We start from the raw sequence: 72,089 nt of genomic DNA on the forward strand, positions 1-72,089 counted from the left end.
AGGACCTTCGAAGCACTTTTTAAGTAATTCCAACAACATCCAAACACCTTCGGAGGACCTTCGAAGCACTTTTCAAGTAATTCCAACAACATCCAAACACCTTTGGAGGACCTTCGAAGCACTTTTTACGTAATTCCAACAACATCCAAACTCCTTTGGAGGACCTTCGAAGCACTTTTTACGTAATTCCAACAACATCCAAACACCTTTGGAGGGCCTTCGAAGCACTTTTAACGTAATTCCAACAACACCCAAACACCTTTGGAGGACCTTCGAAGCACTTTTTACGTAATTCTAACAACATCCAAACACCTTTGGAGGACCTTCGAAGCACTTTTCAAGTAATTCCAACAACATCCAAACACCTTTGGAGGACCTTCGACGCACTTTTTGAGTGATTCCAACAACATCCAAACACCTTTGGCGGACCTTCGAAGCACTTTTTACGTAATCCCTACAACATCCAAACACCTTTGGAGGACCTTCGAAGCACTTTTCACGTAATTCCAAAAACATCCAAACTCCTTTTGAGGACCTTCGAAGCACTTTTTACGTAATTCCAACAGCATCCAAACACCTTCGGAGGACCTTCAAAGCACTTTTTACGTAAATCCAACAGCATCCAAACACCTTCGGAGGACCTTCGAAGCACTTGTTACGTTTTTCCAACAACATCCAAACACCTTTGGAGGACCTTCGAAACACTTTTAACGAAATTTCAACAACATCCAAATACATTCGGAGGACCTTCAAAGTACTTTTTACGTAATTTCAAAATCATTAAAACTCCTTTGGAGGACCTTCGAAGCACTGCTTACGTACTTCCAACAACATCCAAACACCTTTGGAGGACCTTGGAAGCACTTTTTACGTAATTCCAACAAAATCCAAACTCCTTTGGAGGACCATCGAAGCACTTTAAACGTAATTCCAACAACATCCAAACACCTTTGGAGGACCTTCGAAGCACTTTTAACGTAATTCCAACAACATCCAAACACCTTTGGAGGACCTTCGAAGCACTTTTCACGTAATTCCAAAAACATCCAAACTCCTTTTGAGGACCTTCGAAGCACTTTTTACGTAATTCCAACAGCATCCAAACACCTTCGGAGGACCTTCAAAGCACTTTTTACGTAAATCCAACAGCATCCAAACACCTTCGGAGGACCTTCGAAGCACTTGTTACGTTTTTCCAACAACATCCAAACACCTTTGGAGGACCTTCGAAACACTTTTAACGAAATTTCAACAACATCCAAATACATTCGGAGGACCTTCGAAGTACTTTTTACGTAATTTCAAAATCATTAAAACTCCTTTGGAGGACCTTCGAAGCACTGCTTACGTACTTCCAACAACATCCAAACACCTTTGGAGGACCTTGGAAGCACTTTTTACGTAATTCCAACAAAATCCAAACTCCTTTGGAGGACCATCGAAGCACTTTAAACGTAATTCCAACAACATCCAAACACCTTTGGAGGACCTTCGAAGCACTTTTAACGTAATTCCAACAACATCCAAACACCTTTGGAGGACCTTCGAAGCACTTTTAACGTAATTCCAACAACATCCAAACACCTTTGGAGGACCTTCGAAGCACTTTTTACGTAATTCCAACATCATCCAAACTCCTTTGGACGACCTTCGAAGCACTTTAAACGTAATTCCAACAACATCCAAACACCTTTGGAGGACCTTCGAAGCACTTTTAACGTAATTCCAACAACATCCAAACACCTTTGGAGGACCTTCGAAGCACTTTTTTTGTAATTCCAACAGCATCCAAACACCTTTGGAGGACCTTCGAAGCACTTTTTACGTAATTCCAACAACATCCAAACACCTTTGGAGGACCTTCGAAGCACTTTTAACGTAATTCCAACAGCGTCCAAACACCTTTGGAGGACCTTCGAAGTACTTTTTACGTAATTTCAAAATCATTAAAACACCTTTGGAGGACCTTCGAAGCACTTTAAACGTAATTCCAACAACATCCAAACACCTTTGTAGGACCTTCGAAGCACTTTAAACGTAATTCCAACAACATCCAAACACCTTCGGAGGACCTTCGAAGCACTTTTTACGTAATTCCAACAGCGTCCAAACACCTTCGGAGGACCTTCGAAGCACTTTTAACGTAATTCCAACAACATCCAAACACCTTTGGAGGACCTTCGAAGCACTTGTTACGTAATTCCAACAACATCCAAACACCTTTGGAGGACCTTCGAAGCACTTTTAACGTAATTCCAACAACATCCAAACACCTTTGGAGGACCTTCGAAGCACTTTTAACGTAATTACAGCAGCATTAAAACACCTTCGGAGGACCTTCGAAGCACTTGTTACGTAATTCCAACAACATCCAAACACCTTTGGAGGACCTTCGAAGCACTTGTTACGTTATTCCAACAACATCCAAACACTTTGGAGGACCTTCGAAGCACTTGTTACGTAATTCCAACAACATCCAAACACTTTGGAGGACCTTCGAAGCACTTGTTACGTAATTCCAACAACATCCACACACCTTCGGAGGACCTTCGAAGCACTTTTTACGAAATTTCAGCAACATCCAAACACCTTTTTAGGACCTTCGAAGCACTTGTTACATAATTCCAACAACATCCAAACACCTTTGGAGGACCTTCGAAGCACTTGTTACGTAATTCCAACAACATCCACACGCCTTCGGAGGACCTTCGAAGCACTTTTTACGTAAATCCAACAGCATCCAAACACCTTCGGAGGACCTTCGAAGCACTTGTTACGTAATTCCAACAACATCCAAACACCTTTGGAGGACCTTCGAAGCACTTGTTACGTAATTCCAACAACATCCAAACACCTTTGGAGGACCTTCGAAGCACTTGTTACGTAATTCCAACAACATCCACACGCCTTCGGAGGACCTTCGAAGCACTTTTTACGTAATTCCAACAACATCCAAACACCTTCGGAGGACCTTCGAAGCACTTTTAACGTAATTCCAACAGCATCCAAACACCTTCGGAGGACCTTGGAAGCACTTGTTACGTAATTCCAACAACATCCAAACACCTTTGGAGGACCTTCGACGCACTTTTTACGTAATTCCTACAGCATCCACACACCTTCGGAGGACCTTCGAAGCACTTTTTACGTAATTTAAACAACATCCAAACACCTATTGAGGACCTTCGAATCACTTTTTACGTAATGCCAACAACATCCAAACACCTTTGGAGGACCTTCGACGCACTTTTTACGTAATTCCTACAGCATCCACACACCTTTGGAGGACTTTCGAAGCACTTGTTACGTAATTCCAACAACATCCAAACACCTTTGTAGGACCTTCGAAGCACTTTAAACGTAATTCCAACAACATCCAAACACCTTCGGAGGACCTTCAAAGCACTTTTTACGAAATTCCAGCAACATCCAAACACCTTTGGAGGACCTTCGAAGCACTTTTTACGTAATTCCAACAACATCCAAACACCTTTGGAGGACCTTCGAAGCATTTTTAACGTAATTCCAGCAGCATCCAAACACCTTCGGAGGACCTTCGAAGCACTTTTTACGTAATTCCAACAACATCCAAACACCTTTGGAGGACCTTCGAAGCACTTTTTACGTAATTACAGCAGCATTAAAACACCTTCGGAGGACCTTCGAAGCACTTGTTACGTAATTCCAACAACATCCAAACACCTTTGGAGGACCTTCGAAGCACTTGTTACGTTATTCCAACAACATCCAAACACTTTGGAGGACCTTCGAAGCACTTGTTACGTAATTCCAACAACATCCAAACACTTTGGAGGACCTTCGAAGCACTTGTTACGTAATTCCAACAACATCCACACACCTTCGGAGGACCTTCGAAGCACTTTTTACGAAATTTCAGCAACATCCAAACACCTTTTTAGGACCTTCGAAGCACTTGTTACATAATTCCAACAACATCCAAACACCTTTGGAGGACCTTCGAAGCACTTGTTACGTAATTCCAACAACATCCACACGCCTTCGGAGGACCTTCGAAGCACTTTTTACGTAAATCCAACAGCATCCAAACACCTTCGGAGGACCTTCGAAGCACTTGTTACGTAATTCCAACAACATCCAAACACCTTTGGAGGACCTTCGAAGCACTTGTTACGTAATTCCAACAACATCCAAACACCTTTGGAGGACCTTCGAAGCACTTGTTACGTAATTCCAACAACATCCACACGCCTTCGGAGGACCTTCGAAGCACTTTTTACGTAATTCCAACAACATCCAAACACCTTCGGAGGACCTTCGAAGCACTTTTAACGTAATTCCAACAGCATCCAAACACCTTCGGAGGACCTTGGAAGCACTTGTTACGTAATTCCAACAACATCCAAACACCTTTGGAGGACCTTCGACGCACTTTTTACGTAATTCCTACAGCATCCACACACCTTCGGAGGACCTTCGAAGCACTTTTTACGTAATTTAAACAACATCCAAACACCTATTGAGGACCTTCGAATCACTTTTTACGTAATGCCAACAACATCCAAACACCTTTGGAGGACCTTCGACGCACTTTTTACGTAATTCCTACAGCATCCACACACCTTTGGAGGACTTTCGAAGCACTTGTTACGTAATTCCAACAACATCCAAACACCTTCGGAGGACCTTCGAAGCACTTGTTACGTAATTCCAACAACATCCAAACACCTTCGTAGGATCTTCGAAGCACTTTTTACGTAATTCCAACAGCATCCAAACACCTTCGGAGGACCTTCAAAGCACTTTTTACGAAATTCCAGCAACATCCAAACACCTTTGGAGGACCTTCGAAGCACTTTTTACGTAATTCCAACAACATCCAAACACCTTTGGAGGACCTTCGAAGCATTTTTAACGTAATTCCAGCAGCATCCAAACACCTTCGGAGGACCTTCGAAGCACTTTTTACGTAATTCCAACAACATCCAAACAACTTCGGAGGACCTTCGAAGCACTTTTTACGTAATTCCAACAACATCCAAACACCTTCGGAGGACCTTCGAAGCACTTTTTGCGTGATTCCAAAAACATCCAAACACCTTTGGAGGACCTTCGAAGCACTTTTTACGTAATTCCAACAACATCGAAACACCTTCGGAGGACCTTCGAATCACTTTTCACGTAATTCCAAAAACATCCAAACACCTTTGGAGGACCTTCGAAGCACTTTTAAAGTAATTCCAACTACATCCAAACACCTTTGGAGGACCTTCGAAGCACTTTTTACGTAATTCCAACAACATCCAAACACCTTCGGAGGACCTTCGAAGCACTTTTTACGTAATTCCAACAACATCCAAACACCTTTGGAGGACCTTCGAAGCACTTTTTACGTAATTCCTACAACATCCAAACACTTTTGGAGGACCTTCGAAGCACTTCTTACGTAATTCCAACAACATCCAAACACCTTTGGAAAACCTTCGAAGCACTTTTTACGTAATTCCAACAACATCCAAACACCTTTGGAAGACCTTCGAAGCACTTTTTTAGTAATTCCAACAACATTTAAAAAAATTTGGAGGACCTTCGAAGAACTTTTTACGTAATTCCAACAACATCCAAACACCTTTGGAGGACCTTCGAAGTACTTTTTACGTAATTCCAACAACATCCAAACACCTTTGGAGAACCTTCGAAGCACTTTTTACGTAATTCCAACAACATCCAAACACCTTTGGAAGACCTTCGAAGCACTTTTTTAGTAATTCCAACAACATTTAAAAAAATTTGGAGGACCTTCGAAGAACTTTTTACGTAATTCCAACAACATCCAAACACCTTTGGAGGACCTTCGAAGTACTTTTTACGTAATTCCAACAACATCCAAACACCTTTGGAGGACCTTCGAAGCACTTTACGTAATTCCAACAACATCCAAACACATTTGGAGGACCTTCGAAGCACTTTTTACATAATTCCTACAACATTCAAACACCTTTGGAGTACCTTCGTAGCACTTTAAAGTACTTCCAACAACATCCAAACACCTTTGGAGGATCTTCGAAGCACTTTTTACGATATTCCAACAATATTCAAACACCTTTGGAGGACCTTCGAAGCACTTTTTACGTAATTCCTACAACATTCAAACACTTTTTGAGGACCTTCGAAGCACTTCTTACGTAATTCCAACAACATCCAAACACCTTTGGAGGACCTACGAAGCACTTTTTAAGTAACTCCAACAACATAAAAACACCTTTGAAGGACCTTCGAAGCACTTTTTACGTTATTCCTACAACTTCCAAACACCTTTGGAGGACCTTCGAAGCACTTTTTACGTAATTCAAACAACATCCAAACACCTTCGGAGGACCTTCGAAGCACTTTTCACGTATTTCCAAAAACATCCAAACACCTTTGGAGGACCTTCGAAGCACTTTTTACGTAATTCCAACAACATCCAAACACCTTTGGAGGACCTTCGAAGCACTTTTAACGTAATTCCAACAACATCCAACCAACTTCGGAGGACCTTCGAAGCACTTTTTACGTAATTTCAACAACATCCAAACACCTTCGGAGGACCTTCGAAGCACTTTTCACGTAATTCCAAAAACATCCAAACACCTTTGGAGGACCTTCGAAGCACATTTTACGTAATTCCAACAACATCCAAACACCTTTGGAGGACCTTCGAAGCACTTTTTACGTAATTCCAAAAACATCCAAACACCTTCGGAGGACCTTCAAAGCACTTTTCACGTAATTCCAAAAACATCCAAACACCTTTGGAGGACCTTCGATGCACTTTTTTAGTAATTCCAACAACATTTAAAAAAATTTGGAGGACCTTCGAAGAACTTTTTACGTAATTCCAACAACATCCAAACACCTTTGGAGGACCTTCGAAGTACTTTTTACGTAATTCCAACAACATCCAAACACCTTCGGAGGACCTTCGAAGTACTTTTTACGTAATTCCTACAACATTCAAACACCTTTGGAGTACCTTCGTAGCACTTTAAAGTACTTCCAACAACATCTAAACACCTTTGGAGGATCTTCGAAGCACTTTTTACGATATTCCAAATACATCCAAACACCTTTGGAAGACCTTCGAAGCACTTTTTACGTAATTCCAACAACATCCAAACACCTTTGGAGGACCTTCGAAGCACTTTTAACGTAATTCCATTAACATCCAAACACCTTTGGAGGACCTTCGAAGCACTTTTTTAGTAATTCCAACAACATTTAAAAAAATTTGGAGGACCTTCGAAGAACTTTTTACGTAATTCCAACAACATCCAAACACCTTTGGAGGACCTTCGAAGTACTTTTTACGTAATTCCAACAACATCCAAACACCTTTGGAGAACCTTCGAAGCACTTTTAACGTAATTCCATTAACATCCAAACACCTTTGGAGGACCTTCGAAGCACTTTACGTAATTCCAACAACATCCAAACACATTTGGAGGACCTTCGAAGCACTTTTTACGTAATTCCTACAACATTCAAACACCTTTGGAGTACCTTCGTAGCACTTTAAAGTACTTCCAACAACATCCAAACATTTTTGGAGGATCTTCGAAGCACTTTTTACGATATTCCAACAATATTCAAACACCTTTGGAGGACCTTCGAAGCACTTTTTACGTAATTCCTACAACATTCAAACACTTTTGGAGGACTTTCGAAGCACTTCTTACGTAATTCCAACAACATCCAAACACCTTTGGAGGACCTACGAAGCACTTTTTAAGTAACTCCAACAACATAAAAACACCTTTGGAGGACCTTCGAAGCACTTTTTACGTTATTCCTACAACTTCCAAACACCTTTGGAGGACCTTCGAAGCACTTTTTACGTAATTCAAACAACATCCAAACACCGTTGGAGGACCTTCGAAGCACTTTTTACGTAATTCCAACAACATCCAAACACCTTCGGAGGACCTTCGAAGCACTTTTTACGTAATTCCAACAACATCCAAACACCTTCGGAGGACCTTCGAAGCACTTTTTACGTAATTCCAACAACATCCAAACACCTTCGGAGGACCTTCGAAGCACTTTTTACGTAATTCCAACAACATCCAAACACCTTTGGAGGACCTTCGAAGCACTTTTTACGTAATTCCAACAACATCCAAACACCTTCGGAGGACCTTCGAAGCACTTTTCACGTAATTCCAAAAACATCCAAACAGCTTTGGAGGACCTTCGAAGCACTTTTTACGTAATTCCAACAACATCCAAACACCTTCGGAGGACCTTCGAAGCACTTTTAACGTAATTCCAACAACATCCAAACAACTTCGGAGGACCTTCGAAGTACTTTTTACGTAATTCCAACAACATCCAAACACCTTTGGAGGACCTTCGAAGCTCTTTTTACGTAATTCCAACAACATCCAAACACCTTCGGAGGACCTTCGAAGCACTTTTAACGTAATTCCAACAACATCCAAACAACTTCGGAGGACCTTCGAAGCACTTTTAACGTAATTCCAACAACATCCAAACACCTTCGGAGGACCTTCGAAGCACTTTTTACGTAATTCCAACAACATCCAAACACCTTCGGAGGACCTTCGAAGCACTTTTTACGTAATTCCAACAACATCCAAACACCTTCGGAGGACCTTCGAAGCACTTTTTACGTAATTCCAACAACATCCAAACACCTTCGGAGGACCTTCGAAGCACTTTTTACGTAATTCCAACAACATCCAAACACCTTTGGAGGACCTTCGAAGCACTTTTTACGTAATTCCAACAACATCCAAACACCTTCGGAGGAACTTCGAAGCACTTTTCACGTAATTCCAAAAACATCCAAACAGCTTTGGAGGACCTTCGAAGCACTTTTTACGTAATTCCAACAACATCCAAACACCTTCGGAGGACCTTCGAAGCACTTTTATCGTAATTCCAACAACATCCAAACAACTTCGGAGGACCTTCGAAGCACTTTTTACGTAATTCCAACAACATCCAAACTGCTTTGGAGGACCTTCGAAGCACTTTTTACGTAATTCCAACAACATCCAAACAACTTCGGAGGACCTTCGAAGCACTTTTTACGTAATTCCAACAACACCCACACACCTTTGGAGGACCTTCGAAGCACTTTTCACGTAATTCCAAAAACATCCAAACACCTTTGGAGGACCTTCGAAGCACTTTTTACGTAATTCCAACAACATCCAAACACCTTCGGAGGACCTTCGAAGCACTTTTTACGTAATTCCAACAACATCCAAACACCTTCGGAGGACCTTCGAAGCACTTTTTACGTAATTCCAACAACATCCAAACACCTTCGGAGGACCTTCGAAGCACTTTTTACGTAATTCCAACAACATCCAAACACCTTCGGAGGACCTTCGAAGCACTTTTTACGTAATTCCAACAACATCCAAACAACTTCGGAGGACCTTCGAAGTACTTTTTACGTAATTCCAACAACATCCAAACACCTTTGGAGGACCTTCGAAGCTCTTTTTACGTAATTCCAACAACATCCAAACACCTTCGGAGGACCTTCGAAGCACTTTTTACGTAATTCCAACAACATCCAAACACCTTCGGAGGACCTTCGATGCACTTTTTACGTAATTCCAACAACATCCAAACACCTTCGGAGGACCTTCGAAGCACTTTTAACGTAATTCCAACAACATCCAAACACCTTCGGAGGACCTTCGAAGCACTTTTTACGTAATTCCAACAACATCCAAACACCTTCGGAGGACCTTCGGAGCACTTTTCACGTAATTCCAAAAACATCCAAACACCTTTAGAGGACCTACGAAGCACTTTTTAAGTAATTCCAACAACATCCAAACACCTTCGGAGGACCTTCGAAGAACTTTTCACGTAATTCCAAAAACATCCAAACACCTTCGGAGGACCTTCGAAGCACTTTTTAGGTAATTCCAACAACATCCAAACACCTTCGGAGGACCTTCGAAGCACTTTTTACGTAATTCCAACAACATCCAAACACCTTCGGAGGACCTTCGAAGCACTTTTCACGTAATTCCAAAAACATCCAAACACCTTTGGAGGACCTTCGAAGCACTTTTTACGTAATTCCAACAACATCCAAACACCTTTGGAGGACCTTCGAAGCACTTTTTTCGTAATTCCAACAACATCCAAACAACTTCGGAGGACTTTCGAAGCACCTTTTACGTAATTCCAACAACATCCAAACACCTTTGGAGGACCTTCGAAGCACTTTTTGCGTAATTCCTAAAGCATCCAAACACCTTCGGAGGACCTTCGAAGCACTTTTTAGGTAATTCCAACAAAATCCAAACACCTTCGGAGGACCTTCGATGCACTTTTTACGTAATTCCAACAACATTCAAACACCTTCGGAGGACCTTCGAAGCACTTTTAACGTAATTCCAACAACATCCAAACACCTTCGGAGGACCTTCGAAGCACTTTTTACGTAATTCCAACAACATCCAAACACCTTCGGAGGACCTTCGGAGCACTTTTCACGTAATTCCAAAAACATCCAAACACCTTTGGAGGACCTTCGAAGCACTTTTTACGTAATTCCAACAACATCCAAACACCTTTGGAGGACCTTCGAAGCACTTTTTACGTAATTCCAACAACATCCAAACACCTTCGGAGGACCTTCGAAGCACTTTTTACGTAATTCCAACAACATCCAAACACCTTCGGAGGACCTTCGAAGCACTTTTTACGTAATTCCAACAACATCCAAACACCTTCGGAGGACCTTCGAAGCACTTTTCACGTAATTCCAAAAACATCCAAACACCTTTGGAGGACCTTCGAAGCACTTTTTACGTAATTCCAACAACATCCAAACACCTTTGGAGGACCTTCGAAGCACTTTTTTCGTAATTCCAACAACATCCAAACAACTTCGGAGGACTTTCGAAGCACCTTTTACGTAATTCCAACAACATCCAAACACCTTTGGAGGACCTTCGAAGCACTTTTTGCGTAATTCCTAAAGCATCCAAACACCTTCGGAGGACCTTCGAAGCACTTTTTAGGTAATTCCAACAAAATCCAAACACCTTCGGAGGACCTTCGATGCACTTTTTACGTAATTCCAACAACATTCAAACACCTTCGGAGGACCTTCGAAGCACTTTTTACGTAATTCCAACAACATCCAAACTGCTTTGGAGGACCTTCGAAGCACTTTTTACGTAATTCCATCAACATCCAAACACCTTCGGAGGACCTTCGATGCACTTTTCACGTAATTCCAAAAACATCCAAACACCTTTAGAGGACCTACGAAGCACTTTTTAAGTAATTCCAACAACATCCAAACACCTTCAGAGGACCTTCGAAGCACTTTTCACGTAATTCCAAAAACATCCAAACACCTTTGGAGGACCTTCGAAGCACTTTTTACGTAATTCCAACAACATCCAAACACCTTCGGAGGACCTTCGAAGCACTTTTTACGTAATTCCAACAACATCCAAACACCTTCGGAGGACCTTCGAAGCACTTTTTACGTAATTCCAACAACATCCAAACACCTTTGGAGGACCTTCGAAGCACTTTTTACGTAATTCCAACAACATCCAAACACCTTCGGAGGACCTTCGAAGCATTTTTTACGTAATTCCAACAACATCCAAACACCATCGGAGGACCTTCGAAGCACTTTTTACGTAATTCCAACAACATCCAAACACCTTCGGAGGACCTTCGAAGCACTTTTCTCTTAATTCCAAAAACATCCAAACACCTTTGGAGGACCTTCGAAGCACTTATTACTTAATTCCAAAAACATCCAAACACCTTCGGAGGACCTTCGAAGTACTTTTTACGTAATTCCAACAACATCCAAACACCTTCGGAGGATCTTCGAAGCACTTTTAACGTAATTCCAACAACATCCAAACAACTTCGGAGGACCTTCGAAGCACTTTTTACGTAATTCCAACAACATCCAAACACCTTTGGAGGACTTTCGAAGCACTTTTTACGTAATTCCAACAACATCCAAACAACTTCGGAGGAACTTCGAAGCACTTTTCACGTAATTCCAAAAACATCCAAACACCTTTGGAGGACCTTCGAAGCACTTTTCACGTAATTCCAACAACATCCAAACACCTTCGGAGGACCTTCGAAGCATTTTTTACGTAATTCCAACAACATCCAAACACCTTCGGAGGACCTTCGAAGCACTTTTCACGCAATTCCAAAAACATCCAAACACCTTTAGAGGACCTTCGAAGCACTTTTTACGTAATTCCAACAACATCCAAACACCCTCGGAGGACCTTCGAAGCTTTTTTAACGTAATTCCAACAACATCCAAACAACTTCGGAGGACCTTCGAAGCACTTTTTACGTAATTCCAACAACATCCAAACACCTTCGGAGGACCTTCGAAGCATTTTTTACGTAATTCCAACAACATCCAAACACCTTCGGAGGACCTTCGAAGCACTTTTTACGTAATTCCAACAACATCCAAACACCTTCGGAGGACCTTCGAAGCACTTTTTACGTAATTCCAACAACATCCAAACACCTTCGGAGGACCTTCGAAGCACTTTTTACGTAATTCCAACAACATCCAAACACCTTCGGAGGACCTTCGAAGCACTTTTTACGTAATTCCAACAACATCCAAACACCTTCGGAGGACCTTCGAAGCACTTTTTACGTAATTCCAACAACATCCAAACACCTTCGGAGGACCTTCGAAGCACTTTTTACGTAATTCCAACAACATCCAAACACCTTTGGAGGACCTTCGAAGCACTTTTTACGTAATTCCAACAACATCCAAACACCTTTGGAGGACCTTCGAAGCACTTTTTACGTAATTCCAACAACATCCAAACACCTTCGGAGGACCTTCGAAGCACTTTTCACGTAATTCCAACAACATCCAAACACCTTTGGAGGACCTTCGAAGCACTTTTTACGTAATTCCAACAACATCCAAACACCTTCGGAGGACCTTCGAAGCACTTTTTACGTAATTCCAACAACATCCAAACACCTTTGGAGGACCTTCGAAGCACTTTTTACGTAATTCCAACAACATCCAAACACCTTCGGAGGACCTTCGAAGCACTTTTTACGTAATTCCAACAACATCCAAACACCTTCGGAGGACCTTCGAAGCACTTTTTACGTAATTCCATCATCATCCAAACACCTTTGGAGGACCTTCGAAGCACTTTTTACGTAATTCCATCATCATCCAAACACCTTTGGAGGACCTTCGAAGCACTTTTTACGTAATTCCAACAACATCCAAACAGCTTTGGAGGACCTTCGTAGCACTTGTAACGTAATTCCAACAACATCCAAACACCTTTGGAGGACCTTCGAAGCACTTTTTACGTAATTCCAACAACATCCTAACACCTTCGGAGGACCTTCGAAGTACTTTTCTCTTAATTCCAAAAACATCCAAACACCTTTGGAGGACCTTCGAAGCACTTACTTCTTAATTCCAACAACATCCAAACAACTTCGGAGGACTTTCGAAGCACCTTTTACGTAATTCCAACAACATCCAAACACCTTTGGAGGACCTTCGAAGCACTTTTTGCGTAATTCCTAAAGCATCCAAACACCTTTGGAGGACCTTCGAAGCACTTTTTAGGTAATTCCAACAAAATCCAAACACCTTCGGAGGACCTTCGATGCACTTTTTACGTAATTCCAACAACATTCAAACACCTTCGGAGGACCTTCGAAGCACTTTTCTCGTATTTCCAACAACATTCAAACACCTTTGGAGGACCTTCGAAGCACTTTTTGCGTAATTCCAAAAACATCCAAACACCTTTGGAGGACCTTCGAAGCACTTTTTACGTAATTCCAACAACATCCAAACACCTTCGGAGGACCTTCGATGCACTTTTAACGTAATTCCAACAACATTCAAACACCTTCGGAGGACCTTCGATGCACTTTTTACGTAATTCCAACAACATTCAAACAACTTCGGAGGACCTTCGAAGCACTATTAACGTAATTCCAAAAACATCCAAACAACTTCGGAGGACCTTCGAAGCACTTTTTACGTAATTCCAACAACATCGAAACATCTTTGGAGGACCTTCGAAGCACTTTTTGCGTAATTCCAAAAACATCCGAACACCTTTGGAGGACCTTCGAAGCACTTTTTACGTAATTCCAGCAACATCCAAACACCTTCGGAGGACCTTCGAAGCACTTTTTACGTAATTCCAACAACATCCAAACACCTTCGGAGGACCTTCGAAGCACTTTTCTCGTAATTCCAACAACATCCAAACACCTTTGGAGGACCTTCGAAGCACTTTTAACGTAATTCCAACAACATCCAAACACCTTCGGAGGACCTTCGAAGCACTTTTAACGTAATTCCAAAAACATCCAAACAACTTCGGAGGACCTTCGAAGCACTTTTTACGTAATTCCAGCAACATCCAAACACCTTCGGAGGACCTTCGAAGCACTTTTTACGTAATTCCAAAAACATCCAAACACCTTTGGAGGACCTTCGAAGCACTTATTACTTAATTCCAGTAACATCCAAACACCTTCGGAGGACCTTCGATGCACTTTTTACGTAATTCCAACAACATTCATACACCTTCGGAGGACCTTCGAAGCACTTTTCTCGTAATTCCAACAACATTCATACACCTTCGGAGGACCTTCGAAGCACTTTTTGCGTAATTCCAAAAACATCCAAACACCTTTGGAGGACCTTCGAAGCACTTTTTACGTAATTCCAACAACATCCAAACACCTTCGGAGGACCTTCGAAGCACTTTTTACGTAATTCCAACAACATCCAAACACCTTCGGAGGACCTTCGAAGCACTTTTCACGTAATTCCAAAAACTTCCAAACACCTTTGGAGGACCTTCGAAGCTCTTATTACTTAATTCCAACAACATCCAAACACCTTCGGAGGACCTTCGAAGCACTTTTTACGTAATTCCAGTAACATCCAAACACCTTCGGAGGACCTTCGAAGCACTTTTCACGTAATTCCAAAAACATCCAAACACCTTTGGAGGACCTTCGAAGCTCTTATTACTTAATTCCAACAACATCCAAACACCTTTGGAGGACCTTCGAAGCACTTTTTACGTAATTCCAGTAACATCCAAACAGCTTCGGAGGACCTTCGATGCACTTTTTACGTAATTCCAACAACATTCAAACACCTTCGGAGGACCTTCGAAGCTCTTATTACTTAATTCCAATCACATCAAAACACTTTTGATGATGCTTCGAAGCTATGTCGACGTAATTCCAACCACATCCAAACACTTTTGATGATGCTTCGAAGCACTTTCTACGTAATTCCAACCACATCCAAACACTTTTGGTGATGCTTCGAAGCACTTTCAACGTAATTCCAACCTCATCCAAACACTTTTGATGATGCTTCGAAGCTATGTCGACGTAATTCCAACCACATCCAAACACTTTTGATGATGCTTCGAAGCTATGTCGACGTAATTCCAACCACATCCAAACACTTTTGATGATGCTTCGAAGCACTTTCTACGTAATTCCAACCACATCCAAACACTTTTGGTGATACTTCGAAGCACTTTCAACGTAATTCCAACCTCATCCAAACACTTTTGATGATGCTGCGAAGCTATGTCGACGTAATTCCAACCACATCCAAACACTTTTGATGATGCTTCGAAGCACTTTCTACGTAATTCCAATCACATCCAAACACTTTTGATGATGCTTCGAAGCTATGTCGACGTAATTCCAACCACATCCAAACACTTTTGATGATGCTTCGAAGCACTTTCTACGTAATTCCAATCACATCCAAACACTTTTGATGATGCTTCGAAGCACTTTCTACGTAATTCCAACCACATCCAAACACTTTTGGAGATGCTTCGAAGCACTTTCGACGTAATTCCAATCACATCCAAACACTTTTGATGATGCTTCGAAGCTATGTCGACGTAATTCCAGCCACATCCAAACACTTTTGATGATGCTTCGAAGCACTTTCTACGTAATTCCAACCACATCCAAAACCTTTTGATGATGCTTCGAAGCACTTTCTACGTAATTCCATACACATCCAAACACTTTTGATGATGCTTCGAAGCACTTTCTACGTAATTCCAACCACATCCCAACACTTTTGATGGTGCTTCGATGCTATGTCGACGTAATTCCAACCACATCCAAACACTTTTGATGATGCTTCGAAGCACTTTCTACGTAATTCCAATCACATCCAAACACTTTTGATGATGCTTCGAAGCACTTTCTACGTAATTCCAATCACATCCAAACACTTTTGATGATGCTTCGAAGCACTTTCTACGTAATTCCAACCACATCCAAACACTTTTGATGATGCTTCGAAGCACTTTCGACGTAATTCCAATCACATCCAAACACTTTTGATGATGCTTCGAAGCACTTTCTACGTAATTCCAATCACATCCAAACACTTTTGATGATGCTTCGAAGCACTTTCTACGTAATTCCAACCACATCCAAACACTTTTGATGATGCTTCGAAGCACTTTCTACGTAATTCCAATCACATCCAAACACTTTTGATGATGCTTCGAAGCTATGTCGACGTAATTCCAACCACATCCAAACACTTTTGATGATGCTTCGAAGCACTTTCTACGTAATTCCAACCACATCCAAACACTTTTAATGATGCTTCGAAGCACTTTCTACGTAATTCCAACCACATCCAAAACCTTTTGATGATGCTTCGAAGCACTTTCTACGTAATTCCAACCACATCCAAACACTTTTGATGATGCTTCGAAGCACTTTCTTCGTAATTCCAATCACATCCAAACACTTTTGATGATGCTTCGAAGCACTTTCTACGTAATTCCTATCACATCCAAACACTTTTGATGATGCTTCGAAGCACTTTCTACGTAATTCCAACCACATCCAAACACTTTTGATGATGCTTCGAAGCACTTTCTACGTAATTCCAATCACATCCAAACACTTTTGATGATGCTTCGAAGCTATGTCGACGTAATTCCAACCACATCCAAACACTTTTGATGATGCTTCGAAGCACTTTCTACGTAATTCCAACCACATCCAAAACCTTATGATGATGCTTCGAAGCACTTTCTACGTAATTCCAATCACATCCAAACACTTTTGATGATGCTTCGAAGCTATGTCGACGTAATTCCAACCACATCCAAACACTTTTGATGATGCTTCGAAGCACTTTCTACGTAATTCCAACCACATCCAAACACTTTTAATGATGCTTCGAAGCACTTTCTACGTAATTCCAACCACATCCAAAACCTTTTGATGATGCTTCGAAGCACTTTCTACGTAATTCCAACCACATCCAAACACTTTTGATGATGCTTCGAAGCACTTTCTTCGTAATTCCAATCACATTAAAACACTTTTGATGATGCTTCGAAGCACTTTCTACGTAATTCCTATCACATCCAAACACTTTTGATGATGCTTCGAAGCACTTTCTACGTAATTCCAACCACATCCAAACACTTTTGATGATGCTTCGAAGCACTTTCTACGTAATTCCAATCACATCCAAACACTTTTGATGATGCTTCGAAGCTATGTCGACGTAATTCCAACCACATCCAAACACTTTTGATGATGCTTCGAAGCACTTTCTACGTAATTCCAACCACATCCAAAACCTTTTGATGATGCTTCGAAGCACTTTCTACGTAATTCCAATCACATCCAAACACTTTTGATGATGCTTCGAAGCTATGTCGACGTAATTCCAACCACATCCAAACACTTTTGATGATGCTTCGAAGCACTTTCTACGTAATTCCAACCACATCCAAACACTTTTAATGATGCTTCGAAGCACTTTCTACGTAATTCCAACCACATCCAAACACTTTTAATAATGCTTCGAAGCACTTTCTACGTAATTCCAACCACATCCAAACACTTTTAATGATGCTTCGAAGCACTTTCTACGTAATTCGAACCACATCCAAACACTTTTGATGATGCTTCGAAGCACTTTCTTCGTAATTCCAATCACATCCAAACACTTTTGATGATGCTTCGAAGCACTTTCTACGTAATTCCTATCACATCCAAACACTTTTGATGATGCTTCGAAGCTATGTCGACGTAATTCCAACCACATCCGAACACTTTTGATGATGCTTCGAAGCACTTTCTACGTAATTCCAACCACATCCAAAACCTTTTGATGATGCTTCGAAGCACTTTCTACGTAATTCCAATCACATCCAAACACTTTTGATGATGCTTCGAAGCACTTTCTACGTAATTCCAACCACATCCAAACACTTTTGATGATGCTTCGAAGCACTTTCTACGTAATTCCTATCACATCCAAACACTTTTGATGATGCTTCGAAGCACTTTCTACGTAATTCCAACCACATCCAAACACTTTTGATGATGCTTCGTAGCACTTTCTACGTAATTCCAATCACATCCAAACACTTTTGATGATGCTTCGAAGCTATGTCGACGTAATTCCAACCACATCCAAACACTTTTGATGATGCTTCGAAGCACTTTCTACGTAATTCCAACCACATCCAAAACCTTTTGATGATGCTTCGAAGCACTTTCTACGTAATTCCTATCACATCCAAACACTTTTGATGATGCTTCGAAGCACTTTCTACGTAATTCCAACCACATCCAAACACTTTTGATGATGCTTCGAAGCACTTTCTTCGTAATTCCAATCACATCCAAACACTTTTGATGATGCTTCGAAGCACTTTCTACGTAATTCCAACCACATCCAAACACTTTTGATGATGCTTCGAAGCACTTTCTACGTAATTCCAACCACATCCAAACACTTTTGATGATGCTTCGAAGCACTTTCGACGTAATTCCAACCACGTCCAAACACTTTTGGTGATGCTTCGAAGCACTTTCTACGTAATTCCAACCACATCCAAACACTTTTGATGATGCTTCGAAGCACTTTCTACGTAATTCCAACCACATCCAAACACTTTTAGTGATGCTTCGAAGCACTTTCTACGTAATTCCAATCACATCCAAACACTTTTGATGATGCTTCGAAGCACTTTCTACGTAATTCCAACCACATCCAAACACTTTTGATGATGCTTCGAAGCACTTTCTACGTAATTCCAATCACATCCAAACACTTTTGATGATGCTTCGAAGCTATGTCGACGTAATTCCAACCACATCCAAACACTTTTGATGATGCTTCGAAGCACTTTCTACGTAATTCCAACCACATCCAAACACTTTTGATGATGCTTCGAAGCACTTTCTACGTAATTCCAATCACATCCAAACACTTTTGATGATGCTTCGAAGCACTTTCTACGTAATTCCAACCACATCCAAACACTTTTGATGATGCTTCGAAGCACTTTCTACGTAATTCCAATCACATCCAAACACTTTTGATGATGCTTCGAAGCACTTTCTACGTAATTCCAACCACATCCAAACCCTTTTGATGATGCTTCGAAGCACTTTCTACGTAATTCCAATCACATCCAAACACTTTTGATGATGCTTCGAAGCTATGTCGACGTAATTCCAACCACATCCAAACACTTTTGATGATGCTTCGAAGCACTTTCTACGTAATTCCAATCACATCCAAACACTTTTGATGATGCTTCGAAGCACTTTCTACGTAATTCCAACCACATCCAAACACTTTTGATGATGCTTCGAAGCACTTTCTACGTAATTCCAATCACATCCAAACACTTTTGATGATGCTTCGAAGCACTTTCTACGTAATTCCAACCACATCCAAACACTTTTGATGATGCTTCGAAGCACTTTCTACGTAATTCCAATCACATCCAAACACTTTTGATGATGCTTCGAAGCACTTTCTACGTAATTCCAACCACATCCAAACACTTTTGATGATGCTTCGAAGCACTTTCTACGTAATTCCAATCACATCCAAACACTTTTGATGATGCTTCGAAGCACTTTCTACGTAATTCCAACCACATCCAAACACTTTTGATGATGCTTCGAAGCACTTTCTACGTAATTCCAATCACATCCAAACACTTTTGATGATGCTTCGAAGCACTTTCTACGTAATTCCAACCACATCCAAACACTTTTGATGATGCTTCGAAGCACTTTCTACGTAATTCCAATCACATCCAAACACTTTTGATGATGCTTCGAAGCTATGTCGACGTAATTCCAACCACATCCAAACACTTTTGATGATGCTTCGAAGCACTTTCTACGTAATTCCAACCACATCCAAACACTTTTGATGATGCTTCGAAGCACTTTCTACGTAATTCCAACCACATCCAAACACTTTTGATGATGCTTCGAAGCACTTTCTACGTAATTCCAACCACATCCAAAACCTTTTGATGATGCTTCGAAGCACTTTCTACGTAATTCCAATCACATCCAAACACTTTTGATGATGCTTCGAAGCACTTTCTACGTAATTCCAATCACATCCAAACACTTTTGATGATGCTTCGAAGCACTTTCTACGTAATTCCAATCACATCCAAACACTTTTGATGATGCTTCGAAGCTATGTCGACGTAATTCCAACCACATCCAAACACTTTTGATGATGCTTCGAAGCACTTTCTACGTAATTCCAACCACATCCAAACACTTTTGATGATGCTTCGAAGCACTTTCTACGTAATTCCAACCACATCCAAACACTTTTGATGATGCTTCGAAGCACTTTCTACGTAATTCCAACCACATCCAAACACTTTTGATGATGCTTCGAAGCACTTTCTACGTAATTCCAATCACATCCAAACACTTTTGATGATGCTTCGAAGCACTTTCTACGTAATTCCAACCACATCCAAACACTTTTGATGATGCTTCGAAGCACTTTCTACGTAATTCCAATCACATCCAAACACTTTTGATGATGCTTCGAAGCTATGTCGACGTAATTCCAACCACATCCAAACACTTTTGATGATGCTTCGAAGCACTTTCTACGTAATTCCAACCACATCCAAAACCTTTTGATGATGCTTCGAAGCACTTTCTACGTAATTCCTATCACATCCAAACACTTTTGATGATGCTTCGAAGCACTTTCGACGTAATTCCAACCACATCCAAACACTTTTGATGATGCTTCGAAGCACTTTCTACGTAATTCCAATCACATCCAAACACTTTTGATGATGCTTCGAAGCTATGTCGACGTAATTCCTACCACATCCAAACACTTTTGATGATGCTTCGAAGCACTTTCTACGTAATTCCAACCACATCCAAAACCTTTTGATGATGCTTCGAAGCACTTTCTACGTAATTCCAACCACATCCAAACACTTTTGATGATGCTTCGAAGCACTTTCTACGTAATTCCAACCACATCCAAACACTTTTGATGATGCTTCGAAGCTATGTCGACGTAATTCCAACCACATCCAAACACTTTTGATGATGCCTCGAAGCACTTTCTACGTAATTCCAACCACATCCAAACACTTTTGATGATGCTTCGAAGCACTTTCTTCGTAATTCCAATCACATCCAAACACTTTTGATGATGGTTCGAAGCACTTTCTACGTAATTCCTATCACATCCAAACACTTTTGATGATGCTTCGAAGCACTTTCTACGTAATTCCAACCACATCCAAACACTTTTGATGATGCTTCGAAGCACTTTCTACGTAATTCCAATCACATCCAAACACTTTTGATGATGCTTCGAAGCTATGTCGACGTAATTCCTACCACATCCAAACACTTTTGATGATGCTTCGAAGCACTTTCTACGTAATTCCAACCACATCCAAACACTTTTGATGATGCTTCGAAGCACTTTCTACGTAATTCCAACCACATCCAAACACTTTTGATGATGCTTCGAAGCACTTTCTACGTAATTCCAATCACATCCAAACACTTTTGATGATGCTTCGAAGCTATGTCGACGTAATTCCAACCACATCCAAACACTTTTGATGATGCTTCGAAGCACTTTCTACGTAATTCCAACCACATCCAAACACTTTTGATGATGCTTCGAAGCACTTTCTACGTAATTCCAATCACATCCAAACACTTTTGATGATGCTTCGAAGCACTTTCTACGTAATTCCAACCACATCCAAACACTTTTGATGATGCTTCGAAGCACTTTCTACGTAATTCCAATCACATCCAAACACTTTTGATGATGCTTCGAAGCTATGTCGACGTAATTCCAACCACATCCAAACACTTTTGATGATGCTTCGAAGCACTTTCGACGTAATTCCAACCACGTCCAAACACTTTTGGTGATGCTTCGAAGCACTTTCTACGTAATTCCAACCACATCCAAACACTTTTGATGATGCTTCGAAGCACTTTCTACGTAATTCCAACCACATCCAAACACTTTTGATGATGCTTCGAAGCACTTTCTACGTAATTCCAACCACATCCAAACACTTTTGATGATGCTTCGAAGCACTTTCTACGTAATTCCAATCACATCCAAACACTTTTGATGATGCTTCGAAGCTATGTCGACGTAATTCCAACCACATCCAAACACTTTTGATGATGCTTCGAAGCACTTTCTACGTAATTCCAACCACATCCAAACACTTTTGATGATGCTTCGAAGCACTTTCTACGTAATTCCAACCACATCCAAACACTTTTGATGATGCTTCGAAGCACTTTCTACGTAATTCCAATCACATCCAAACACTTTTGATGATGCTTCGAAGCTATGTCGACGTAATTCCAACCACATCCAAACACTTTTGATGATGCTTCGAAGCACTTTCTACGTAATTCCAACCACATCCAAACACTTTTGATGATGCTTCGAAGCACTTTCTACGTAATTCCAACCACATCCAAACACTTTTGATGATGCTTCGAAGCACTTTCTACGTAATTCCAACCACATCCAAACACTTTTGATGATGCTTCGAAGCACTTTCTACGTAATTCCAATCACATCCAAACACTTTTGATGATGCTTCGAAGCTATGTCGACGTAATTCCAACCACATCCAAACACTTTTGATGATGCTTCGAAGCACTTTCTACGTAATTCCAACCACATCCAAACACTTTTGATGATGCTTCGAAGCACTTTCTACGTAATTCCAATCACATCCAAACACTTTTGATGATGCTTCGAAGCACTTTCTACGTAATTCCAACCACATCCAAACACTTTTGATGATGCTTCGAAGCACTTTCTACGTAATTCCAATCACATCCAAACACTTTTGATGATGCTTCGAAGCACTTTCTACGTAATTCCAATCACATCCAAACACTTTTGATGATGCTTCGAAGCACTTTCTACGTAATTCCAATCACATCCAAACACTTTTGATGATGCTTCGAAGCACTTTCTACGTAATTCCAACCACATCCAAACACTTTTGATGATGCTTCGAAGCACTTTCTACGTAATTCCAACCACATCCAAACACTTTTGATGATGCTTCGAAGCACTTTCTACGTAATTCCAACCACATCCAAACACTTTTGATGATGCTTCGAAGCACTTTCGACGTAATTCCAACCACGTCCAAACACTTTTGGTGATGCTTCGAAGCACTTTCTACGTAATTCCAACCACATCCAAACACTTTTGATGATGCTTCGAAGCACTTTCTACGTAATTCCAACCACATCCAAACACTTTTGATGATGCTTCGAAGCACTTTCTACGTAATTCCAACCACATCCAAACACTTTTGATGATGCTTCGAAGCACTTTCTACGTAATTCCAATCACATCCAAACACTTTTGATGATGCTTCGAAGCTATGTCGACGTAATTCCAACCACATCCAAACACTTTTGATGATGCTTCGAAGCACTTTCTACGTAATTCCAACCACATCCAAACACTTTTGATGATGCTTCGAAGCACTTTCTACGTAATTCCAACCACATCCAAACACTTTTGATGATGCTTCGAAGCACTTTCTACGTAATTCCAACCACATCCAAACACTTTTGATGATGCTTCGAAGCACTTTCTACGTAATTCCAACCACATCCAAACACTTTTGATGATGCTTCGAAGCACTTTCTACGTAATTCCAATCACATCCAAACACTTTTGATGATGCTTCGAAGCTATGTCGACGTAATTCCAACCACATCCAAACACTTTTGATGATGCTTCGAAGCACTTTCTACGTAATTCCAACCACATCCAAACACTTTTGATGATGCTTCGAAGCACTTTCTACGTAATTCCAACCACATCCAAACACTTTTGATGATGCTTCGAAGCACTTTCTACGTAATTCCAACCACATCCGAACACTTTTGATGATGCTTCGAAGCACTTTCTACGTAATTCCAATCACATCCAAACACTTTTGATGATGCTTCGAAGCTATGTCGACGTAATTCCAACCACATCCAAACACTTTTGATGATGCTTCGAAGCACTTTCTACGTAATTCCAACCACATCCAAACACTTTTGATGATGCTTCGAAGCACTTTCTACGTAATTCCAATCACATCCAAACACTTTTGATGATGCTTCGAAGCACTTTCTACGTAATTCCAACCACATCCAAACACTTTTGATGATGCTTCGAAGCACTTTCTACGTAATTCCAACCACATCCAAACACTTTTGATGATGCTTCGAAGCACTTTCTACGTAATTCCAACCACATCCAAACACTTTTGATGATGCTTCGAAGCACTTTCGACGTAATTCCAACCACGTCCAAACACTTTTGGTGATGCTTCGAAGCACTTTCTACGTAATTCCAACCACATCCAAACACTTTTGATGATGCTTCGAAGCACTTTCTACGTAATTCCAACCACATCCAAACACTTTTGATGATGCTTCGAAGCACTTTCTACGTAATTCCAACCACATCCAAACACTTTTGATGATGCTTCGAAGCACTTTCTACGTAATTCCAATCACATCCAAACACTTTTGATGATGCTTCGAAGCTATGTCGAGGTAATTCCAACCACATCCAAACACTTTTGATGATGCTTCGAAGCACTTTCTACGTAATTCCAACCACATCCAAACACTTTTGATGATGCTTCGAAGCACTTTCTACGTAATTCCAACCACATCCAAACACTTTTGATGATGCTTCGAAGCACTTTCTACGTAATTCCAATCACATCCAAACACTTTTGATGATGCTTCGAAGCACTTTCTACGTAATTCCAACCACATCCAAACACTTTTGATGATGCTTCGAAGCACTTTCTACGTAATTCCAATCACATCCAAACACTTTTGATGATGCTTCGAAGCACTTTCTACGTAATTCCAACCACATCCAAACACTTTTGATGATGCTTCGAAGCACTTTCTACGTAATTCCAATCACATCCAAACACTTTTGATGATGCTTCGAAGCACTTTCGACGTAATTCCAACCACGTCCAAACACTTTTGGTGATGCTTCGAAGCACTTTCTACGTAATTCCAACCACATCCAAACACTTTTGATGATGCTTCGAAGCACTTTCTACGTAATTCCAACCACATCCAAACACTTTTGATGATGCTTCGAAGCACTTTCTACGTAATTCCAACCACATCCAAACACTTTTGATGATGCTTCGAAGCACTTTCTACGTAATTCCAACCACATCCAAACACTTTTGATGATGCTTCGAAGCACTTTCGACGTAATTCCAACCACATCCAAACACTTTTGATGATGCTTCGAAGCTATGTCGACGTAATTCCAACCACATCCAAACACTTTTGATGATGCTTCGAAGCACTTTCTACGTAATTCCAATCACATCCAAACACTTTTGATGATGCTTCGAAGCACTTTCTACGTAATTCCAACCACATCCAAACACTTTTGATGATGCTTCGAAGCACTTTCTACGTAATTCCAATCACATCCAAACACTTTTGATGATGCTTCGAAGCACTTTCTACGTAATTCCAACCACATCCACACACTTTTGATGATGCTTCGAAGCACTTTCTTCGTAATTCCAATCACATCCAAACACTTTTGATGATGCTTCGAAGCACTTTCTACGTAATTCCAACCACATCCAAACACTTTTGATGATGCTTCGAAGCACTTTCTACGTAATTCCAACCACATCCAAACACTTTTGATGATGCTTCGAAGCACTTTCTACGTAATTCCAATCACATCCAAACACTTTTGATGATGCTTCGAAGCTATGTCGACGTAATTCCAACCACATCCAAACACTTTTGATGATGCTTCGAAGCACTTTCTACGTAATTCCAACCACATCCAAACACTTTTGATGATGCTTCGAAGCACTTTCTACGTAATTCCAATCACATCCAAACACTTTTGATGATGCTTCGAAGCTATGTCGACGTAATTCCAACCACATCCAAACACTTTTGATGATGCTTCGAAGCACTTTCTACGTAATTCCAACCACATCCAAACACTTTTGATGATGCTTCGAAGCACTTTCTACGTAATTCCAACCACATCCAAACACTTTTGATGATGCTTCGAAGCACTTTCGACGTAATTCCAACCACGTCCAAACACTTTTGGTGATGCTTCGAAGCACTTTCTACGTAATTCCAACCACATCCAAACACTTTTGATGATGCTTCGAAGCACTTTCTACGTAATTCCAACCACATCCAAACACTTTTGATGATGCTTCGAAGCACTTTCTACGTAATTCCAATCACATCCAAACACTTTTGATGATGCTTCGAAGCACTTTCTACGTAATTCCAATCACATCCAAACACTTTTGATGATGCTTCGAAGCACTTTCGACGTAATTCCAACCACATCCAAACACTTTTGATGATGCTTCGAAGCACTTTCGACGTAATTCCAACCACATCCAAACACTTTTGATGATGCTTCGAAGCACTTTCTACGTAATTCCAACCACATCCAAACACTTTTGATGATGCTTCGAAGCACTTTCTACGTAATTCCAACCACATCCAAACACTTTTGATGATGCTTCGAAGCACTTTCTACGTAATTCCAATCACATCCAAACACTTTTGATGATGCTTCGAAGCTATGTCGACGTAATTCCAACCACATCCAAACACTTTTGATGATGCTTCGAAGCACTTTCTACGTAATTCCAACCACATCCAAACACTTTTGATGATGCTTCGAAGCACTTTCTACGTAATTCCAATCACATCCAAACACTTTTGATGATGCTTCGAAGCACTTTCTACGTAATTCCAACCACATCCAAACACTTTTGATGATGCTTCGAAGCACTTTCTACGTAATTCCAATCACATCCAAACACTTTTGATGATGCTTCGAAGCACTTTCTACGTAATTCCAACCACATCCAAACACTTTTGATGATGCTTCGAAGCACTTTCTACGTAATTCCAATCACATCCAAACACTTTTGATGATGCTTCGAAGCACTTTCGACGTAATTCCAACCACGTCCAAACACTTTTGGTGATGCTTCGAAGCACTTTCTACGTAATTCCAACCACATCCAAACACTTTTGATGATGCTTCGAAGCACTTTCTACGTAATTCCAACCACATCCAAACACTTTTGATGATGCTTCGAAGCACTTTCTACGTAATTCCAACCACATCCAAACACTTTTGATGATGCTTCGAAGCACTTTCTACGTAATTCCAACCACATCCAAACACTTTTGATGATGCTTCGAAGCACTTTCGACGTAATTCCAACCACATCCAAACACTTTTGATGATGCTTCGAAGCTATGTCGACGTAATTCCAACCACATCCAAACACTTTTGATGATGCTTCGAAGCACTTTCTTCGTAATTCCAACCACATCCAAAACCTTTTGATGATGCTTCGAAGCACTTTCTACGTAATTCCAACCACATCCAAACACTTTTGATGATGCTTCGAAGCACTTTCTACGTAATTCCAACCACATCCAAACACTTTTGATGATGCTTCGAAGCACTTTCTACGTAATTCCAACCACATCCAAACACTTTTGATGATGCTTCGAAGCACTTTCTACGTAATTCCAATCACATCCAAACACTTTTGATGATGCTTCGAAGCACTTTCTACGTAATTCCAATCACATCCAAACACTTTTGATGATGCTTCGAAGCACTTTCTACGTAATTCCAACCACATCCAAACACTTTTGATGATGCTTCGAAGCACTTTCGACGTAATTCCAACCACATCCAAACACTTTTGATGATGCTTCGAAGCACTTTCTACGTAATTCCAACCACATCCAAACACTTTTGATGATGCTTCGAAGCACTTTCTACGTAATTCCAACCACATCCAAACACTTTTGATGATGCTTCGAAGCACTTTCGACGTAATTCCAACCACATCCAAACACTTTTGATGATGCTTCGAAGCACTTTCTACGTAATTCCAACCACATCCAAACACTTTTGATGATGCTTCGAAGCACTTTCTACGTAATTCCAACCACATCCAAACACTTTTGATGATGCTTCGAAGCACTTTCTACGTAATTCCAATCACATCCAAACACTTTTGATGATGCTTCGAAGCTATGTCGACGTAATTCCAACCACATCCAAACACTTTTGATGATGCTTCGAAGCACTTTCTACGTAATTCCAACCACATCCAAAACCTTTTGATGATGCTTCGAAGCACTTTCTACGTAATTCCAACCACATCCAAACACTTTTGATGATGCTTCGAAGCACTTTCTACGTAATTCCAACCACATCCAAACACTTTTGATGATGCTTCGAAGCACTTTCTACGTAATTCCAACCACATCCAAACACTTTTGATGATGCTTCGAAGCACTTTCTACGTAATTCCAACCACATCCAAACACTTTTGATGATGCTTCGAAGCACTTTCTACGTAATTCCAACCACATCCAAACACTTTTGGAGATGCTTCGAAGCACTTTCCACGTAATTCCAACCACATCCAAACACTTTTGATGATGCTTCGAAGCTATGTCGACGTAATTCCAACCACATCCAAACACTTTTGATGATGCTTCGAAGCACTTTCTACGTAATTCCAACCACATCCAAAACCTTTTGATGATGCTTCGAAGCACTTTCTACGTAATTCCAACCACATCCAAACACTTTTGATGATGCTTCGAAGCACTTTCTACGTAATTCCAATCACATCCAAACACTTTTGATGATGCTTCGAAGCACTTTCTACGTAATTCCAACCACATCCAAACACTTTTGATGATGCTTCGAAGCACTTTCCACGTAATTCCAACCACATCCAAACACTTTTGATGATGCTTCGAAGCACTTTCTACGTAATTCCAACCACATCCAAACACTTTTGGAGATGCTTCGAAGCACTTTCTACGTAATTCCAACCACATCCAAACACTTTTGATGATGCTTCGAAGCACTTTCTACGTAATTCCAACCACATCCAAACACTTTTGGAGATGCTTCGAAGCACTTTCGACGTAATTCCAACCACATCCAAACACTTTTGATGATGCTTCGAAGCACTTTCTACGTAATTCCAACCACATCCAAACACTTTTGATGATGCTTCGAAGCACTTTCTACGTAATTCCAACCACATCCAAACACTTTTGATGACGCTTCGAAGCTATGTCGACGTAATTCCAACCACATCCAAACACTTTTGATGATGCTTCGAAGCACTTTCTACGTAATTCCAACCACATCCAAACACTTTTGATGATGCTTCGAAGCACTTTCTACGTAATTCAATCACATCCAAACACTTTTGATGATGCTTCGAAGCACTTTCGACGTAATTCCAACCACATCCAAACACTTTTGGTGATGCTTCGAAGCACTTTCTACGTAATTCCAACCACATCCAAACACTTTTGATGATGCTTCGAAGCACTTTCTACGTAATTCCAACCACATCCAAACACTTTTGATGATGCTTCGAAGCACTTTCTACGTAATTCCAATCACATCCAAACACTTTTGATGATGCTTCGAAGCTATGTCGACGTAATTCCAACCACATCCAAACACTTTTGATGATGCTTCGAAGCACTTTCTACGTAATTCCAACCACATCCAAACACTTTTGATGATGCTTCGAAGCACTTTCTACGTAATTCCAACCACATCCAAACACTTTTGATGATGCTTCGAAGCACTTTCTACGTAATTCCAACCACATCCAAACACTTTTGATGATGCTTCGAAGCACTTTCTACGTAATTCCAATCACATCCAAACACTTTTGATGATGCTTCGAAGCACTTTCTTCGTAATTCCAATCACATCCAAACACTTTTGATGATGCTTCGAAGCACTTTCTACGTAATTCCTATCACATCCAAACACTTTTGATGATGCTTCGAAGCACTTTCTACGTAATTCCAACCACATCCAAACACTTTTGATGATGCTTCGAAGCACTTTCTACGTAATTCCAACCACATCCAAACACTTTTGATGATGCTTCGAAGCACTTTCTACGTAATTCCAACCACATCCAAACACTTTTGATGATGCTTCGAAGCACTTTCTACGTAATTCCAATCACATCCAAACACTTTTGATGACGCTTCGAAGCTATGTCGACGTAATTCCAACCACATCCAAACACTTTTGATGATGCTTCGAAGCACTTTCTACGTAATTCCAACCACATCCAAACACTTTTGATGATGCTTCGAAGCACTTTCTACGTAATTCCAGCCACATCCAAACACTTTTGATGATGCTTCGAAGCACTTTCTACGTAATTCCAACCACATCCAAACACTTTTGATGATGCTTCGAAGCACTTTCTACGTAATTCCAACCACATCCAAACACTTTTGATGATGCTTCGAAGCTATGTCGACGTAATTCCAACCACATCCAAACACTTTTGATGATGCTTCGAAGCACTTTCTACGTAATTCCAACCACATCCAAACACTTTTGATGATGCTTCGAAGCACTTTCTACGTAATTCCAACCACATCCAAACACTTTTGATGATGCTTCGAAGCTATGTCGACGTAATTCCAACCACATCCAAACACTTTTGATGATGCTTCGAAGCACTTTCTACGTAATTCCAATCACATCCAAACACTTTTGATGATGCTTCGAAGCACTTTCTACGTAATTCCAACCACATCCAAACACTTTTGATGATGCTTCGAAGCACTTTCTACGTAATTCCAATCACATCCAAACACTTTTGATGATGCTTCGAAGCTATGTCGACGTAATTCCAACCACATCCAAACACTTTTGATGATGCTTCGAAGCACTTTCTACGTAATTCCAACCACATCCAAACACTTTTGATGATGCTTCGAAGCACTTTCTACGTAATTCCAACCACATCCAAACACTTTTGATGATGCTTCGAAGCACTTTCTACGTAATTCCAACCACATCCAAACACTTTTGATGATGCTTCGAAGCACTTTCTACGTAATTCCAATCACATCCAAACACTTTTGATGATGCTTCGAAGCACTTTCTACGTAATTCCAATCACATCCAAACACTTTTGATGATGCTTCGAAGCACTTTCTACGTAATTCCAACCACATCCAAACACTTTTGATGATGCTTCGAAGCACTTTCGACGTAATTCCAACCACATCCAAACACTTTTGATGATGCTTCGAAGCACTTTCTACGTAATTCCAACCACATCCAAACACTTTTGATGATGCTTCGAAGCACTTTCTACGTAATTCCAACCACATCCAAACACTTTTGATGATGCTTCGAAGCACTTTCTACGTAATTCCAACCACATCCAAACACTTTTGATGATGCTTCGAAGCACTTTCGACGTAATTCCAACCACGTCCAAACACTTTTGGTGATGCTTCGAAGCACTTTCTACGTAATTCCAACCACATCCAACACTTTTGATGATGCTTCGAAGCACTTTCTACGTAATTCCAACCACATCCAAACACTTTTGATGATGCTTCGAAGCACTTTCTACGTAATTCCAACCACATCCAAACACTTTTGATGATGCTTCGAAGGACTTTCCACGTAATTCCAACCACATCCAAACACTTTTGATGATGCTTCGAAGCTATGTCGACGTAATTCCAACCACATCCAAACACTTTCGATGATGCTTCGAAGCACTTTCTACGTAATTCCAATCACATCCAAACACTTTTGATGATGCTTCGAAGCTATGTCGACGTAATTCCAACCACATCCAAACACTTTTGATGATGCTTCGAAGCACTTTCTACGTAATTCCAACCACATCCAAACACTTTTGATGATGCTTCGAAGCACTTTCTACGTAATTCCAATCACATCCAAACACTTTTGATGATGCTTCGAAGCTATGTCGACGTAATTCCAACCACATCCAAACACTTTTGATGATGCTTCGAAGCACTTTCTACGTAATTCCAACCACATCCAAACACTTTTGATGATGCTTCGAAGCACTTTCTACGTAATTCCAACCACATCCAAACACTTTTGATGATGCTTCGAAGCTATGTCGACGTAATTCCAACCACATCCAAACACTTTTGATGATGCTTCGAAGCACTTTCTACGTAATTCCAACCACATCCAAACACTTTTGATGATGCTTCGAAGCACTTTCTACGTAATTCCAACCACATCCAAACACTTTTGATGATGCTTCGAAGCACTTTCTACGTAATTCCAATCACATCCAAACACTTTTGATGATGCTTCGAAGCTATGTCGACGTAATTCCAACCACATCCAAACACTTTTGATGATGCTTCGAAGCACTTTCTACGTAATTCCAACCACATCCAAACACTTTTGATGATGCTTCGAAGCACTTTCTACGTAATTCCAACCACATCCAAACACTTTTGATGATGCTTCGAAGCACTTTCTACGTAATTCCAACCACATCCAAACACTTTTGATGATGCTTCGAAGCACTTTCTACGTAATTCCAACCACATCCAAACACTTTTGATGATGCTTCGAAGCTATGTCGACGTAATTCCAACCACATCCAAACACTTTTGATGATGCTTCGAAGCACTTTCTACGTAATTCCAACCACATCCAAACACTTTTGATGATGCTTCGAAGCACTTTCTACGTAATTCCAACCACATCCAAACACTTTTGATGATGCTTCGAAGCACTTTCTACGTAATTCCAACCACATCCAAACACTTTTGATGATGCTTCGAAGCACTTTCTACGTAATTCCAATCACATCCAAACACTTTTGATGATGCTTCGAAGCACTTTCTACGTAATTCCAACCACAGCCAAACACTTTTGATGATGCTTCGAAGCACTTTCTACGTAATTCCAATCACATCCAAACACTTTTGATGATGCTTCGAAGCTATGTCGACGTAATTCCAACCACATCCAAACACTTTTGATGATGCTTCGAAGCACTTTCTACGTAATTCCAACCACATCCAAACACTTTTGATGATGCTTCGAAGCACTTTCTACGTAATTCCAACCACATCCAAACACTTTTGATGATGCTTCGAAGCACTTTCTACGTAATTCCAACCACATCCAAACACTTTTGATGATGCTTCGAAGCACTTTCTACGTAATTCCAACCACATCCAAACACTTTTGATGATGCTTCGAAGCTATGTCGACGTAATTCCAACCACATCCAAACACTTTTGATGATGCTTCGAAGCACTTTCTACGTAATTCCAATCACATCCAAACACTTTTGATGATGCTTCGAAGCACTTTCTACGTAATTCCAACCACATCCAAACACTTTTGATGATGCTTCGAAGCTATGTCGACGTAATTCCAATCACATCCAAACACTTTTGATTATGCTTCGAAGCACTTTCTACGTAATTCCAACCACATCCAAACACTTTTGATGATGCTTCGAAGCACTTTCTACGTAATTCCAATCACATCCAAACACTTTTGATGATGCTTCGAAGCTATGTCGACGTAATTCCAACCACATCCAAACACTTTTGATGATGCTTCGAAGCACTTTCTACGTAATTCCAACCACATCCAAACACTTTTGATGATGCTTCGAAGCACTTTCTACGAAATTCCAACCACATCCAAACACTTTTGATGATGCTTCGAAGCACTTTCTACGTAATTCCAACCACATCCAAACACTTTTGATGATGCTTCGAAGCACTTTCTACGTAATTCCAATCACATCCAAACACTTTTGATGATGCTTCGAAGCTATGTCGACGTAATTCCAACCACATCCAAACACTTTTGATGATGCTTCGAAGCACTTTCTACGTAATTCCAATCACATCCAAACACTTTTGATGATGCTTCGAAGCACTTTCTACGTAATTCCAACCACATCCAAACACTTTTGATGATGCTTCGAAGCACTTTCTACGTAATTCCAATCACATCCAAACACTTTTGATGATGCTTCGAAGCTATGTCGACGTAATTCCAACCACATCCAAACACTTTTGATGATGCTTCGAAGCACTATCTACGTAATTCCAACCACATCCAAACACTTTTGATGATGCTTCGAAGCACTTTCTACGTAATTCCAACCACATCCAAACACTTTTGATGATGCTTCGAAGCACTTTCTACGTAATTCCAACCACATCCAAACACTTTTGATGATGCTTCGAAGCACTTTCGACGTAATTCCAACCACGTCCAAAAACTTTTGGTGATGCTTCGAAGCACTTTCTACGTAATTCCAACCACATCCAAACACTTTTGATGATGCTTCGAAGCACTTTCCACGTAATTCCAACCACATCCAAACACTTTTGATGATGCTTCGAAGCTATGTCGACGTAATTCCAACCACATCCAAACACTTTTGATGATGCTTCGAAGCACTTTCTACGTAATTCCAATCACATCCAAACACTTTTGATGATGCTTCGAAGCTATGTCGACGTAATTCCAACCACATCCAAACACTTTTGATGATGCTTCGAAGCACTTTCTACGTAATTCCAACCACATCCAAACACTTTTGATGATGCTTCGAAGCACTTTCTACGTAATTCCAACCACATCCAAACACTTTTGATGATGCTTCGAAGCACTTTCTACGTAATTCCAACCACATCCAAACACTTTTGATGATGCTTCGAAGCACTTTCTACGTAATTCCAATCACATCCAAACACTTTTGATGATGCTTCGAAGCTATGTCGACGTAATTCCAACCACATCCAAACACTTTTGATGATGCTTCGAAGCACTTTCTACGTAATTCCAACCACATCCAAACACTTTTGATGATGCTTCGAAGCACTTTCTACGTAATTCCAATCACATCCAAACACTTTTGATGATGCTTCGAAGCACTTTCGACGTAATTCCAACCACATCCAAACACTTTTGATGATGCTTCGAAGCACTTTCTGCGTAATTCCAATCACATCCAAACACTTTTGATGATGCTTCGAAGCACTTTCTACGTAATTCCAATCACATCCAAACACTTTTGATGATGCTTCGAAGCACTTTCTACGTAATGTAAGTCGGCGGCCTTAAAATGTGTGAACTGCGTGTTGGCGGGTTCAAGGGGGAGCACGGAACATGCTGCTTTTAGTAGCGAGTGCCCCATATACAAAAAACAGGTATCAAAGATTGCTAAGCATTCGCAATAGCAGAGATTGCTGGGGATAGGACAGCGATATGAAATCATGTATTGCAATGTCGCTGGCCTATCGTCAAGCTATGTTCTGTTACGCGACTCGGTAGAAAGGATGCAACCCGCGTTGGTCCTTCTATCTGAGACGCATATAACGGAGTGCGAAGCATTTGATCAGTTTAGTATACCGGGGTACAGGGCCGTGTCCTGTTTGTCCCACTCACGACACACAGGGGGGGTTGCAGTTTATGCTGGGAACTCGGTTGCCTTGAAGGTGATTCTAAACGAGTCGCTGGAAGGCAACTGGTTTTTGGGGTTTACTGTGACTCGAGGCATGGCGGCTGCAAACTATGGCGTTCTGTATCACTCACCTAGTTCAAGTGACTCACGATTTGTCGAAATTCTGGAGGACTGGTTAGACAGATTTCTAGATTTTGGCAAGCGTAATGTCTTGGTTGGAGACTTCAACATTGATTGGTTCAATGATGTGAGGTCCGAAAAATTGAAGAAACTTATGGACTCGGTGTGCCTGAAGCAGAAGGTTAGTGCAGCTACCCGTATTACGAAGAATAGCAGGACATTGATTGACCATGTGTACTGCAACACAGACTCAATTAGCGTGGTAACAGATGCTTGTGCAAAAATATCTGATCATGAAACTTTGCTTTTAAACTTGAATGATGAACGTTTCAGGACAGTTCAAAAACAAGTTAAATGCTGGAATAGGTACTCTAAAGAGGGTCTTTGTCAGGCAGTCACTTTGGGTCTACAGAGGGAAACTATAAATTTCCATGAAGCTGCAGATCTATTGAAGGATACACTAGAGAGTGCTATGAATAGTTTAGTTTATGAAAGGTCCGTGGAGACTAGATACTCTGGCAGATGGTATACGTTGGCTCTGGAACGTCTAAAGCGGAAAAGAGACAAAGTGTACAAAAAATTTGTTCGGACTAATCTGGCTTCACATTGGTGTGAGTACACTAAGCTAAGAAACGAGTACAGTAGGTCTTTAAAAACTACTCGTGAGGAATACTTCAATAGGGAAATTAGCAAGCATCAGGGTGATAGTAGGGAACTTTGGAAACTTCTTAAAAGCATGTTGAAACCCGACGAGAATACAGCTTCATGTGTGAAATTCGATAATTTCAAGTCCGATGAGGCGGTGATCGCAGCAGGGTTCAACAACTTTTTTGTGAATAGCGTCACACTTGTTAACAGCAACATTCCGACGGTAGACGAACCAGTCGAGCTGAGACAAGTTGATGCTCCCAGGCATAGATTTTCTTTTCAACCAATAGACATGAGCAAGCTTAGGCAGATATGTTTTGACCTGACCAAAACGGCAGGAATAGGGAATGTAAATGCAAAAACTTTGCAGGATTGCTTTCATGTAGCGGGGGAGACGCTCCTGGATTTGATTAACCAATCGATGGAGAGGGGTGTTTTTCCGGAGACATGGAAGGAGTCATTGGTTGTACCTATTCCAAAGCTGACTGGAGCTATCAAAGCGGAAGAGTTCCGCCCCATCAACATGCTTCACACTGTCGAAAAGGTCCTGGAGGTTGTTATCAAAGACCAATTGGTGCAATACCTGGACCAGACCGGCCTGCTGGCCCGGGAGCAGTCGGGATATCGGGAAGGACATTCCTGTGAAACCGCACTGAACCTGGTGCTTGCGAAGTGGAAGGGGTTGATGGACAGTGGACAGCCGGTGCTTGCAGTTTTCTTGGATCTAAAGCGGGCATTTGAAACAATATCGAGACCCTTGTTGCTCACAACACTTCGACGATTCGGTATTGAGGGGAAGGAACTCAGTTGGTTCAGCGATTATCTGACAGGTAGAACCCAGAGGACAATTTTCAAAAAATCTGTTTCAGATCCCATTGAAAACACCCTTGGGGTTCCACAAGGAAGTGTTCTTGGACCAATTTTGTTTATCATGTATATAAATGACATGAAGCAGGTCTTACGTTCCTGCGAGATAAATCTTTTTGCTGATGACACAGTAATATTTATATCGCGAAAGGACGTGAAACAGGCAGAGTCCCTTTTAAATGCAGACTTGGTGGCTCTGGATGGCTGGTTGAAATACAAGAAACTCGCATTAAACATTAGTAAAACACACTACATGGTGATGTCGAGGAGGGAGTGGATCGGCCAGCTTTCCATTGCCATCAACACGGAACCAATTGACCGAGTCTCCCAGGTGAAATATTTGGGAGTCATTCTTGACGACGGACTTACATTCAGTGCACATATTGATGGGGTCATCGCTAAGGTGGCAAAGAAGTGTGGGGTGATAAGTAGACTGGGGAACAACCTAAATTTTTTTGGGAAAGTTCACCTCTACAAATCCATTATCTCACCACATTTTGATTTTTGTCCATCAATATTGTTCCTCGGCAATCGGACACAGCTCAAAAGGTTGCAAAAAGTGCAAAATAGGGTAATGAGGTTAGTGTTGTGTTGTAGTCGGTACACGCCGTCTGCTGTTATGCTGGATGTCCTGCAATGGATGTCGGTAGAGCAGCGGATAGTGTATCAGACTATGATACTAATATTCAAACTCCTGAGGGGCTTATTACCGGGGTACCTTGGAGAAAGAGTAGTTAGGGGTTCTGACGTTCACCGGTACAACACTCGAAGGGCTCATGATCCTAGAACGTCGAACTTTTCAACAGTATTTGCCAGAAATTCTTTGTTTTGTAAAGGTATACAATGGTATCACAGCATGCCTAGAGAGATTGCCGAGGCTGCAAACGTTCGCGAGTTCAAGCGCTTGTGTGCCGTGTACGTTAAGCAGGTTGTTAAGTAGCACCCAGTAGAATGTGCAATGTCTCGTAGTTGTCTTTTGTGAAAATTTAATGTTTGTAAGCATCGCACTTGTCATCACGATCTCACAGATGATGATGATGAGATTTTTGTTTTGCAAATTTAAATGTAAATAAAAAAAAATGGAACAACATATCTTTGAGACACGCGCGCGTAAAAGTGGAAATTTGAAGTTGATCTTTCTGTAGGAACTGCATCAGTCGCTCTTGTGCAATCACGTGGCAGGCGCCTCGAATTCATCCATTGATGATATTTTCGACGTGACCAACTGTTTCACGGATAAGGTTTGCTTAATTTGCCAATCCTGGAAAGTGGTAACTCCCCTCCATATGTTGGATAAGGGAGATAACGGCTACACGAATAGGAGAGAGCATTTTTTGGCCGTGCACTCCGGAGAGCGGTTCCACGACTCCTGTCTTATGGAAGTTGTGCTAACCGCTGTACGCAAGGAAAAGAGAGCTGACTGGTCTTTTTCGTGAAGGGTCACTTTGATCCCACCACTTCGTGATTTGCTATAAAGTTTAAACAAATATCTTTTGATAACTCCGCCATTCTCAAACCTGTGTTGGGGTAAGAGGTGGGACTCATCACAAAAAAAAAAATTCCAACCACATCCAAACACTTTTGATGATGCTTCGAAGCACTTTCGACGTAATTCCAACCACATCCAAACACTTTTGATGATGCTTCAAGCACTTTCTACGTAATTCCAACCACATCCAAACACTTTTGATGATGCTTCGAAGCACTTTCTACGTAATTCCAACCACATCCAAACACTTTTGATGATGCTTCGAAGCACTTTCGACGTAATTCCAACCACATCCAAACACTTTTGATGATGCTTCGAAGCACTTTCTACGTAATTCCAACCACATCCAAACATTTTTGATGATGCTTCGAAGCACTTTCTACGTAATTCCAACTACATCCAAACACTTTTGATGATGCTTCGAAGCACTTTCGACGTAATTCCAACCACGTCCAAACACTTTTGGTGATGCTTCGAAGCACTTTCTACGTAATTCCAACCACATCCAAACACTTTTGATGATGCTTCGAAGCACTTTCGACGTAATTCCAACCACATCCAAACACTTTTGATGATGCTTCGAAGCACTTTCTACGTAATTCCAACCACATCCAAACACTTTTGATGATGCTTCGAAGCACTTTCTACGTAATTCCAACCACATCCAAACACTTTTGATGATGCTTCGAAGCACTTTCTACGTAATTCCAACCACATCCAAACACTTTTGATGATGCTTCGAAGCACTTTCGACGTAATTCCAACCACATCAAAACACTTTTGATGATGCTTCGAAGCACTTTCCACGTAATTCCAACCACGTCCAAACACTTTTGGTGATGCTTCGAAGCACTTTCTACGTAATTCCAACCACATCCAAACACTTTTGATGATGCTTCGAAGCACTTTCGACGTAATTCCAACCACATCCAAACACTTTTGATGATGCTTCGAAGCACTTTCTACGTAATTCCAACCACATCCAAACACTTTTGATGATGCTTCGAAGCACTTTCTACGTAATTCCAACCACATCCAAACACTTTTGATGATGCTTCGAAGCACTTTCCACGTAATTCCAACCACATCCAAACACTTTTGATGATGCTTCGAAGCTATGTCGACGTAATTCCAACCACATCCAAACACTTTTGATGATGCTTCGAAGCACTTTCTACGTAATTCCAACCACATCCAAACATTTTTGATGATGCTTCGAAGCACTTTCTACGTAATTCCAACCACATCCAAACACTTTTGATGATGCTTCGAAGCACTTTCGACGTAATTCCAACCACGTCCAAACACTTTTGGTGATGCTTCGAAGCACTTTCTACGTAATTCCAACCACATCCAAACACTTTTGATGATGCTTCGAAGCACTTTCGACGTAATTCCAACCACATCCAAACACTTTTGGTGATGCTTCGAAGCTATGTCGACGTAATTCCAACCACATCCAAACACTTTTGATGATGCTTCGAAGCACTTTCTACGTAATTCCAACCACATCCAAACACTTTTGATGATGCTTCGAAGCACTTTCTACGTAATTCCAACCACATCCAAACACTTTTGATGATGCTTCGAAGCACTTTCGACGTAATTCCAACCACGTCCAAACACTTTTGGTGATGCTTCGAAGCACTTTCGACGTAATTCCAACCACATCAAAACACTTTTGATGATGCTTCGAAGCACTTTCCACGTAATTCCAACCACGTCCAAACACTTTTGGTGATGCTTCGAAGCACTTTCTACGTAATTCCAACCACATCCAAACACTTTTGATGATGCTTCGAAGCACTTTCGACGTAATTCCAACCACATCCAAACACTTTTGATGATGCTTCGAAGCACTTTCTACGTAATTCCAACCACATCCAAACACTTTTGATGATGCTTCGAAGCACTTTCTACGTAATTCCAACCACATCCAAACACTTTTGATGATGCTTCGAAGCACTTTCGACGTAATTCCAACCACATCAAAACACTTTTGATGATGCTTCGAAGCACTTTCCACGTAATTCCAACCACGTCCAAACACTTTTGGTGATGCTTCGAAGCACTTTCTACGTAATTCCAACCACATCCAAACACTTTTGATGATGCTTCGAAGCACTTTCTACGTAATTCCAACCACATCCAAACACTTTTGATGATGCTTCGAAGCACTTTCCACGTAATTCCAACCACATCCAAACACTTTTGATGATGCTTCGAAGCTATGTCGACGTAATTCCAACCACATCCAAACACTTTTGATGATGCTTCGAAGCACTTTCTACGTAATTCCAACCACATCCAAACACTTTTGATGATGCTTCGAAGCACTTTCGACGTAATTCCAACCACATCCAAACACTTTTGATGATGCTTCGAAGCACTTTCTACGTAATTCCAACCACATCCAAACACTTTTGATGATGCTTCGAAGCACTTTCTACGTAATTCCAACCACATCCAAACACTTTTGATGATGCTTCGAAGCACTTTCCACGTAATTCCAACCACATCCAAACACTTTTGATGATGCTTCGAAGCTATGTCGACGTAATTCCAACCACATCCAAACACTTTTGATGATGCTTCGAAGCACTTTCTACGTAATTCCAACCACATCCAAACATTTTTGATGATGCTTCGAAGCACTTTCTACGTAATTCCAACCACATCCAAACACTTTTGATGATGCTTCGAAGCACTTTCGACGTAATTCCAACCACGTCCAAACACTTTTGGTGATGCTTCGAAGCACTTTCTACGTAATTCCAACCACATCCAAACACTTTTGATGATGCTTCGAAGCACTTTCGACGTAATTCCAACCACATCCAAACACTTTTGGTGATGCTTCGAAGCAATTTCTACGTAATTCCAACCACATCCAAACACTTTTGATGATGCTTCGAAGCACTTTCTACGTAATTCCAACCACATCCAAACACTTTTGATGATGCTTCGAAGCACTTTCTACGTAATTCCAACCACATCCAAACACTTTTGATGATGCTTCGAAGCACTTTCTACGTAATTCCAACCACATCCAAACACTTTTGATGATGCTTCGAAGCACTTTCGACGTAATTCCAACCACATCAAAACACTTTTGATGATGCTTCGAAGCACTTTCCACGTAATTCCAACCACGTCCAAACACTTTTGGTGATGCTTCGAAGCACTTTCTACGTAATTCCAACCACATCCAAACACTTTTGATGATGCTTCGAAGCACTTTCGACGTAATTCCAACCACATCCAAACACTTTTGATGATGCTTCGAAGCACTTTCTACGTAATTCCAACCACATCCAAACACTTTTGATGATGCTTCGAAGCACTTTCTACGTAATTCCAACCACATCCAAACACTTTTGATGATGCTTCGAAGCACTTTCCACGTAATTCCAACCACATCCAAACACTTTTGATGATGCTTCGAAGCTATGTCGACGTAATTCCAACCACATCCAAACACTTTTGATGATGCTTCGAAGCATTTTCTACGTAATTCCAACCACATCCAAACACTTTTGATGATGCTTCGAAGCACTTTCTACGTAATTCCAACCACATCCAAACACTTTTGATGATGCTTCGAAGCACTTTCCACGTAATTCCAACCACATCCAAACACTTTTGATGATGCTTCGAAGCACTTTCGACGTAATTCCAATCACATCCAAACACTTTTGATGATGCTTCGAAGCACTTTCCACGTAATTCCAACCACATCCAAACACTTTTGATGATGCTTCGAAGCTATGTCGACGTAATTCCAACCACATCCAAACACTTTTGATGATGCTTCGAAGCACTTTCCACGTAATTCCAACCACATCCAAACACTTTTGATGATGCTTCGAAGCACTTTCTACGTAATTCCAACCACATCCAAACACTTTTGATGATGCTTCGAAGCACTTTCCACGTAATTCCAACCACATCCAAACACTTTTGATGATGCTTCGAAGCACTTTCCACGTAATTCCAACCACATCCAAACACTTTTAATAATGCTTCGAAGCACTTTCTACGTAATTCCAACCACATCCAAACTCTTTTGATGATGCTTCGAAGCACTTTCTACGTAATTCCAACCACATCCAAACACTTTTGATGATGCTTCGAAGCACTTTCTACGTAATTCCAACCACATCCAAACACTTTTAATGATGCTTCAAAGCACTTTCTACGTAATTCCAACCACATCCAAACACTTTTAATGATGCTTCGAAGCACTTTCTACGTAATTCCAACCACATCCAAACACTTTTAATAATGCTTCGAAGCACTTTCTACGTAATTCCAACCACATCCAAACACTTTTGATGATGCTTCGAAGCACTTTCCACGTAATTCCAACCACATCCAAACACTTTTGATGATGCTTCGAAGCTATGTCGACGTAATTCCAACCACATCCAAACACTTTTGATGATGCTTCGAAGCACTTTCCACGTAATTCCAACCACATCCAAACACTTTTGATGATGCTTCGAAGCACTTTCTACGTAATTCCAACCACATCCAAACACTTTTGATGATGCTTCGAAGCACTTTCGACGTAATTCCAACCACGTCCAAACACTTTTGGTGATGCTTCGAAGCACTTTCTACGTAATTCCAACCACATCCAAACACTTTTGATGATGCTTCGAAGCACTTTCGACGTAATTCCAACCACATCCAAACACTTTTGGTGATGCTTCGAAGCACTTTCTACGTAATTCCAACCACATCCAAACACTTTTGATGATGCTTCGAAGCACTTTCGACGTAATTCCAACCACATCCAAACACTTTTGATGATGCTTCGAAGCACTTTCTACGTAATTCCAACCACATCCAAACACTTTTGATGATGCTTCGAAGCACTTTCTACGTAATTCCAACCACATCCAAACACTTTTGATGATGCTTCGAAGCACTTTCCACGTAATTCCAACCACATCCAAACACTTTTGATGATGCTTCGAAGCTATGTCGACGTAATTCCAACCACATCCAAACACTTTTGATGATGCTTCGAAGCACTTTCTACGTAATTTCAACCACATCCAAACATTTTTGATGATGCTTCGAAGCACTTTCTACGTAATTCCAACCACATCCAAACACTTTTGATGATGCTTCGAAGCACTTTCGACGTAATTCCAACCACGTCCAAACACTTTTGGTGATGCTTCGAAGCACTTTCTACGTAATTCCAACCACATCCAAACACTTTTGATGATGCTTCGAAGCACTTTCGACGTAATTCCAACCACATCCAAACACTTTTGATGATGCTTCGAAGCACTTTCTACGTAATTCCAACCACATCCAAACACTTTTGATGATGCTTCGAAGCACTTTCTACGTAATTCCAACCACATCCAAACACTTTTGATGATGCTTCGAAGCACTTTCGACGTAATTCCAACCACATCCAAACACTTTTGATGATGCTTCGAAGCACTTTCTACGTAATTCCAACCACATCCAAACACTTTTGATGATGCTTCGAAGCACTTTCTACGTAATTCCAACCACATCCAAACACTTTTGATGATGCTTCGAAGCACTTTCCACGTAATTCCAACCACATCCAAACACTTTTGATGATGCTTCGAAGCTATGTCGACGTAATTCCAACCACATCCAAACACTTTTGATGATGCTTCGAAGCACTTTCCTCGTAATTCCAACCACATCCAAACACTTTTGATGATGCTTCGAAGCACTTTCTACGTAATTCCAACCACATCCAAACACTTTTGATGATGCTTCGAAGCACTTTCTACGTAATTCCAACCACATCCAAACACTTTTGATGATGCTTCGAAGCACTTTCTACGTAATTCCAACCACATCCAAACACTTTTGATGATGCTTCGAAGCACTTTCTACGTAATTCCAACCACATCCAAACACTTTTGATGATGCTTCGAAGCACTTTCTACGTAATTCCAACCACATCCAAACACTTTTGATGATGCTTCGAAGCACTTTCGACGTAATTCCAACCACGTCCAAACACTTTTGGTGATGCTTCGAAGCACTTTCTACGTAATTCCAACCACATCCAAACACTTTTGATGATGCTTCGAAGCACTTTCTACGTAATTCCAACCACATCCAAACACTTTTGATGATGCTTCGAAGCACTTTCTACGTAATTCCCACCACATCCAAACACTTTTGATGATGCTTCGAAGCACTTTCTACGTAATTCCAACCACATCCAAACACTTTTGATGATGCTTCGAAGCACTTTCTACGTAATTCCAACCACATCCAAACACTTTTGATGATGCTTCGAAGCACTTTCTACGTAATTCCAACCACATCCAAACACTTTTGATGATGCTTCGAAGCACTTTCTACGTAATTCCAACCACATCCAAACACTTTTGATGATGCTTCGAAGCACTTTCTACGTAATTCCAACCACATCCAAACACTTTTGATGATGCTTCGAAGCACTTTCGACGTAATTCCAACCACATCCAAACACTTTTGATGATGCTTCGAAGCACTTTCTACGTAATTCCAACCACATCCAAACACTTTTGATGATGCTTCGAAGCACTTTCTACGTAATTCCAACCACATCCAAACACTTTTGATGATGCTTCGAAGCACTTTCTACGTAATTCCAACCACATCCAAACACTTTTGATGATGCTTCGAAGCACTTTCGACGTAATTCCAACCACGTCCAAACACTTTTGGTGATGCTTCGAAGCACTTTCTACGTAATTCCAACCACATCCAAACACTTTTGATGATGCTTCGAAGCACTTTCTACGTAATTCCAACCACATCCAAACACTTTTGATGATGCTTCGAAGCACTTTCTACGTAATTCCAACCACATCCAAACACTTTTGATGATGCTTCGAAGCACTTTCTACGTAATTCCAACCACATCCAAACACTTTTGATGATGCTTCGAAGCTATGTCGACGTAATTCCAACCACATCCAAACACTTTTGATGATGCTTCGAAGCACTTTCTACGTAATTCCAATCACATCCAAACACTTTTGATGATGCTTCGAAGCACTTTCTACGTAATTCCAATCACATCCAAACACTTTTGATGATGCTTCGAAGCACTTTCTACGTAATTCCAACCACATCCAAACACTTTTGATGATGCTTCGAAGCACTTTCGACGTAATTCCAACCACATCCAAACACTTTTGATGATGCTTCGAAGCACTTTCGACGTAATTCCAACCACGTCCAAACACTTTTGGTGATGCTTCGAAGCACTTTCTACGTAATTCCAACCACATCCAAGCACTTTTGATGATGCTTCGAAGCACTTTCTACGTAATTCCAACCACATCCAAACACTTTTGATGATGCTTCGAAGCACTTTCGACGTAATTCCAACCACGTCCAAACACTTTTAGTGATGCTTCGAAGCACTTTCTACGTAATTCCAACCATATCCAAACACTTTTAGTGATGCTTCGAAGCACTTTTTACGTAATTCCAACCACATCCAAACACATTTAGTGATGCTTCGAAGCACTTTCTACGTAATTAAAACCACATCCAAACACATTTAGTGATGCTTCGAAGCACTTTCTACGTAATTCCAACCACATCCAAACACTTTTAGTGATGCTTCGAAGCACTTTCTACGTAATTCCAACCACATCCAAACACTTTTGATGATGCTTCGAAGCACTTTCTACGTAATTCCAACCACATCCAAACACTTTTAGTGATGCTTCGAAGCACTTTCTAGGTAATTCCAACCACATCCAAACACTTTTAGTGATGCTTCGAAGCACTTTCTACGTAATTCCAACCACATCCAAACACATTTAGTGATGCTTCGAAGCACTTTCTAGGTAATTCCAACCATATCCAAACACTTTTAGTGATGCTTCGAAGCACTTTCTACGTAATTCCAACCACATCCAAACACCTTTGGTGATGCTTCGAAGCACTTTCTACGTAATTCCAACCACATCCAAACACATTTAGTGATGCTTCGAAGCACTTTCTAGGTAATTCCAACCATATCCAAACACTTTTAGTGATGCTTCGAAGCACTTTCTACGTAATTCCAACCACATCCAAACACCTTTGGTGATGCTTCGAAGCACTTTCTACGTAATTCCAACCATATCCAAAGACTTTTGGTGATGCTTCGAAGCACTTTTTACGTAATTCCAACCACATCCAAACACATTTAGTGATGCTTCGAAGCACTTTCTACGTAATTCCAACCATATCCAAACACTTTTAGTGATGCTTCGAAGCACTTTCTACGTAATTCCAACCACATCCAAACACTTTTAGTGATGCTTCGAAGCACTTTCTACGTAATTCCAACCACATCCAAACACTTTTAGTGATGCTTCGAAGCACTTTCTAGGTAATTCCAACCACATCCAAACACTTTTAGTGATGCTTCGAAGCACTTTCTACGTAATTCCAACCACATCCAAACACATTTAGTGATGCTTCGAAGCACTTTCTAGGTAATTCCAACCATATCCAAACACTTTTAGTGATGCTTCGAAGCACTTTCTACGTAATTCCAACCACATCCAAACACCTTTGGTGATGCTTCGAAGCACTTTCTACGTAATTCCAACCATATCCAAAGACTTTTGGTGATGCTTCGAAGCACTTTTTACGTAATTCCAACCACATCCAAACACATTTAGTGATGCTTCGAAGCACTTTCTACGTAATTCCAACCATATCCAAACACTTTTAGTGATGCTTCGAAGCACTTTCTACGTAATTCCAACCATATCCAAACACTTTTAGTGATGCTTCGAAGCACTTTTTACGTAATTCCAACCACATCCAAACACTTTTAGTGATGCTTCGAAGCACTTTCTACGTAATTCCAACCACATCCAAACACTTTTAGTGATGCTTCGAAGCACTTTCTACGTAATTCCAACCACATCCAAACACTTTTAGTGATGCTTCGAAGCACTTTCTACGTAATTCCAACCACATCCAAACACTTTTAGTGATGCTTCGAAGCACTTTCTACGTAATTCCAACCACATCCAAACACTTTTAGTGATGCTTCGAAGCACTTTCTACGTAATTCCAACCACATCCAAACACTTTTAGTGATGCTTCGAAGCACTTTCTACGTAATTCCAACCATATCCAAACACTTTTAGTGATGCTTCGAAGCACTTTTTACGTAATTCCAACCACATCCAAACACATTTAGTGATGCTTCGAAGCACTTTCTACGTAATTAAAACCACATCCAAACACATTTAGTGATGCTTCGAAGCACTTTCTACGTAATTCCAACCACATCCAAACACTTTTAGTGATGCTTCGAAGCACTTTCTACGTAATTCCAACCACATCCAAACACTTTTAGTGATGCTTCGAAGCACTTTCTACGTAATTCCAACCACATCCAAACACTTTTGATGATGCTTCGAAGCACTTTCGACGTAATTCCAACCACATCCAAACACTTTTGATGATGCTTCGAAGCACTTTCGACGTAATTCCAACCACGTCCAAACACTTTTGGTGATGCTTCGAAGCACTTTCTACGTAATTCCAACCACATCCAAGCACTTTTGATGATGCTTCGAAGCACTTTCTACGTAATTCCAACCACATCCAAACACTTTTGATGATGCTTCGAAGCACTTTCGACGTAATTCCAACCACGTCCAAACACTTTTGGTGATGCTTCGAAGCACTTTCTACGTAATTCCAACCACATCCAAACACTTTTAGTGATGCTTCGAAGCACTTTCTACGTAATTCCAACCATATCCAAACACTTTTAGTGATGCTTCGAAGCACTTTTTACGTAATTCCAACCACATCCAAACACATTTAGTGATGCTTCGAAGCACTTTCTACGTAATTAAAACCACATCCAAACACATTTAGTGATGCTTCGAAGCACTTTCTACGTAATTCCAACCACATCCAAACACTTTTAGTGATGCTTCGAAGCACTTTCTACGTAATTCCAACCACATCCAAACACTTTTGATGATGCTTCGAAGCACTTTCTACGTAATTCCAACCACATCCAAACACTTTTGATGATGCTTCGAAGCACTTTCGACGTAATTCCAACCACATCCAAACACTTTTGATGATGCTTCGAAGCACTTTCGACGTAATTCCAACCACGTCCAAACACTTTTGGTGATGCTTCGAAGCACTTTCTACGTAATTCCAACCACATCCAAGCACTTTTGATGATGCTTCGAAGCACTTTCTACGTAATTCCAACCACATCCAAACACTTTTGATGATGCTTCGAAGCACTTTCGACGTAATTCCAACCACGTCCAAACACTTTTGGTGATGCTTCGAAGCACTTTCTACGTAATTCCAACCACATCCAAACACCTTTGGTGATGCTTCGAAGCACTTTCTACGTAATTCCAACCACATCCAAACACTTTTAGTGATGCTTCGAAGCACTTTCTACGTAATTCCAACCATATCCAAACACTTTTAGTGATGCTTCGAAGCACTTTCTACGTAATTCCAACCATATCCAAACACTTTTAGTGATGCTTCGAAGCACTTTCTACGTAATTCCAACCATATCCAAACACTTTTAGTGATGCTTCGAAGCACTTTCTACGTAATTCCAACCACATCCAAACACTTTTAGTGATGCTTCGAAGCACTTTCTACGTAATTCCAACCATATCCAAACACTTTTAGTGATGCTTCGAAGCACTTACTACGTAATTCCAACCATATTCAAACACTTTTGGTGATGCTTCGAAGCACTTTTTACGTTATTCCAACCACATCCAAACACTTTTAGTGATGCTTCGAAGCACTTTCTACGTAATTCCAACCACATCCAAACACATTTAGTGATGCTTCGAAGCACTTTCTACGTAATTCCAACCATATCCAAACACTTTTAGTGATGCTTCGAAGCACTTTCTACGTAATTCCAACCATATCCAAACACTTTTAGTGATGCTTCGAAGCACTTTCTACGTAATTCCAACCACATCCAAACACTTTTAGTGATGCTTCGAAGCACTTTCTACGTAATTCCAACCACATCCAAACACTTTTAGTGATGCTTCGAAGCACTTTCTACGTAATTCCAACCACATCCAAACACTTTTAGTGATGCTTCGAAGCACTTTCTACGTAATTCCAACCACATCCAAACACTTTTAGTGATGCTTCGAAGCACTTTCTACGTAATTCCAACCACATCCAAACACTTTTAGTGATGCTTCGAAGCACTTTCTACGTAATTCCAACCACATCCAAACACTTTTAGTGATGCTTCGAAGCACTTTCTACGTAATTCCAACCATATCCAAACACTTTTAGTGATGCTTCGAAGCACTTTTTACGTAATTCCAACCACATCCAAACACATTTAGTGATGCTTCGAAGCACTTTCTACGTAATTAAAACCACATCCAAACACATTTAGTGATGCTTCGAAGCACTTTCTACGTAATTCCAACCACATCCAAACACTTTTAGTGATGCTTCGAAGCACTTTCTACGTAATTCCAACCACATCCAAACACTTTTAGTGATGCTTCGAAGCACTTTCTACGTAATTACAACCACATCCAAACACTTTTAGTGATGCTTCGAAGCACTTTCTACGTAATTCCAACCACATCCAAACACTTTTAGTGATGCTTCGAAGCACTTTCTACGTAATTCCAACCATATCCAAACACTTTTAGTGATGCTTCGAAGCACTTTTTACGTAATTCCAACCACATCCAAACACATTTAGTGATGCTTCGAAGCACTTTCTACGTAATTCCAACCACATCCAAACACATTTAGTGATGCTTCGAAGCACTTTCTACGTAATTCCAACCACATCCAAACACTTTTAGTGATGCTTCGAAGCACTTTCTACGTAATTCCAACCACATCCAAACACTTTTAGTGATGCTTCGAAGCACTTTCTACGTAATTCCAACCACATCCAAACACTTTTAGTGATGCTTCGAAGCACTTTCTACGTAATTCCAACCACATCCAAACACTTTTAGTGATGCTTCGAAGCACTTTCTACGTAATTCCAACCACATCCAAACACTTTTAGTGATGCTTCGAAGCACTTTCTACGTAATTCCAACCATATCCAAACACTTTTAGTGATGCTTCGAAGCACTTTCTACGTAATTCCAACCACATCCAAACACTTTTAGTGATGCTTCGACGCACTTTCTACGTAATTCCAACCATATCCAAACACTTTTGGTGATGCTTCGAAGCACTTTTTACGTAATTCCAACCACATCCAAACACATTTAGTGATGCTTCGAAGCACTTTCTACGTAATTCCAACCACATCCAAACACATTTAGTGATGCTTCGAAGCACTTTCTACGTAATTCCAACCATATCCAAACACTTTTAGTGATGCTTCGAAGCACTTTCTACGTAATTAAAACCACATCCAAACACTTTTAGTGATGCTTCGAAGCACTTTCTACGTAATTCCAACCACATCCAAACACTTTTAGTGATGCTTCGAAGCACTTTCTACGTAATTCCAACCACATCCAAACACTTTTAGTGATGCTTCGAAGCACTTTCTACGTAATTCCAACCACATCCAAACACTTTTAGTGATGCTTCGAAGCACTTTCTACGTAATTCCAACCATATCCAAACACTTTTAGTGATGCTTCGAAGCACTTTCTACGTAATTCCAACCACATCCAAACACTTTTAGTGATGCTTCGAAGCACTTTCTACGTAATTCCAACCACATCCAAACACTTTTAGTGATGCTTCGAAGCACTTTCTACGTAATTCCAACCACATCCAAACACTTTTAGTGATGCTTCGAAGCACTTTCTACGTAATTCCAACCACATCCAAACACTTTTAGTGATGCTTCGAAGCACTTTCTACGTAATTCCAACCATATCCAAACACTTTTAGTGATGCTTCGAAGCACTTTCTACGTAATTCCAACCACATCCAAACACTTTTAGTGATGCTTCGACGCACTTTCTACGTAATTCCAACCATATCCAAACACTTTTGGTGATGCTTCGAAGCACTTTTTACGTAATTCCAACCACATCCAAACACATTTAGTGAAGCTTCGAAGCACTTTCTACGTAATTCCAACCACATCCAAACACATTTAGTGATGCTTCGAAGCACTTTCTACGTAATTCCAACCACATCCAAACACTTTTAGTGATGCTTCGAAGCACTTTCTACGTAATTCCAACCACATCCAAACACTTTTAGTGATGCTTCGAAGCACTTTCTACGTAATTCCAACCATATCCAAACACTTTTAGTGATGCTTCGAAGCACTTTCTACGTAATTCCAACCACATCCAAACACTTTTAGTGATGCTTCGAAGCACTTTCTACGTAATTCCAACCACATCCAAACACTTTTAGTGATGCTTCGAAGCACTTTCTACGTAATTCCAACCACATCCAAACACTTTTAGTGATGCTTCGAAGCACTTTCTACGTAATTCCAACCACATCCAAACACTTTTAGTGATGCTTCGAAGCACTTTCTACGTAATTCCAACCATATCCAAACACTTTTAGTGATGCTTCGAAGCACTTTCTACGTAATTCCAACCACATCCAAACACATTTAGTGATGCTTCGAAGCACTTTCTACGTAATTCCAACCACATCCAAACACTTTTAGTGATGCTTCGAAGCACTTTCTACGTAATTCCAACCACATCCAAACACTTTTAGTGATGCTTCGACGCACTTTCTACGTAATTCCAACCATATCCAAACACTTTTGGTGATGCTTCGAAGCACTTTTTACGTAATTCCAACCACATCCAAACACATTTAGTGATGCTTCGAAGCACTTTCTACGTAATTCCAACCACATCCAAACACATTTAGTGATGCTTCGAAGCACTTTCTACGTAATTCCAACCATATCCAAACACTTTTAGTGATGCTTCGAAGCACTTTCTACGTAATTCCAACCACATCCAAACACTTTTAGTGATGCTTCGAAGCACTTTCTACGTAATTCCAACCATATCCAAACACTTTTGGTGATGCTTCGAAGCACTTTTTACGTAATTCCAACCACATCCAAACACATTTAGTGATGCTTCGAAGCACTTTCTACGTAATTCCAACCACATCCAAACACTTTTAGTGATGCTTCGAAGCACTTTCTACGTAATTCCAACCATATCCAAACACTTTTAGTGATGCTTCGAAGCACTTTCTACGTAATTCCAACCACATCCAAACACTTTTAGTGATGCTTCGAAGCACTTTCTACGTAATTCCAACCACATCCAAACACTTTTAGTGATGCTTCGAAGCACTTTCTACGTAATTCCAACCACATCCAAACACTTTTAGTGATGCTTCGAAGCACTTTCTACGTAATTCCAACCACATCCAAACACTTTTAGTGATGCTTCGAAGCACTTTCTACGTAATTCCAACCACATCCAAACACTTTTAGTGATGCTTCGAAGCACTTTCTACGTAATTCCAACCATATCCAAACACTTTTAGTGATGCTTCGAAGCACTTTCTACGTAATTCCAACCACATCCAAACACTTTTAGTGATGCTTCGACGCACTTTCTACGTAATTCCAACCATATCCAAACACTTTTGGTGATGCTTCGAAGCACTTTTTACGTAATTCCAACCACATCCAAACACATTTAGTGATGCTTCGAAGCACTTTCTACGTAATTCCAACCACATCCAAACACATTTAGTGATGCTTCGAAGCACTTTCTACGTAATTCCAACCATATCCAAACACTTTTAGTGATGCTTCGAAGCACTTTCTACGTAATTCCAACCACATCCAAACACTTTTAGTGATGCTTCGAAGCACTTTCTACGTAATTCCAACCACATCCAAACACTTTTAGTGATGCTTCGAAGCACTTTCTACGTAATTCCAACCACATCCAAACACTTTTAGTGATGCTTCGAAGCACTTTCTACGTAATTCCAACCACATCCAAACACTTTTAGTGATGCTTCGAAGCACTTTCTACGTAATTCCAACCATATCCAAACACTTTTGGTGATGCTTCGAAGCACTTTCTACGTAATTCCAACCACATCCAAACACTTTTAGTGATGCTTCGACGCACTTTCTACGTAATTCCAACCATATCCAAACACTTTTGGTGATGCTTCGAAGCACTTTTTACGTAATTCCAACCACATCCAAACACATTTAGTGATGCTTCGAAGCACTTTCTACGTAATTCCAACCACATCCAAACACATTTAGTGATGCTTCGAAGCACTTTCTACGTAATTCCAACCACATCCAAACACTTTTAGTGATGCTTCGACGCACTTTCTACGTAATTCCAACCATATCCAAACACTTTTGGTGATGCTTCGAAGCACTTTTTACGTAATTCCAACCACATCCAAACACTTTTAGTGATGCTTCGAAGCACTTACTACGTAATTCCAACCACATCCAAACACTTTTAGTGATGCTTCGAAGCACTTTCTACGTAATTCCAACCACATCCGAACACATTTAGTGATGCTTCGAAGCACTTTCTACGTAATTCCAACCACATCCAAACACCTTTGGTGATGCTTCGAAGCACTTTCTACGTAATTCCAACCATATCCAAACACTTTTAGTGATGCTTCGAAGCACTTTCTACGTAATTCCAACCACATCCAAACACTTTTAGTGATGCTTCGAAGCACTTTCTACGTAATTCCAACCACATCCAAACACTTTTAGTGATGCTTCGAAGCACTTTCTACGTAATTCCAACCACATCCAAACACTTTTAGTGATGCTTCGACGCACTTTCTACGTAATTCCAACCATATCCAAACACTTTTGGTGATGCTTCGAAGCACTTTTTACGTAATTCCAACCACATCCAAACACTTTTAGTGATGCTTCGACGCACTTTCTACGTAATTCCAACCATATCCAAACACTTTTGGTGATGCTTCGAAGCACTTTCTACGTAATTCCAACCACATCCGAACACATTTAGTGATGCTTCGAAGCACTTTCTACGTAATTCCAACCACATCCAAACACCTTTGGTGATGCTTCGAAGCACTTTCTACGTAATTCCAACCATATCCAAACACTTTTAGTGATGCTTCGAAGCACTTTCTACGTAATTCCAACCACATCCAAACACTTTTAGTGATGCTTCGAAGCACTTTCTACGTAATTCCAACCACATCCAAACACTTTTAGTGATGCTTCGAAGCACTTTCTACGTAATTCCAACCACATCCAAACACTTTTAGTGATGCTTCGAAGCACTTTCTACGTAATTCCAACCATATCCAAACACTTTTGGTGATGCTTCGAAGCACTTTTTACGTAATTCCAACCACATCCAAACACTTTTAGTGATGCTTCGAAGCACTTACTACGTAATTCCAACCATATTCAAACACTTTTGGTGATGCTTCGAAGCACTTTTTACGTAATTCCAACCACATCCAAACACTTTTAGTGATGCTTCGAAGCACTTTCTACGTAATTCCAACCACATCCAAACACATTTAGTGATGCTTCGAAGCACTTTCTACGTAATTCCAACCATATCCAAACACTTTTAGTGATGCTTCGAAGCACTTTCTACGTAATTCCAACCATATCCAAACACTTTTGGTGATGCTTCGAAGCACTTTTTACGTAATTCCAACCACATCCAAACACTTTTAGTGATGCTTCGAAGCACTTTCTACGTAATTCCAACCATATCCAAACACTTTTAGTGATGCTTCGAAGCACTTTCTACGTAATTCCAACCATATCCAAACACTTTTAGTGATGCTTCGAAGCACTTTCTACGTAATTCCAACCACATCCAAACACCTTTGGTGATGCTTCGAAGCACTTTCTACGTAATTCCAACCACATCCAAACACTTTTAGTGATGCTTCGAAGCACTTTTTACGTAATTCCAACCACATCCAAACACATTTAGTGATGCTTCGAAGCACTTTCTACGTAATTCCAACCACATCCAAACACATTTAGTGATGCTTCGAAGCACTTTCTACGTAATTCCAACCACATCCAAACACTTTTAGTGATGCTTCGACGCACTTTCTACGTAATTCCAACCATATCCAAACACTTTTGGTGATGCTTCGAAGCACTTTTTACGTAATTCCAACCACATCCAAACACTTTTAGTGATGCTTCGAAGCACTTACTACGTAATTCCAACCACATCCAAACACTTTTAGTGATGCTTCGAAGCACTTTCTACGTAATTCCAACCACATCCGAACACATTTAGTGATGCTTCGAAGCACTTTCTACGTAATTCCAACCACATCCAAACACCTTTGGTGATGCTTCGAAGCACTTTCTACGTAATTCCAACCATATCCAAACACTTTTAGTGATGCTTCGAAGCACTTTCTACGTAATTCCAACCACATCCAAACACTTTTAGTGATGCTTCGAAGCACTTTCTACGTAATTCCAACCACATCCAAACACATTTAGTGATGCTTCGAAGCACTTTCTACGTAATTCCAACCACATCCAAACACTTTTAGTGATGCTTCGACGCACTTTCTACGTAATTCCAACCATATCCAAACACTTTTGGTGATGCTTCGAAGCACTTTTTACGTAATTCCAACCACATCCAAACACTTTTAGTGATGCTTCGACGCACTTTCTACGTAATTCCAACCATATCCAAACACTTTTGGTGATGCTTCGAAGCACTTTCTACGTAATTCCAACCACATCCGAACACATTTAGTGATGCTTCGAAGCACTTTCTACGTAATTCCAACCACATCCAAACACCTTTGGTGATGCTTCGAAGCACTTTCTACGTAATTCCAACCATATCCAAACACTTTTAGTGATGCTTCGAAGCACTTTCTACGTAATTCCAACCACATCCAAACACTTTTAGTGATGCTTCGAAGCACTTTCTACGTAATTCCAACCACATCCAAACACTTTTAGTGATGCTTCGAAGCACTTTCTACGTAATTCCAACCACATCCAAACACTTTTAGTGATGCTTCGAAGCACTTTCTACGTAATTCCAACCACATCCAAACACTTTTAGTGATGCTTCGAAGCACTTTCTACGTAATTCCAACCACATCCAAACACTTTTAGTGATGCTTCGAAGCACTTTCTACGTAATTCCAACCACATCCAAACACTTTTAGTGATGCTTCGAAGCACTTTCTACGTAATTCCAACCACATCCAAACACTTTTAGTGATGCTTCGAAGCACTTTCTACGTAATTCCAACCATATCCAAACACTTTTGGTGATGCTTCGAAGCACTTTCTACGTAATTCCAACCACATCCAAACACTTTTAGTGATGCTTCGACGCACTTTCTACGTAATTCCAACCATATCCAAACACTTTTGGTGATGCTTCGAAGCACTTTTTACGTAATTCCAACCACATCCAAACACATTTAGTGATGCTTCGAAGCACTTTCTACGTAATTCCAACCACATCCAAACACATTTAGTGATGCTTCGAAGCACTTTCTACGTAATTCCAACCATATCCAAACACTTTTGGTGATGCTTCGAAGCACTTTTTACGTAATTCCAACCACATCCGAACACATTTAGTGATGCTTCGAAGCACTTTCTACGTAATTCCAACCACATCCAAACACCTTTGGTGATGCTTCGAAGCACTTTCTACGTAATTCCAACCATATCCAAACACTTTTAGTGATGCTTCGAAGCACTTACTACGTAATTCCAACCATATTCAAACACTTTTGGTGATGCTTCGAAGCACTTTTTACGTAATTCCAACCACATCCAAACACTTTTAGTGATGCTTCGAAGCACTTTCTACGTAATTCCAACCACATCCAAACACCTTTGGTGATGCTTCGAAGCACTTTCTACGTAATTCCAACCATATCCAAACACTTTTAGTGATGCTTCGAAGCACTTACTACGTAATTCCAACCATATTCAAACACTTTTGGTGATGCTTCGAAGCACTTTTTACGTAATTCCAACCACATCCGAACACATTTAGTGATGCTTCGAAGCACTTTCTACGTAATTCCAACCATATCCAAACACTTTTGGTGATGCTTCGAAGCACTTTTTACGTAATTCCAACCACATCCAAACACTTTTAGTGATGCTTCGAAGCACTTACTACGTAATTCCAACCATATTCAAACACTTTTGGTGATGCTTCGAAGCACTTTTTACGTAATTCCAACCACATCCAAACACTTTTAGTGATGCTTCGAAGCACTTTCTACGTAATTCCAACCACATCCAAACACATTTAGTGATGCTTCGAAGCACTTTCTACGTAATTCCAACCATATCCAAACACTTTTAGTGATGCTTCGAAGCACTTTCTACGTAATTCCAACCATATCCAAACACTTTTAGTGATGCTTCGAAGCACTTTCTACGTAATTCCAACCACATCCAAACACTTTTAGTGATGCTTCGAAGCACTTTCTACGTAATTCCAACCACATCCAAACACTTTTAGTGATGCTTCGAAGCACTTTTTACGTAATTCCAACCACATCCAAACACTTTTAGTGATGCTTCGAAGCACTTTCTACGTAATTCCAACCACATCCAAACACTTTTAGTGATGCTTCGAAGCACTTTCTACGTAATTCCAACCACATCCAAACACTTTTAGTGATGCTTCGAAGCACTTTCTACGTAATTCCAACCACATCCAAACACTTTTAGTGATGCTTCGAAGCACTTTCTACGTAATTCCAACCATATCCAAACACTTTTGGTGATGCTTCGAAGCACTTTCTACGTAATTCCAACCACATCCAAACACTTTTAGTGATGCTTCGACGCACTTTCTACGTAATTCCAACCATATCCAAACACTTTTGGTGATGCTTCGAAGCACTTTTTACGTAATTCCAACCACATCCAAACACATTTAGTGATGCTTCGAAGCACTTTCTACGTAATTCCAACCACATCCAAACACATTTAGTGATGCTTCGAAGCACTTTCTACGTAATTCCAACCATATCCAAACACTTTTGGTGATGCTTCGAAGCACTTTTTACGTAATTCCAACCACATCCGAACACATTTAGTGATGCTTCGAAGCACTTTCTACGTAATTCCAACCACATCCAAACACCTTTGGTGATGCTTCGAAGCACTTTCTACGTAATTCCAACCATATCCAAACACTTTTAGTGATGCTTCGAAGCACTTTCTACGTAATTCCAACCACATCCAAACACTTTTAGTGATGCTTCGAAGCACTTTCTACGTAATTCCAACCACATCCAAACACTTTTAGTGATGCTTCAAAGCACTTTCTACGTAATTCCAACCATATTCAAACACTTTTGGTGATGCTTCGAAGCACTTTTTACGTAATTCCAACCACATCCAAACACTTTTAGTGATGCTTCGAAGCACTTTCTACGTAATTCCAACCACATCCAAACACATTTAGTGATGCTTCGAAGCACTTTCTACGTAATTCCAACCATATCCAAACACTTTTAGTGATGCTTCGAAGCACTTTCTACGTAATTCCAACCATATCCAAACACTTTTAGTGATGCTTCGAAGCACTTTCTACGTAATTCCAACCACATCCAAACACTTTTAGTGATGCTTCGAAGCACTTTCTACGTAATTCCAACCACATCCAAACACTTTTAGTGATGCTTCGAAGCACTTTCTACGTAATTCCAACCACATCCAAACACTTTTAGTGATGCTTCGAAGCACTTTCTACGTAATTCCAACCACATCCAAACACTTTTAGTGATGCTTCGAAGCACTTTCTACGTAATTCCAACCACATCCAAACACTTTTAGTGATGCTTCGAAGCACTTTCTACGTAATTCCAACCACATCCAAACACTTTTAGTGATGCTTCGAAGCACTTTCTACGTAATTCCAACCACATCCAAACACTTTTAGTGATGCTTCGAAGCACTTTCTACGTAATTCCAACCACATCCAAACACTTTTAGTGATGCTTCGAAGCACTTTCTACGTAATTCCAACCACATCCAAACACTTTTAGTGATGCTTCGAAGCACTTTCTACGTAATTCCAACCACATCCAAACACTTTTAGTGATGCTTCGAAGCACTTTCTACGTAATTCCAACCACATCCAAACACTTTTAGTGATGCTTCGAAGCACTTTCTACGTAATTCCAACCACATCCAAACACTTTTAGTGATGCTTCGAAGCACTTTCTACGTAATTCCAACCACATCCAAACACTTTTAGTGATGCTTCGAAGCACTTTCTACGTAATTCCAACCACATCCAAACACTTTTAGTGATGCTTCGAAGCACTTTCTACGTAATTCCAACCACATCCAAACACATTTAGTGATGCTTCGAAGCACTTTCTACGTAATTCCAACCACATCCAAACACTTTTAGTGATGCTTCGAAGCACTTTCTACGTAATTCCAACCACATCCAAACACTTTTAGTGATGCTTCGAAGCACTTTCTACGTAATTCCAACCACATCCAAACACTTTTAGTGATGCTTCGAAGCACTTTCTACGTAATTCCAACCACATCCAAACACTTTTAGTGATGCTTCGAAGCACTTTCTACGTAATTCCAACCACATCCAAACACTTTTAGTGATGCTTCGAAGCACTTTTTACGTAATTCCAACCACATCCAAACACTTTTAGTGATGCTTCGAAGCACTTTCTACGTAATTCCAACCACATCCAAACACTTTTAGTGATGCTTCGAAGCACTTTCTACGTAATTCCAACCATATCCAAACACTTTTAGTGATGCTTCGAAGCACTTTCTACGTAATTCCAACCACATCCAAACACTTTTAGTGATGCTTCGACGCACTTTCTACGTAATTCCAACCATATCCAAACACTTTTGGTGATGCTTCGAAGCACTTTTTACGTAATTCCAACCACATCCAAACACATTTAGTGATGCTTCGAAGCACTTTCTACGTAATTCCAACCACATCCAAACACTTTTAGTGATGCTTCGAAGCACTTTCTACGTAATTCCAACCACATCCAAACACTTTTAGTGATGCTTCGAAGCACTTTCTACGTAATTCCAACCATATTCAAACACTTTTGGTGATGCTTCGAAGCACTTTTTACGTAATTCCAACCACATCCAAACACTTTTAGTGATGCTTCGAAGCACTTTCTACGTAATTCCAACCACATCCAAACACTTTTAGTGATGCTTCGAAGCACTTTCTACGTAATTCCAACCACATCCAAACACATTTAGTGATGCTTCGAAGCACTTTCTACGTAATTCCAACCATATCCAAACACTTTTAGTGATGCTTCGAAGCACTTTCTACGTAATTCCAACCATATCCAAATACTTTTAGTGATGCTTCGAAGCACTTTCTACGTAATTCCAACCACATCCAAACACTTTTAGTGATGCTTCGAAGCACTTTCTACGTAATTCCAACCACATCCAAACACTTTTAGTGATGCTTCGAAGCACTTTCTACGTAATTCCAACCAGATCCAAACACTTTTAGTGATGCTTCGAAGCACTTTCTACGTAATTCCAACCACATCCAAACACTTTTAGTGATGCTTCGAAGCACTTTCTACGTAATTCCAACCACATCCAAACACTTTTAGTGATGCTTCGAAGCACTTTCTACGTAATTCCAACCACATCCAAACACTTTTAGTGATGCTTCGAAGCACTTTCTACGTAATTCCAACCACATCCAAACACATTTAGTGATGCTTCGAAGCACTTTCTACGTAATTCCAACCACATCCAAACACTTTTAGTGATGCTTCGAAGCACTTTCTACGTAATTCCAACCACATCCAAACACTTTTAGTGATGCTTCGAAGCACTTTCTACGTAATTCCAACCACATCCAAACACTTTTAGTGATGCTTCGAAGCACTTTCTACGTAATTCCAACCACATCCAAACACTTTTAGTGATGCTTCGAAGCACTTTCTACGTAATTCCAACCACATCCAAACACTTTTAGTGATGCTTCGAAGCACTTTTTACGTAATTCCAACCACATCCAAACACATTTAGTGATGCTTCGAAGCACTTTCTACGTAATTCCAACCACATCCAAACACATTTAGTGATGCTTCGAAGCACTTTCTACGTAATTCCAACCACATCCAAACACATTTAGTGATGCTTCGAAGCACTTTCTACGTAATTCCAACCACATCCAAACACTTTTGGTGATGCTTCGAAGCACTTTTTACGTAATTCCAACCACATCCAAACACCTTTGGTGATGCTTCGAAGCACTTTCTACGTAATTCCAACCATATCCAAACACTTTTAGTGATGCTTCGAAGCACTTTCTACGTAATTCCAACCACATCCAAACACTTTTAGTGATGCTTCGAAGCACTTTCTACGTAATTCCAACCACATCCAAACACTTTTAGTGATGCTTCGAAGCACTTTCTACGTAATTCCAACCATATTCAAACACTTTTGGTGATGCTTCGAAGCACTTTTTACGTAATTCCAACCACATCCAAACACTTTTAGTGATGCTTCGAAGCACTTTCTACGTAATTCCAACCACATCCAAACACTTTTAGTGATGCTTCGAAGCACTTTCTACGTAATTCCAACCACATCCAAACACATTTAGTGATGCTTCGAAGCACTTTCTACGTAATTCCAACCATATCCAAACACTTTTAGTGATGCTTCGAAGCACTTTCTACGTAATTCCAACCATATCCAAATACTTTTAGTGATGCTTCGAAGCACTTTCTACGTAATTCCAACCATATCCAAACACTTTTAGTGATGCTTCGAAGCACTTTCTACGTAATTCCAACCACATCCAAACACTTTTAGTGATGCTTCGAAGCACTTTCTACGTTATTCCAACCACATCCAAACACTTTTAGTGATGCTTCGAAGCACTTTCTACGTAATTCCAACCACATCCAAACACTTTTAGTGATGCTTCGAAGCACTTTCTACGTAATTCCAACCACATCCAAACACTTTTAGTGATGCTTCGAAGCACTTTCTACGTAATTCCAACCATATCCAAACACTTTTAGTGATGCTTCGAAGCACTTTCTACGTAATTCCAACCATATCCAAACACTTTTAGTGATGCTTCGAAGCACTTTCTACGTAATTCCAACCACATCCAAACACTTTTAGTGATGCTTCGAAGCACTTTCTACGTAATTCCAACCACATCCAAACACTTTTAGTGATGCTTCGAAGCACTTTCTACGTAATTCCAACCACATCCAAACACTTTTAGTGATGCTTCGAAGCACTTTCTACGTAATTCCAACCACATCCAAACACTTTTGATGATGCTTCGAAGCACTTTCTACGTAATTCCAACCACATCCAAACACTTTTAGTGATGCTTCGAAGCACTTTCTACGTAATTCCAACCATATCCAAACACTTTTAGTGATGCTTCGAAGCACTTTCTACGTAATTCCAACCACATCCAAACACTTTTAGTGATGCTTCGAAGCACTTTCTACGTAATTCCAACCACATCCAAACACTTTTAGTGATGCTTCGAAGCACTTTCTACGTAATTCCAACCACATCCAAACACTTTTAGTGATGCTTCGAAGCACTTTCTACGTAATTCCAACCACATCCAAACACTTTTAGTGATGCTTCGACGCACTTTCTACGTAATTCCAACCATATCCAAACACTTTTGGTGATGCTTCGAAGCACTTTTTACGTAATTCCAACCACATCCAAACACATTTAGTGATGCTTCGAAGCACTTTCTACGTAATTCCAACCACATCCAAACACATTTAGTGATGCTTCGAAGCACTTTCTACGTAATTCCAACCATATCCAAACACTTTTAGTGATGCTTCGAAGCACTTTCTACGTAATTCCAACCATATCCAAACACTTTTAGTGATGCTTCGAAGCACTTTCTACGTAATTCCAACCATATCCAAACACTTTTAGTGATGCTTCGAAGCACTTTCTACGTAATTCCAACCACATCCAAACACTTTTAGTGATGCTTCGAAGCACTTTCTACGTAATTCCAACCACATCCAAACACTTTTAGTGATGCTTCGAAGCACTTTCTACGTAATTCCAACCACATCCAAACACTTTTAGTGATGCTTCGAAGCACTTTCTACGTAATTCCAACCACATCCAAACACTTTTAGTGATGCTTCGAAGCACTTTCTACGTAATTCCAACCATATCCAAACTCTTTTGGTGATGCTTCGAAGCACTTTCTACGTAATTCCAACCACATCCAAACACTTTTAGTGATGCTTCGACGCACTTTCTACGTAATTCCAACCATATCCAAACACTTTTGGTGATGCTTCGAAGCACTTTTTACGTAATTCCAACCACATCCAAACACATTTAGTGATGCTTCGAAGCACTTTCTACGTAATTCCAACCACATCCAAACACATTTAGTGATGCTTCGAAGCACTTTCTACGTAATTCCAACCATATCCAAACACTTTTAGTGATGCTTCGAAGCACTTTCTACGTAATTCCAACCATATCCAAACACTTTTAGTGATGCTTCGAAGCACTTTCTACGTAATTCCAACCACATCCAAACACTTTTAGTGATGCTTCGAAGCACTTTCTACGTAATTCCAACCACATCCAAACACTTTTAGTGATGCTTCGAAGCACTTTCTACGTAATTCCAACCATATCCAAACACTTTTGGTGATGCTTCGAAGCACTTTTTACGTAATTCCAACCACATCCAAACACTTTTAGTGATGCTTCGAAGCACTTTCAACGTAATTCCAACCATATCCAAACACATTTAGTGATCCTTCGAAGCACTTTCTACGTAATTCCAACCACATCCAAACACTTTTAGTGATGCTTCGACGCACTTTCTACGTAATTCCAACCACATCCAAACACTTTTAGTGATACTTCGAAGCACTTTCTACGTAATTCCAACCACATCCAAACACTTTTAGTGATGCTTCGAAGCACTTTTTACGTAATTCCAACCACATCCAAACACTTTTAGTGATGCTTCGAAGCACTTTCTACGTAATTCCAACCACATCCAAACACCTTTGGTGATTGTTCGAAGCACTTTCTACGTAATTCCAACCACATCCAAACACTTTTAGTGATGCTTCGAAGCACTTACTACGTAATTCCAACTATATCCAAACACATTTAGTGATGCTTCGAAGCACTTTCTACGTAATTCCAACCACATCCGAACACTTTTAGTGATGCTTCGAAGCACTTTCTACGTAATTCCAACCACATCCAAACACTTTTAGTGATGCTTCGAAGCACTTTCTACGTAATTCCAACCATATCCAAACACATTTAGTGATCCTTCGAAGCACTTTCTACGTAATTCCAACCACATCCAAACACTTTTAGTGATGCTTCGAAGCACTTTCTACGTAATTCCAACCATATCCAAACACTTTTAGTGATGCTTCGACGCACTTTCTACGTAATTCCAACCATATCCAAACACTATTAGTGATGTTTCGAAGCACTTTCTACGTAATTCCAACCACATCCAAACACTTTTAGTGATGCTTCGAAGCACTTTCTACGTAATTCCAACCATATCCAAACACTTTTAGTGATGCTTCGAAGCACTTTCTACGTAATTCCAACCATATCCAAACACTATTAGTGATGCTTCGAAGCACTTTCTACGTAATTCCAACCACATCCAAACACTTTTAGTGATGCTTCGAAGCACTTTCTACGTAATTCCAACCATATTCAAACACTTTTGGTGATGCTTCGAAGCACTTTCTACGTAATTCCAACCATATCCAAACACATTTAGTGATGCTTCGAAGCACTTTCTACGTAATTCCAACCACATCCAAACACTTTTAGTGATGCTTCGAAGCACTTACTACGTAATTCCAACCATATTCAAACACTTTTGGTGATGCTTCGAAGCACTTTTTACGTAATTCCAACCACATCCGAACACATTTAGTGATGCTTCGAAGCACTTTCTACGTAATTCCAACCATATCCAAACACATTTAGTGATCCTTCGAAGCACTTTCTACGTAATTCCAACCACATCCAAACACTTTTAGTGATGCTTCGAAGCACTTTCTACGTAATTCCAACCATATCCAAACACTATTAGTGATGCTTCGACGCACTTTCTACGTAATTCCAACCATATCCAAACACTATTAGTGATGTTTCGAAGCACTTTCTACGTAATTCCAACCACATCCAAACACTTTTAGTGATGCTTCGAAGCACTTTCTACGTAATTCCAACCATATCCAAACACTTTTAGTGATGCTTCGAAGCACTTTCTACGTAATTCCAACCATATCCAAACACTATTAGTGATGTTTCGAAGCACTTTCTACGTAATTCCAACCACATCCAAACACATTTAGTGATCCTTCGAAGCACTTTCTACGTAATTCCAACCACATCCAAACACTTTTAGTGATGCTTCGAAGCACTTTCTACGTAATTCCAACCACATCCAAACACATTTAGTGATCCTTCGAAGCACTTTCTACGTAATTCCAACCATATCCAAACACTTTTAGTGATGCTTCGAAGCACTTTCTACGTAATTCCAACCATATCCAAACACTATTAGTGATGTTTCGAAGCACTTTCTACGTAATTCCAACCACATCCAAACACTTTTAGTGATGCTTCGAAGCACTTTCTACGTGATTCCAACCATATCCAAACACTTTTGGTGATGCTTCGAAGCACTTTCTACGTAATTCCAACTATATCCAAACACATTTAGTGATGCTTCGAAGCACTTTCTACGTAATTCCAACCACATCCAAACACTTTTAGTGATGCTTCGAAGCACTTTCTACGTAATTCCAACCATATTCAAACACTTTTGGTGATGCTTCGAAGCACTTTCTACGTAATTCCAACCATATCCAAACACATTTAGTGATGCTTCGAAGCACTTTCTACGTAATTCCAACCACATCCAAACACTTTTAGTGATGCTTCGAAGCACTTACTACGTAATTCCAACCATATTCAAACACTTTTGGTGATGCTTCGAAGCACTTTTTACGTAATTCCAACCACATCCGAACACATTTAGTGATGCTTCGAAGCACTTTCTACGTAATTCCAACCATATCCAAACACATTTAGTGATCCTTCGAAGCACTTTCTACGTAATTCCAACCATATCCAAACACTTTTAGTGATGCTTCGAAGCACTTTCTACGTAATTCCAACCATATCCAAACACTATTAGTGATGTTTCGAAGCACTTTCTACGTAATTCCAACCACATCCAAACACATTTAGTGATGCTTCGAAGCACTTTCTACGTAATTCCAACCATATCCAAACACTTTTAGTGATGCTTCGAAGCACTTTCTACGTAATTCCAACCACATCCAAACACATTTAGTGATGCTTCGAAGCACTTTCTACGTAATTCCAACCACATCCAAACACCTTTGGTGATGCTTCGAAGCACTTTCTACGTAATTCCAACCATATCCAAACACATTTAGTGATCCTTCGAAGCACTTTCTACGTAATTCCAACCATATCCAAACACTTTTGGTGATGCTTCGAAGCACTTTTTACGTAAGTCCAACCACATCCAAACACTTTTAGTGATGCTTCGAAGCACTTTCTACGTAATTCCAACCACATCCAAACACTTTTAGTGATGCTTCGACGCACTTTCTACGTAATTCCAACCATATCCAAACACTTTTGGTGATGCTTCGAAGCACTTTTTACGTTATTCCAACCATATCCAAACACATTTAGTGATCCTTCGAAGCACTTTCTACGTAATTCCAACCACATCCAAACACATTTAGTGATCCTTCGAAGCACTTTCTACGTAATTCCAACCATATCTTAACACTTTTGGTGATGCTTCGAAGCACTTTTTACGTAATTCCAACCACATCCAAACACTTTTAGTGATGCTTCGAAGCACTTTCTACGTAATTCCAACCATATCCAAACACTTTTAGTGATGCTTCGAAGCACTTTCTACGTAATTCCAACCATATCCAAACACTATTAGTGATGCTTCGAAGCACTTTCTACGTAATTCCAACCACATCCAAACACTTTTAGTGATGCTTCGACGCACTTTCTACGTAATTATAACCATATCCAAACACTTTTAGTGATGCTTCGACGCACTTTCTACGTAATTCCAACCATATCCAAACACTTTTGGTGATGCTTCGAAGCACTTTCTACGTAATTCCAACTATATCCAAACACATTTAGTGATGCTTCGAAGCACTTTCTACGTAATTCCAACCACATCCAAACACTTTTAGTGATGCTTCGAAGCACTTTCTACGTAATTCCAACCATATCCAAACACTATTAGTGATGCTTCGAAGCACTTTCTACGTAACTCCAACCACATCCAAACACTATTAGTGATGCTTCGAAGCACTTTCTACGTAATTCCAACCACATCCAAACACTTTTAGTGATGCTTCGAAGCACTTTCTACGTAATTCCAACCATATTCAAACACTTTTGGTGATGCTTCGAAGCACTTTCTACGTAATTCCAACCATATCCAAACACATTTAGTGATGCTTCGAAGCACTTTCTACGTAATTCCAACCACATCCAAACACTTTTAGTGATGCTTCGAAGCACTTTCTACGTAATTCCAACCATATCCAAACACTTTTAGTGATGCTTCGAAGCACTTTCTACGTAATTCCAACCATATCCAAACACTATTAGTGATGTTTCGAAGCACTTTCTACGTAATTCCAACCACATCCAAACACATTTAGTGATCCTTCGAAGCACTTTCTACGTAATTCCAACCACATCCAAACACTTTTAGTGATGCTTCGAAGCACTTTCTACGTAATTCCAACCACATCCAAACACATTTAGTGATCCTTCGAAGCACTTTCTACGTAATTCCAACCATATCCAAACACTTTTAGTGATGCTTCGAAGCACTTTCTACGTAATTCCAACCATATCCAAACACTATTAGTGATGTTTCGAAGCACTTTCTACGTAATTCCAACCACATCCAAACACTTTTAGTGATGCTTCGAAGCACTTTCTACGTGATTCCAACCATATCCAAACACTTTTGGTGATGCTTCGAAGCACTTTCTACGTAATTCCAACTATATCCAAACACATTTAGTGATGCTTCGAAGCACTTTCTACGTAATTCCAACCACATCCAAACACTTTTAGTGATGCTTCGAAGCACTTTCTACGTAATTCCAACCATATTCAAACACTTTTGGTGATGCTTCGAAGCACTTTCTACGTAATTCCAACCATATCCAAACACATTTAGTGATGCTTCGAAGCACTTTCTACGTAATTCCAACCACATCCAAACACTTTTAGTGATGCTTCGAAGCACTTACTACGTAATTCCAACCATATTCAAACACTTTTGGTGATGCTTCGAAGCACTTTTTACGTAATTCCAACCACATCCGAACACATTTAGTGATGCTTCGAAGCACTTTCTACGTAATTCCAACCATATCCAAACACATTTAGTGATCCTTCGAAGCACTTTCTACGTAATTCCAACCATATCCAAACACTTTTAGTGATGCTTCGAAGCACTTTCTACGTAATTCCAACCATATCCAAACACTATTAGTGATGTTTCGAAGCACTTTCTACGTAATTCCAACCACATCCAAACACATTTAGTGATGCTTCGAAGCACTTTCTACGTAATTCCAACCATATCCAAACACTTTTAGTGATGCTTCGAAGCACTTTCTACGTAATTCCAACCACATCCAAACACATTTAGTGATGCTTCGAAGCACTTTCTACGTAATTCCAACCACATCCAAACACCTTTGGTGATGCTTCGAAGCACTTTCTACGTAATTCCAACCATATCCAAACACATTTAGTGATCCTTCGAAGCACTTTCTACGTAATTCCAACCATATCCAAACACTTTTGGTGATGCTTCGAAGCACTTTTTACGTAAGTCCAACCACATCCAAACACTTTTAGTGATGCTTCGAAGCACTTTCTACGTAATTCCAACCACATCCAAACACTTTTAGTGATGCTTCGACGCACTTTCTACGTAATTCCAACCATATCCAAACACTTTTGGTGATGCTTCGAAGCACTTTTTACGTTATTCCAACCATATCCAAACACATTTAGTGATCCTTCGAAGCACTTTCTACGTAATTCCAACCACATCCAAACACATTTAGTGATCCTTCGAAGCACTTTCTACGTAATTCCAACCATATCTTAACACTTTTGGTGATGCTTCGAAGCACTTTTTACGTAATTCCAACCATATCCAAACACATTTAGTGATCCTTCGAAGCACTTTCTACGTAATTCCAACCATATTCAAACACTTTTGGTGATGCTTCGAAGCACTTTCTACGTAATTCCAACCACATCCAAACACTTTTAGTGATGCTTCGAAGCACTTTTTACGTAATTCCAACCACATCCAAACACTTTTAGTGATGCTTCGACGCACTTTCTACGTAATTATAACCATATCCAAACACTTTTAGTGATGCTTCGACGCACTTTCTACGTAATTCCAACCATATCCAAACACTTTTGGTGATGCTTCGAAGCACTTTCTACGTAATTCCAACTATATCCAAACACATTTAGTGATGCTTCGAAGCACTTTCTACGTAATTCCAACCACATCCAAACACTTTTAGTGATGCTTCGAAGCACTTTCTACGTAATTCCAACCATATCCAAACACTATTAGTGATGCTTCGAAGCACTTTCTACGTAACTCCAACCACATCCAAACACTATTAGTGATGCTTCGAAGCACTTTCTACGTAATTCCAACCACATCCAAACACTTTTAGTGATGCTTCGAAGCACTTTCTACGTAATTCCAACCATATTCAAACACTTTTGGTGATGCTTCGAAGCACTTTCTACGTAATTCCAACCATATCCAAACACATTTAGTGATGCTTCGAAGCACTTTCTACGTAATTCCAACCACATCCAAACACTTTTAGTGATGCTTCGAAGCACTTACTACGTAATTCCAACCATATTCAAACACTTTTGGTGATGCTTCGAAGCACTTTTTACGTAATTCCAACCACATCCGAACACATTTAGTGATGCTTCGAAGCACTTTCTACGTAATTCCAACCATATCCAAACACATTTAGTGATCCTTCGAAGCACTTTCTACGTAACTCCAACCATATCCAAACACTATTAGTGATGTTTCGAAGCACTTTCTACGTAATTCCAACCACATCCAAACACATTTAGTGATGCTTCGAAGCACTTTCTACGTAATTCCAACCATATCCAAACACATTTAGTGATGCTTCGAAGCACTTTCTACGTAATTCCAACCACATCCAAACACTTTTAGTGATGCTTCGAAGCACTTTTTACGTAATTCCAACCACATCCGAACACATTTAGTGATGCTTCGAAGCACTTTCTACGTAATTCCAACCATATCCAAACACATTTAGTGATCCTTCGAAGCACTTTCTACGTAATTCCAACCATATCCAAACACTTTTAGTGATGCTTCGAAGCACTTTTTACGTAATTCCAACCATATCCAAACACATTTAGTGATCCTTCGAAGCACTTTCTACGTAATTCCAACCATATTCAAACACTTTTGGTGATGCTTCGAAGCACTTTCTACGTAATTATAACCATATCCAAACACTTTTAGTGATGCTTCGACGCACTTTCTACGTAATTCCAACCATATCCAAACACTTTTGGTGATGCTTCGAAGCACTTTCTACGTAATTCCAACTATATCCAAACACATTTAGTGATGCTTCGAAGCACTTTCTACGTAATTCCAACCACATCCAAACACTTTTAGTGATGCTTCGAAGCACTTACTACGTAATTCCAACCATATCCAAACACTTTTGGTGATGCTTCGAAGCACTTTCTACGTAATTCCAACTATATCCAAACACATTTAGTGATGCTTCGAAGCACTTTCTACGTAATTCCAACCACATCCAAACACTTTTAGTGATGCTTCGAAGCACTTTTTACGTAATTCCAACCACATCCAAACACTTTTAGTGATGCTTCGACGCACTTTCTACGTAATTATAACCATATCCAAACACTTTTAGTGATGCTTCGACGCACTTTCTACGTAATTCCAACCATATCCAAACACTTTTGGTGATGCTTCGAAGCACTTTCT

The sequence above is a fragment of the Anopheles coustani genome, unplaced genomic scaffold (assembly GCF_943734705.1).
Source record: "Anopheles coustani unplaced genomic scaffold, idAnoCousDA_361_x.2 scaffold_126_ctg1, whole genome shotgun sequence".
Classification (NCBI taxonomy): Eukaryota; Metazoa; Arthropoda; class Insecta; order Diptera; family Culicidae; genus Anopheles; species Anopheles coustani.